The sequence below is a fragment of the Spinacia oleracea genome, chromosome 1 (assembly GCF_020520425.1).
Source record: "Spinacia oleracea cultivar Varoflay chromosome 1, BTI_SOV_V1, whole genome shotgun sequence".
NCBI lineage: Eukaryota > Viridiplantae > Streptophyta > Magnoliopsida > Caryophyllales > Amaranthaceae > Spinacia > Spinacia oleracea.
The window spans coordinates 62,639,549-62,711,637 of NC_079487.1; the positions used below are offsets into that span (position 1 = coordinate 62,639,549).

Consider the following 72,089-nt stretch of genomic DNA (forward strand, 5'->3'; position numbering starts at 1 on the left):
ACATGGCAGCGAGCACGCGTGGGTTTCATGGCCTGCTGCGGGCTTTGCGTATGCGCGGGTCATGCTCGTGTGTGTTTGTGCTTGTGTACAAAACCTTGATCGATTAGGATTCGTTTAAAGATTAAATTCCTAAATCTACTAGATAATTAATTAATTGAATTTAAGTTAAATTAAGATTAGTTAATTCGTTTCCTAGTAGGATTCTAATACCCGTTTCCATACCCTATAAATAGGTGATCATAGTTCACAATTTATAACGAGTTTTTCCAAGTATTCATACGAGTTTTAGGCATAAAATTCAGTCATTGTTTGCTGCATAAAAACCGAAAACACATAGTACCTTTGGGGAAATTCTAGTTAGTTAAACCTAAGGCGGATCCGGACGTGCTGTGGACTTTCTACGGAGGGACGACACTTGGAGTCCTAAAGACTTGTTCTTGTTCGGTTCGGGCGCAGCAAGGGAGGGCACGCTACAAAGAGTATGCATCCTAAATTATGCTAATTGTTATGTGGCAATTAATTTGAAATCCTGGCTTTTATGGTTTTTCCGCATGATTTATATTCATTTATATGTATCATAACCTAACAGCTGTGCCTTTTGGATTGTCTTAATTCTAAAATATTTTAGGTAAGCAAATCCATTGCTAAAAGTCTAGAAACTACTCTTGGTGGATAGGTACGTCTAAGAACTTATCAAGAAAACCTATTCCATTTGCCACAACATAAAAGGACTTCTTACTTATATAATTGAGTTCAGCCAAAACCAACATGTTCTCACAACTAAGTGTACCTTACCCCTTTAAGATCAAGAAGTGACACCTCGCTTTGCCGTAAAATTATCACTAGTTGATATAAAAGTGAGAAAGTAAGTGTTATTTTGGAATGACACCTTATAAATCAATTTTATGTTTGGAACTTTAGGCTTTTACTATGTTGGTTAGATTTTAAATGAACTAAAATCCTTAATCATGAAACATATTCAAGCCATATTCTCAAGCATCACTCAAGACATATTTAAAAGCAATAAATATTTTAAAACATGCATAAAAATTAAATGTGATCTAGTATGGCCCATTTCATCTTGAAGCTTTAATTTCAAACTCCGTCTTGAAAATTGAATTGAACCTTCATTCTTGAACTTCAATATAGGAGGCGCCATTTTCACCAAATAGGAATTGCAAATTTGAAATACGTAACCTAATCATTACAACATGCTAATGGTACGCAGACCATATATAAATTAAAACTTGTGGTACTTTGGACCATATTTTACATTCAAGTTAATGGTACGCATACCATATTTTCTATCATATTCGGCCCATACTAGTCACTTTCCACATCCTGCAAAACAACATATATACAACATATACCATTCATCCATTCATTTATCAATGAATGACCCACTTAACAAGTTAGCAGAAAAACACATCACGTAATATTTGCATCAACTAATTAAGGCTCAAGAATCTACCAATTATTTGACCTTATTAGTTCTAATCAAGTTGTTAATCCTAGGGAAATAAGGACCTAATCAAAAGGATAAAATTAAATTTTAACCAAATATGAATAAAAGCTCCCATTCAAATCAAGAGTTATACGCTTTACAAATTTTAAACATAAATGTTTATCTTTCCTAATCTAACCGGAAACCATAACATTTAATTAAAATTTAAAGCTCATATTATAATTTTTTAAATCTCATTATTTTATTTTTTGTTGATTAATTCGAAGTAATGATAATTTATTCAAGGTTTTAATTTTATTAAATAATTATTATAAAATTAATTATTATTATTAAATTAATAAAATTAATATTCCGAGAAAATTATAAGCACGAAAATAAATTTAATTAAGTTCATCGTTCAACGGAAATCAAAACCGACAAATAAAGCACACAATGGCACGAAGCCATGGTGCCATGTGCACGATATGCTGGCAAGCACACGAGTGCAGCGCCCTACGCCCATGCTTGTTTGCACAAGGCAGCAACATCACCACATAGGGTTGTGCGCGTTGGCACGAAGCCACGAAACATCGCCCATGCATGTGCGCGCTTGGCTCGTCTCCTACGTTGGCACATCGCACACTAGGGGCAGCGCGCGTGCGAGCTCCTTTCCTCGCCGGGTCGCTCGCTCGCACTTTGCATGCTGGCGCACACTGGTCCATCGCACACGATGCAGCGTGCACGGAGCTCCCTTGCTCTTCATGCCGCTTGCATGCGATGCTTGCCCAACGTTGCCTTCGCCTTACTTTCCCACACGAACACCCGCACACACAAACGCGAACAGTGCTTACATGCTGCGCGCGATGTGCGCTTGCACACTGCAGCAGTGCCGCGCGAACAACGAGCTCCCTTGCTCGTCGCTGCACACGCGCACCATCTCAACATCCCTTTAGGGCTACACTTAACTATCTTTTGCTTCGTGTGCACTAGATTGTGAACAAGTTTGCAAAAAAAAATTTTTTTTTATACTTTTCAAAATTCATGAAAAATAAATAAATCGTATAAATTTCATGAATTTAGGCGAAAAATTGAAAATTTATTAATCAAATAATTTCCGATTACATGAATTTTTAGGGATTAAAATTAGGGTTCATAAAATTTTAAAAGTTTCAACCTCTAACAAATTTAGTTGGTCTTTTAATTCATTAGATCCCAATTAAATTACTAATTGATCATGAAAAATCGAATCAAAATCTAATTTATTTGAAAATCAACAAATGAATTATAATTACAAATTAGGTAGCATAATTTACGAATTTGAATCTTAAAATTCTTAATCATATGGAGTAGGTCAATTATTAAAGATTCGCAAATATTAATTTAACATCATTAAAAATCATAAAGTTTGCGTTCGTAAAACTAAAACCTCCGAAAAGTCATAGTTAGGCTTCGAATGTGCGATTTCTAGCTCTAGACAAACAATAATCCTTTTGTAAAAAATTTGAAACGTCGTTTACATGCGAAATTCACTATAAAATCATAAGATCGATTCTGATGATTATTGACAAAACTACCGAAATTCCTGCGAACATATAATTAAATAATCGCATAGAATTTGCAATTAATTACCGCGGAATCATTTCACCCCTTTAATTCCTTGCAGATGTATAAAATTTAATCCATGTTTTAGTTGATTATGCAATTATACAAGAGGCTCATGATACCACAGTTAGGTTATCATGCCCACTGTGCTTCCAGGCCCATCGGCCGGGCGCTGGCGCTGGGCTTCGTGCTCAGTGCTATGCGCTCGGCCTTTGCTTGTCGAGCGATGGGCCGGCTCGCTTGCCAGCCTGTCGCTCGTCGAGCTTCCGATTCATTTTCTGATTTCGGAATCCATTTCCGTTTCAAACAAATGTTTACGTTTCCGTTAATATTTCCGATTCCGGAAATAATTTCCTTTTCCGACAATATTTTCGATTCCGGTAATATTTCCGTTTCCGGAAATATTACCGATTCCGACAATATTTCTATTTCTGGCAATATTTCTATTTCCGATACGAACCATGTTTCCGTTTCCGGCAACATCTACGACTTGGATAATATTTATATTTTCCGTTATGAACCATATTTCCGTTTCCGGTAATATCATCATTTCCGGAGTATTCTTTATTTTTCCTTTTGACAATTGCAGCTCCCACTGGACCCGAGATTCGTCGTTTCCGAATGATCATAAATGGAGTACTTAATGAATAATATATTCACTTAAATACTTGATCCGTTCACGTACTATTTGTGTGACCCTACAGGTTCAGTCAAGAGTAAGTTGTGGATTAATATTATTAATTCCACTTGAACTGAAGCGGCCTCTAGCTAGGCATTCAGTTCACTTGATCTCATTGAATTATTAACTTTATAATTAATATTGAACTGCATTTATTAGACTTAGCATTAAATGCATACTTGGACCAAGGGCATTATTTCCTTCATATTATACAATCTCCTACATGTAATCACATCCAAATTATAATAATATGATCAATTAAATCTTTGTTTTGTGCTACTTAACATTAAAATTTAAGATAATTTCAAATAAGATAAAGCTAGTTAAGAAAAATAATGGGTACAATGTAAAACTTTCAACTAAACCAAGGTTTGAAATTTCTAATAATTTCAGATAACTAAGTGAAAATTTGGTGAATATAGTGCACCTTAGTCATTGTTCTATTCGGTTTTTTTTTTTTTATTCGACTTATATTGTTTGAAATCTATACTATATTTAATAGCAAACACATTTCCACGAAATCTAGAATGTCACGTGTCACTCCTTGAAAACATATTCATTTTATTTTACTTCCTCTGTTCATTTTTACTCACAACGTTTGTCACTTTCACGCATGTCAATGCACAACTTTGATCATTATTATCTTTAATTTCCTTTAAGAAAAAATTATAAAAGGTTAATATTTTGAAAATACACATTAAGACGAATCTAACAAGATCTCACATGACTATGTTTTGTAGTACGTATAAATCACCAACAATGGTCAAAGTATAATGTGTAAATAGTGTAGAAATCACAAACGTTGCGAGTATTAAAAATCGGAGGAAGTATTTCAAATTTCATGTTCTTTCCTTCTCCAATTTCATGCCTCTTCACTACCAAAAAATTACATTCCCTTTCACCACCAATAAACTTCATGCCCCTTTATCTTTCATATTTTCTATTAATTTCAAGTAATATAACGATTTAAATTTATATCTTCACAGTTTTCTTAGTGAAACATGAAATGAATACATTTACACACTTTTTATGAATTGGAAAATTAACACTCACTTCTAAAACATAACAAAAGTCGTGCATGGCATGGAATCAATAATAATCTATACCTAGTCTATACCTAGTATTTAAAAAGGGAAACCACATTTGATTAGATGACATGTGTCAACACATTTGATTAGATGACACGTGTCATCCATTCTTTCCACCATCAATTTTATTTTTTATTTTACTTTTTCTTTGTTGTTTGATATATTATACTCCGTACAACTCCAATCCTCTGGTTCACTCCATCTTCCTCGTACAACATCAATTCATCAATGTATTCATTCAATATTTTTCACTCCATCTTCCCTATTAGCACTCAATATTAATACACTATTTAATTTATAATTATGTATTCACTAAAAAAATTAATTTATGTATTCTCTCAACTTTTAAAATTTACCTCTATTTAAATCATATATTCTCTCTAAAATCACATGCTCAATAAAATTAGAACTTAAAAGGATAAACTAAATAACCACTATACAACCGCCCGTTCTTTGAACGGGCTCAAAAGCTAGTTATACTAAAATAGAGGATACCTCAATGTGGTGCTGACACGTGGCTTTTTTTTAACTTTATATTTTAATATCTAAATGTATATCATTTGTATTATTTACTAAATACAGAATCTATACTATTGAATGTATGGTATAAATGAAATAATCTCTAATTACTAAATTAAATAAACTATATATTTATTTCAAAGATACTATTGACTTGTATTGTTTATCACAAAGATATTCTGAAAAATATGTATTAACAGAATATATGCAGAGTACTAGAATAATATACTCATTTGACATCTTTTATATGGTAACTAACAAGATACGAGTATTTAACAAAGACTAATAATATACTCATTATTCTTAAGAACAAAGTTCAAAAAAACATTAATTGATTGAACTACAGAATCCAAAACAAAAATTAGCCACTGACCAATGCTAAGAGAATGTAATTAGACCAAATTGAGACTTCTAACTCTCGAGGCTTCACCCGTCGCAGACTCGCATCAAAAGGATTGCATTTTGATCAGCACCAAATTAGCAGAAGTTTTTCATTTAGTTTGTAACAACACGACCGAAAAATGCAACAAGAGAGAGGGTAACTCAATGTGGTGCTGACACATTACATTTTAATTTTTATTTTACATTATATTTTTAACGGTTTTTTCATGAAATGCTCCTGAGATTTGCGTTAATGCACCAAATACCCCCGAGGTTTAGTATTAATACACAAAATGCCCAAAATGACTATTTTCCGTTAACTCTGTTAACTTATCCGTTAACTTTAGCTTTTATTTTATTTTATTTTATTTTTATTTTTTCTCTTTCCCTTTTGATTTCTCTTTTTTCATTTGTTTTTTTCCTCTCTCCCCTTCCTTCTTCCCTATCCTCCATTGAACTCAACTTTTCTGGGTTGGAAGCACCATGGCAGCCCATATCACCACCATGTTCCATGGCAGCCCTTCTCTTCCTCACCACCACACACACCGTCCCGCTAACCCGTTCTCTTCCTCACCACCACCCCACACCTCCACTAACACTGACAACAGCGTGCTCGAGCGGACCAAAGCCACGCCCAGATCGTCGCCAGAAACAAAGCAACGGATCTGGCCATGCGTGCCCACCCGATGCGGCCGACGTATACAAAAATTGATAACAAAAAAAAAGCAAGAAGCAATCTGAGCCGCTCTTGTCGGAACCACCAAAAGTTTTGGTCGGCCTTTTGAGCCTCGGTTTGGGTCTTGTTCAATTGAGTTTTTGTGAGAGAAGGGAGAAAATGGGGTTTTGAGTGATGAGTTTGAAGAAGGGATTGGAGAGAAAGAAGGTGGTGAAGACGGAGAAAATTGAGAGAAGTAATGACGGGATTGAAGGAGATGAAGCCGCCTGAGTTGTGATCGCAAGAGGGAAATCCCTCCTTGTACGTGAAGAAGCAGAGCAAGAGAGAGCAGCAATAGAGAATCCAAAAAAATTTAGGGGTAATTGGTTTTTTTTTATAATAGTTAATTAATTTTTTAAGAGTTTAGTTAATTTAATTAAGGGTTAATTAATGTAATTAAGGGTTAATGTAGGATAAATAGAGAAAACTGTTTATTAAGGGCAAAAAAGTAAACATACACTAACGGGGACTTAACATCCGTTAGCCTTGTGGGCATTTTGTGTATTTATACTAAACCTCAGGGGTATTTGGTGCATTCTGGAAAATTTAGGCGTATTTGGTGCATTAAGGCAAACCTCAAGGGCATTTCATGAAAAATCCGTATTTTTAATGTCTAAATGTATATCAATTGTGTTACTTACTAAATACACAATCTATATTATTGAATATACGGTATACTAATCTTTATTTACTAAATTAAAGAAACTATTTATTTTAAATATACTATTAACTTCTATTGTTTATCACGAAGATATTATGAAATGTTTATTGACAGAATATATGCAGAGTACCAAAATAATATATTTATTTGACATCTTTTATACGGTCACTAACAAGATATTTAACAAAAACTTATGAATAAATTAATTTATGAAATATATATGCTCTGTACTAGAATGTATTTTTATTTTCTTGTTCAAAAATTGTATTTTCTTAACTTTTCTTAACAGTACATGAAGTTTTAACCAAAATAAATATTTACTACAGTGTATGTTTGTTCCAATGAGTATGCATGCGTACTACGGGGCATATACAGTGCGTAGTAAAATATAATTTTATTTTTTTGCTAATTTATAATTAGAGATATAAATGATACAAAATATGCATTAGCAAACATGAAAGTAGAAACTGGAACATCAACATGGCACAAATGGAGTATAATATAAGAATTTCAACTATTATTTACAAAAATGTATAAAATAGTATTTTCTTCGTTTATTTTTATTTGCAACAGTTCCATAAAATAGAAAAATCACAATACTTGCAACACACTATAAATGGAAAACTATTTTGTATGATTTGACATTTCACCCTCATTTTTACTCTCTTTATTAACTACTAACCTTTCATACACCGAATAAAATAATAGAACCGCTTTCTACTTTCACTCTTGTATTTAAGAAGTTTGATTCCTTTCTCTTAAAGTGTGAAAAAGAGTATGTTCCAACTACATAGAAACGGCCGGGTAGTATATATCAAAAAAAATCACTCCCCTACTATTTCACAAGTATTTTATTCAACACTCACTCCATCCTTTTATTTGCCATGTATTCATATTTGGGTGTCCCTTTTAGATTACTTTATACATTAAACGGAAAGTTTTCCCACTTGCTCTTTCTTTATCTTTCTCTTCATGTGAGAACTTTATCAACTCATGTGCACTTTTTAAACTCAATTTCTAATAAAGTGAATTTTGGCTGTGGGCTGTCAAAAGGGTCGGAGGGAGTACATTTGAAATTTAACTGAAGGTAACGTGGATTATTTACCACATATAGAAATGTCAAGTTTATCAGTGAGCGGGTTTTTGGGAGACCCCTACACAACGGCCCCAAGTGAGCAAGGATGGAAGAATGTTTAATTAGGTGGGTGATGTGGATAGAAAATGTACCAACTCTAAATATGACAAGGCTAGAATGAATTTTAGATTGAAACCTACCGCCTCCGCATATCCTTTATCTAATTAATTATAGATATCAATTTTTACTACTAACCTACATATTATAACATTTATTTTATTCAATTACTCCAATAAGACAAGCCAATTGTCAAATACTCTAAAAAAGAGTTTTAAAATTAAAAACTCTCCTACAAAAAAAAACAACAGGTATAGGATAAGTTTGAGGTAGGTTTGGATAAATAGGTGGGTGATGGAGCGGAAATTAATTTTGTTTTATATATGGGTACCATACATATTGTGGGTGGCGGGGATGAGTATGAGTTTTTTAGGTGGTTACGGGTGTGTAAAGACAATTTTCTACTCCCAAATTGGAAAGGTCTTTCCCTTTGAAGTCGGTTGTGAGCAAGGAGGGATTTGAGCCACCGACACCGTGGTTCGTAGCCAAGTGCTCTAATCCTCTAATATACATGCCCCACCCGCCTCCACTAGATCTGTTCTCTGGAGTATCCTAAAAAAACATTTCCTCTCCCCGACCATTTCGGGTTAGAAGTTGTGAAAGCACGTAACACTCATTTATAACTGAATAAAGTACATGATGTGCATAAGTGTTAAATAATCGAGTAACATGCTAAATGGTGGAGCGAGGAGGCGGGATATGAAGGAAATAATGCCCTTGGTCCAAGTATGCATTCAATGTTAAGTCTAATAAATGCGGTTCAGTATTAATTAACAAGTTAATAATTCAGTGAGATCAAGTGAGCTGAATGCCTAGCTAGAGGCTGCTTCAGTTCAAGTGGAATTAATGATATTAATCCACAGCTTACTCTTGACTGAACCCGTAGGGTCACACAAATAGTACGTAAACGGATCAAGTATTTAATGGCATTAAATACTCCATCTATGGATATTCGGAATCGAAGGATCTTGGTTTCAGTGGGAGCTGAGATCGTCACAGGCAAGAAATGAATTCTCCGGAAACGATGATATTGCCGGAAACGGAAATATGGATCGTATCGGAAATATAAATATTATCCAAGTCGTAGATGTTGCCGAAAACGGAAACATGGTACGTATCGAAAAATATTATTGGAAATGGAAATATTGCCGGAATCGGAAATATTGCCGGAAACGTAAATATTGTCAGAATCGGAAATATTATCGGAATCGGAAAATAATTCCGGAAACGGAAATATTAAATATTTGTTCGAAACGGAAATTAATTCCGGAATCGGAAATATTAAATATTGTTCGTATCGGAAATGAATTTCGGAATCGAGAATTTAATCGGAAGCGTATCGTACGAATTAGCATCGGACGAGGCCTGCCAGACGAAGGCCCAGCACGAAGCCGGGCCATCGCCCAGCAAGCCAAGCGCAACAACCACACGCCAAGCATACGACCAGGCCCAGCGCAAAATCCAGGCCCAGCCGAAGCTTGGGCGCGCGCGGACAAGGCTGCGACAGTGGGCCTTGCGCTGTGCGCTCGGCGTGGGCCGCAAGGCCTGCGTGCGGGCGTGCGGTGCTTGTGCGCCACTCGTGTGTGTTACTCGGAATCCTAAGGCTACCGGGATTCGTAATATGATTAAATCTAATCCTAATAGATAAACTTTGTTTAATTAGAATCCTAGTAGGGTTATAATTAAATAGATTTGTATTCTAATAGGATTATAATTCCTTTCCATAAACTCTATAAATAAGTGCCTAGGGTCACATATTTACAACAAGTTTTCAAGTATTAAAAGTGAGTTTTTGAGAGAAAAATTCAGTCACACATTTGCCTAAAAGTGCCGAAAATAATAGTACCTTAAGGGCGATTCTAGTTGGTCAATCTTAAGGCGGATCCGGACGTGCTGTGGACTATCTACGGAGGGACGACACTTGGAGTCCTAAAGACTTGTTCTTGTTCGGTTCGGGCGCAGCTAGGGAAGGCACGCAACAAAGAGTATGCATCTAAACTATGCTAAATGATTATGTGTAAATAATATGTATTCCTGGCTTAATGGTTGTTTCCGCATAATTTATGAATTGTCATATGTATCATAACCTAACAGTGGTATCAAGAGCCTCTTATTATTTTCATAATCTAAATTGCATGAACATGGTTAAATATTACAAATTTGCAAGAATTAAAAGGGGTGATTAATTTTCGTAATTGTTAATTAATTGCAAATTGCGTTTATTTAACTATACGTACGCATTTTTTTTGGCAGTTTCTTCGTTACTCATCCAAATCGAGTGATTTTTGTGTCAATTCCGCATGTAAAAGGCATTCTAAAATTTTGACAAAAAGAGTATTTTTCTGCCGAACCCAGAATTCTCAAATTCGAAGCCTAACTATGACTTTTCGGAGGTTTTAGTTTTTCGAATGCAAAATTTCGTAAATTTAAGATGTTAAATTAAATATTTGCGATTCTTGTTGATAAATCTTGAATTTTTGATTGACCTACTGTATATGTTTAACAAGTTTGAATGCCTAGCCTTGTTAATTATGCAATCTAATTTGTAATTATGATTAATTTGTTGAAAATTAGAATAATTTAGAATTAATTTGATTTTCATAATTAATTATAATTTAATTAGATATCTATGATTAAAAACCACCATAAAAATTGTAAATTTATGTTAAATTTTAAATTTTTATGACCTAGACTTGAATCCATGTTAATCGGAAATCAATTGAATAATAAATTTTCGATTTTTCGCCCTAAAATTATGAAATTAATATTATTTATTAATTTGTCATTAATTTTGAATATAAATTTTAAATTTTTTATGCGATTCGCTCAAATGACTTGCATGCACAAAGCAATGGACGCTACGTGTTACCCTTAAGGGGTGTTGTATAGTGCGAGCATGTGACGACGAGCAAGGGAGCTCGTCGCCCATGCGGTACGAATGCAATGAGCAAGGCCATGGTGCACGAGCACAAGGCAGCAGCCCTGCCTTGTGTCGTGGGCTATGTGCGATGGGCGAATGGGCGAGGGCGAGAGCAAGGCACGAGCAGTCGCGTGTGGGCAGCAAGCGAGCTGCGCCACAGCGCGCACTGCCTCGCGCGCAGCGAGCGTAAGCTCGCGTGCCACGAATGCTGCGCCAAGCATCGATCACTCGCGCGCAGCGAGCGCTGTTGTGCGTACGACGAGCGCTGCGCCCAGCGATGGCGTGCGAGCGCTATTGTGCGTGCGACGAGCGCTGCGCCCAGCGATGGCGTGCGAGTGCTTGTTGTGCGTGCGACGAGCGCTGCGCCCAGCGATGGCGTGCGGGTGCGTGTTGCGACGTGCGACGAGCGTTGCGCCCGGCGATGGGCTGCGGCAGCATGCTCGTGCGTCGAGCGCTGGCGCGCGCAGCGAGCACCATGCGTGATGCCTTGCGATGGTGAGCAGCAGCGATGCGAGGCAGCGCATGGGCTGCGCGCACATGGCCAGCGATGGCTGTGTGCGTGTGGCCCATGGGCGTGCGTTGCGTGGGATTGTTGCGTTGCGATTAGATCGTTTTGAAATTTTAATTTGAAATTTTCAGTTTACGTAATTTTAATTAATTTTAAAATTAATAATTTAAATTATTTTCTTGGATTTTAATTTTGAATATTGTAATTATAATAAATTTTATTTATTCTAATTATTTTACTAAAATTAAAATCATGAATTAATTTAAATACGACTGAAATTAAATTAAACTTTGTGGATTCAATTATAAATTTATATGAGCTTTAAATTTTAATTAAATTTGTATGTTTCCGGTTAGACTAGAAATACATTTTTATGTTTAAAATTAGTAAAGCATATGAATTTATTGGTTTAAGTGGGAGCCCCTTTTAGTCATAAACTCTTGATTAGGTCTACAAAACCTTAAGGTTAAAACAACTTGATTAGAATTAATAAGGACTGAATAATTTGTAGATTATTGGTGCCCTTGATTAATTGATGCAAATGTTTACGTGATGCATAATGTGTTTTACTTACCAGCTATGTGGGCCATTCATGATAATGAATGGGTGAATGGTATATATTGTATATGTACTGTTTTGCAGGTTATGAAGTGACTAGTATGGCCCAAATAGGATAGAAAATATGGTCTGCGTACCATTAATTTGAATGTAATTGGTCTAAAGTACCAAAGTTGTTTTTCAATTCAAATATGGTCTGCGTACCATCAAATAGTTGTAATTAGTTTTAATTATAGCTTATTCTATTTGAAGAAAATGGTGCCTCCCACGGAGATTTTCAAGACGGACTTTGAAGTTAAAGCTTCAAGATGAAGTCGGGCCATACTAGATCACATTTATCTTATGCATGTTTTAAGTTATTTATTGCTTTTAAATATGTCTTAAAATGCATGAGATCAAAAGCTTGATTATGTTGCATGATTAAGGATTTTAGTTCACTTAAAATCTAACCAACATAGTAAGAGCCTTAAGTTCCAAACTTAAAAAATTGAGTTAAAAGGTGCCATGCCAAAATATACACTTGCTTGGATATCCTTTACATCAATCTAGTAATAGTTTTCGCTCAGCGAGGTGTTACTTATTGGTCCTAAAGGGGCAAGGTACACAAATAATTGTGAGTACATGTTAGTTTTGGTGAAACTCAACGATATAAGTAAGGAGTCTTTTTATGTCGTGGAAAAATCGATAGGTTTACCTAATAAGTCCTTAGACACCTATCAACCAAGAGTAGCTTCTAGACTATTAGCAAAAGGCTTTGCTTACCTAAAATATTTTTGAATTGAGTCTAAATACATAAAGTGCTTAATTCTTCAACGATTTAAGGATCTGGGAATCATTATTTTGTTCACACCTGCCGGAACAATAAATTCGAATAAAATTCTAATGACTTGTTTAAATTGCATGATTGCTTTAATTTTCAAGTTATTACTCATGATAAATGTTTAGACTTTGCATGCTTCAATGTATGTTTTAATTATTGTTTATAATTAAATATCTTGCACTGCAGTAAATCCTTTTAGAAAGGTAACAGTAAATTTCCTCGATTGGTAGTGAATCCAAGAACGATTTACGGAAATGAGAGAAAATGAGCAATTTAAAATGTACGTTTCTTTTAGCGACTTTTATGGTTGTTTTCGAGTATGAAATTCGAATGGCAAACCAATTGGTGCTTGTGAATTCAAAATACAATGTAGTTTTGAGATCATAAAGCATTGAGTTTAAACGCTCAGCTTTACCAATGGTTAACAACCTTATATCTTTGTCCTTTTAATTATCGAATGAGTCTAGTCCCTGGACATTCGAATAGATCGATGCTTAGAGAACTTTAGAAGCTTCTGGTAAGATCATCTAGTTGAAATAGAATATTCAACATAAATAAAATAGTAAGAACTTTGTTGGAATGACATTGGACATGTCTAAACAAAGTATAAAATTCAACACTTGAGAAGTCAATTCTTAAGACTATAAGAAAGGGTACAAGAAATAGGAAAACAAGGAACAAATGAAAGGAATTTAGGATTCCGTTTCTTCCTATAAGTTTATGTTTAAAGAGAAGTGTCCTAGAAATCAAACTTCCTTGGTATCATATACCGCTTGAGGGTTTTACTTCGGTAATAACTCAAACAATGGAAGCTAGGCTACACTAATGGCCTACAAATGAGAAATGAAGCATGGCAATGCTACATTAGTTGTAGGGTCATCTAGTTTGTTTTAAGTCCTTTCAAGGCTGGAACTAAATGGCTATTTTGTTCCATAATCAGCATACCTAAATTTCTGCTTCAAACACAGAAAGACTCACATTCAGAAGAACAAAAACAATGTTTGTTTGTTTGTTTATTTGAATGAAATGGTCATTTACGGGATGAGTCAATATGCTTGATTAAAACAAACAACTCTTTAACAATAAAAACTTTACTAGGTTCAAATCAACCCCTTGATTTGAGTTCCACTAATCTTTGGCATTGTTGCTTAGACCATATCAACAAGTTAACATTCAAAAGCTCTATTTTGATGAACTTTTGAAAGTTCATTGATTTCTAAATCAATTTAAGACAACTAGTCTTACTTGTTGAAAGTAACAAAAGATATGAACTATTGTTAGAACGCCTAGACAATAGAGTTCAAAGCTAAAGAAAGATTTTATGACTTTATTATTTCACATGGATTTGAGTAAATATAGGTTTATTTACTCAAATATGATATAAGTTGAATCTGTTTGGCTAGTTCAAAGATTCAGAAGTATAAAATCCACTTGGCAAGAAATCATAAAGATCTAGGTTAGATCATGTTGATGATTACTTGAGACCAAATATGATCATCAATGATTGTGTGTTGTAATTTCACAATCTAGGTCCATAAGATATGGCATATCTTAGTTGGAATAATCGAAGTCAATTAGTACTTGATTCGATTAATGATGAATCATAAAGACTTTTCCTATAATTTCTAAAACAAAATGCTCAACTACCACCAAACTAAACCAAATTCGTCAAAGCTATTGAAAAGTAATTTCAGAATAACTTTTCATAAAATATATCTAGAGAGTTGCAAAACTCAGTGGGAGCTTAGTGTTTGTCATTCGACAAACTAAGGCCCAAGTCTAGATATATGTTTCATTGTGATTTATTCAAATGAGACACAAGGGTATTGTTTCTACCACGAATTTTTGAGAACATAATGTTTGTTTGCTCGAAATAATGTCCTTTTGGAGATTCGTTTCCAAAATGACTAGTGGGAGAAAATAGACCTCGAAAGTCTTCGAGGCGAACAACAAACATAAACGGACATTCCGGAGGCTTTTCGAAGTGCTTCAGAAAAACCGAACTTATTCTTTAAGGACTTTAGAAGTGGCTTTAAAGAATAGACATCTCTTAGAAGACTTTACAAGTGCTTCAAAGAGAATAGAATATTCAAAGGACTCTCAAAGTGCCTGTTGATATTCTATTGTTTGATGTTCTATACCCAAGTAGGCATAGAGTTCAAGTCACTGGAACTATGAGATTCTTCTATTAGATAGTAAAGAAACATAGAGTTCTGGTCAATGAAAATATGAGATTCTTCTATTAGATAGTGAAGAAACCTACAACTTGCAGTCAAACTACTATCATGTAGATTAATGAGTTTGTGACTTGTAAGAAAGCTATGACGAAACTCAGATTCCCTAAAATGGTTAGAGGCCATATATAGACTCAAATGTTTTAGATGGTTAAAGGCCATAAAACATAACCAATGTTTTGATGACAAAATTGAAATTTTGTTGATTTGCAAGAATAGTTTCACACCTATTGGTTGCAAGTTTGTTTTAAGGATAAAAACCATCAAACATGGAATTGTGTTCACACACAAAGCTAGATTAGTTGCTAAAGGTTACAAGCAAATTCATGGCATGGATTGTGTTGAAACCTCATGCATAATCGTAATGCTCAAGTCTATAATTCAAGCAATGATTGCATATTGGTACATATGACAATTGGATGACAAAACGTATTCCTCAATCAAATGTTGGAAGAAAACTATGTACATGGCATGTCATAGGATTTGTGGATCCAAATAAATGCTTGAAAAGGAATGCTAACTTAGGAAATCTAAGTACAGATTTAAGCAAGCAATTGGGAATTGGAACTGTATTTTAGTGAAGCTAATAAGCATTTTAGTTTCATAAAATGTACATGATTCTTATAGATATATAAGAAGTTTAGTGGGAGTACATAAAACTTAATTGGTCCTATGTGTATCACACACATATCTCTCTATTGTGAAATAACATTCAAATGCTAAATACTTAGATTTGAGATTATTCATCAATGATGGACCAAGGCGAAACTTAGTACATACTGGGTACTAAGATCTATTTACAAAGATCTTATAATATTGTTTTGGATTAAGTAATGGCATTTACTAAATCAAACACGAAAGACTCCGTTGGAGATATTCGATCCATATGAATAAATCTAAGTAATGAATGTTTGAATTATGTATAAGCATTTACTAAGTTAAAACATCAAAGGATCTAAGTGAGATTCTTAACCTATATTATATGTCAAAGAATTTAGCTGGATTCAGTATCTACTGAAATTGAATGAGCTAAAGTTACATGAATACAATTCAATTGAGAATTATTCTGCAAAAGAATTTATCATGTATGATATAATATGAGGATCGCCAAAAATGTATCTTAGGACTTTAGGCATGACGAACATATACCAATCTCTATTGATCTAAGTAAAGATCAACTAGATTGAGATCAAGAATACTTATGGTACTTAAAAGGGTACATAGGAATAGTTCTTGATTCAAGGAAATAAAGATGTGCTAAATATTGATGCTACACGCATAAACACTGGCAAAGGATCAAGCAAGACCCTTTGGAGTTAACCATTGACAAGGACGAGCTAAAGAGCATCGTGTTTTGAAATGGCAACATGGATTGAAGACCATGAGTTGTTGCGTGGGAAATTAAAATAATAATTTCTACGTTCTAAGATATAGTTGGAGAGTCTTCCACATATCTGTGAACTGCTTGGATAAGTAGATCCAAACAAAGCATCACTAGCAACCTATACAGTTGAAGTAAAAGTAATTATTGCCTAAGAAGCAATAAAATAGAGTTGTTTATATGAGTTCTTCATTGAACTTGGGAAGATCACATGTCTGTTGACTTAATGGTTCTTCATTGCAAAATGCGTAGAACCACTAATGTAGCAAGAAAGACTAGATCACAAAATAAACATACTCAAAAGTTCTTATCATCATATCTCGAAGAACATTCGATGAAAAGGATGTTAAGATTGGCAAAGCGTGATAACTAAACCTATGCAACAAGTGAGAAGCAACACTCACGTTGTAGCACTGGAAATCAAGCATAGCTTTGAATTCCATAAACTGTTTTAAAGATGGGTTTGAGGCCCATGGTTGTAAAACATTGGGGTTGAACATTTATCACATATGAAATGTATTTTTTCATATTCCATTTAATCTTGGTTTAGTATTAAATGATGAGTCCCTTCAAATTTGACGATATATTCAAGATAGACTGTCAGGACCAGTCCTGTGACTAAGAAATGTCTATCAAGTGAACTTGAATGTCAAAAGTTGAAAATGGTCCCTGGTCGGAGTTTTCTATAAAGATGGACGCATAGAAAACGTTAGACGACTAGAATGCAAGATGACTAGTAGTTCTGTTTCTTGAACTATGTGGACATGGCAATGTCATAATCATTTGCATAGATACTTACTTTGGGAAGACTAGTATCGGACAAGACCTATGAAACTTTACTGTAAGAGATGAAAGTCTGTCATAAGTAAATTTCATTAAAATTATTAGACACTAAATCCTCAATACCTGAGTGATTTGAGATTACTTGTTTGAGAACTGGTTGCTTTGACGTTGACCAACCGTCGCACCGTAAAAGGAGGCTATAAAGGCAACGCTCAGGTAATCACCTATCAAACGAAGTCTAATCTCAAGATCGCAAGATTGGGATTGTCCTCCCATAAATCGGGATGAGATGCTTAAAAGTTGTACAAGGCCACTCGGAGAGCTAGAAACTGTGAAATGCATGGCCGTGCTCGGATGAATCATAGGCTATGATTATCTGTTTATTTGATCAGTTGAACTCTGAAACCGAGGAACACCTCTGGACATAATAAGGATGACAACTCTTACCTTATGTTCAAGAGCAAGCATCGAGCGACAAAGGAATTAGGAAATGCACACTTGTCCCTAAGGACAAGTGGGAGACTGAAGGAAATAATGCCCTTGGTCCAAGTATGCATTCAATCACTACAAGAAAAATGACTTTTACCAATAGGACAATATCTGTTGGTGTAAGCTGTAAATATGTTGGTAAATGTTTTCACCAACAGATAAAGTTTTGTTGGTTGAGTGTTGGTAAAACCTTTGTTGGTAAAACTATTACCAACAAACATTGGTGATCTGTTGCTATTACGCATTAATACCAACAAATTTACATCTATTGGTGATACGTATACCAACAGATACTGTTTTGTTGGTAGTACATATACCAACAGTTAATAATTTTGTTGGTAAAACATATACCAACAGTTAATAATTTTTGTTGGTAGTACATATACCAACGGATTATGCTCTATTGGTGATACATTTACCAACAAAATATTTCTATTGGTAACATGTTTTTCACCAACAAATAATGTAATTAACTATTTTAACCAACAATTTAATGTACCATGGAAATTACATATATATTAACAAATTTTCCATGGTCATTGCATAATGTTAATTGTTATAAATGTATTATACAACTCAAAAGTCATTATAAACTATTAGTCTTTAACATCCACAAAATAATAATACAACCAACTAATGGATCTTTGTTTCACATCAAAAGAGCTTAGGACATTCTTGTTTCACAACACAAGGAACCAAAAGTGTCATAACATCAAAATGACACAAGTAAGAAGGTTACATCAATTCTTCATCTTCAAATAGTGCATTTTCACAGTCAAATTGACGTGATTCATTATACTCATTTTCAATATCCACATCTTCTAAATTTTCCTCGTTGTGGTCCTCACTATGCACACTTTCCTCATGATCATCATCGTCATTTGACAAACAAATGTCATCTGAAATACCCTACAAATAAAATAATACACATTTGATAAATTGTGATAAGAATTCATCTAGATGGCCTACCCCAAATCATTCAAATTCAATAGAAAATATGATTTGTTTACAACTTGTTCGCCTTTTGGATTCGGTACTTATTGTCCAACAAAATATAATTCAAGAATGTAGAGCTAGTTACCTGAAGTTGTAGAAACTTTTTCATCAAATTTGTTGCTTTGTCAAGCTTCTTTACCAATTTTTCAACTTCTTTCTCACTTTTGATTCTTTTAGCTCTCTCCTCTTCTAAAGCACATCTTTTTGCACGAGAACGAGGAACCTTCACACCCAAACCAAAAGTCTTTGCATAACCATTTTTATCTTCTCCTACATGCTTCTTGAAAATTTTCATACGTTCCTCGTCATTACAAGTGTTTTGTGGGAGGGAAGCCAAATCTTCTTCAATCAATTTCTAGTCATTGAGTCAAAGTAAGTAAAAAATTCTGCTACAGATCTACTGTAAATGCATATTGTTGACATAAATTCATAAACAACATACCTTTGTCATAGCTGAAGCATCATCAAGTCGAGAACCTTTTTTTGGTTGATGGGTATCAAGCCATACATCAAGAGCATCTGGCTCTTTTCCATCCTTTTCCTGGTTTAAAAAGAAAATTATAAATTAATAATTTGCATGAGTAATAAAGACATTAATGTAAAATGTAGCTTTTATATTCCGTACCCTCTTCTCTGCACGTCTACGTGCAAAACTCTTTGTCCCGGCATAATGACACATTGTTGACTTACTCTTGTTGTCTTTATTACGTTTACTCCTCTCCTGAAATTTTTGTTCTAATTTCATTGAAACTTCACTAAAATCATATAACACATGCATAATATTTATTCTATTGAAGTATAAGAACTACAAGTATAAAGTATAAAGTATAAACAATACTTACTTGGCCTTTTGGAGATTCCCAAAATTCCACCAGGTTTCTCCACATATCATCAGGAATGTGTGCAATGTGTGACCTTTGAGCTAGTGCATTATTGTGAGTTCTTCCATCAAAATACTTTATCTTCAGTTCACATTTTTCTAATCTCCATGCGGCATTCATCGTCTTCATAGCCCAATCGTAAGGCTCTCGTTCTTCAGGGAACTTGTATGATTGCTATTAGAGAGATAAGTAGCTTCAAACACAATATTATGTCTATATATATAAAAAAAAAAGTAACCAACAAGTTATTTTTGTACCTTTACTTCTTCCCACAAACGATCTTTTTTGTCTTGACTAATATATCTCCAGTCCCAACAATCTAATGGCAATCTTCTCGGGTCACGTGCAAGACAACCAATTAGTGAAGACAGTGGCCTCTCAGAATCACCAATAGGTTGTCCATGTTCATTCACATCAACAACTATAGGTTGTTTTAGAACTTTTGTTTTGTTGGCACCACGACCCTTCATATTCTTTGGTTTACTTGCATTAACTCTCCTCCTATTTGTGCAATTATAGCCTCCTTGTGAAGTCAAGGGAGTTAAAATCTGATTTTGTTCATCTTCTCGCGACCTTTCATTTGAAATTTCATGCCCATCATTCTCTTCTAACATACTCGAAGTGTTCATAATCCTAGAACTTCTTTGCAAGCCTTAAAACAGTTTATATGCAAATAGTTAACATTTTTAACAAAAAAGGTCAAATTTTAAAATAGTTATAAGTTACAATTGCACTTACATTGAGAGTCAGACTGCGATTTTCTTAGTTGACTATCCACTTGTGAGTTAATTAAGCCGGTGACTGCATAAAAACACCATGCATCTTATATTATATATATAATAAAAAGAGATAAAATAATGGTGAGATATATCTGGAGTAGATATATTACCGGTCTCCTCATTATTCAACAAGTCGTTTCTCCTTTGTGGTTGGCTAAAAGTACCAGAGCTTGAGACATTAAGTTGTAAATTCTAATTTCTTCGTTGTACTGTAAAATATGAATGTTGAAATAAGTTAAAATAATATGCATAAATTATATCTACTTTATCTAATAATGTCTGTTAATTTAAAACTTAAAAGACTTACCCATGCTGTTAAGAAGCATGGACCACCGCATAATGGCCATTTTTTCTGAAATTTTTTTACATATATATAGCCTCATGAGATATGTAGCTTTAATTAATATCGTTTAATAGAATGGTGATTACTTCATATTACCTGATTGTGATGTTGGCACATTTCCTTCCTTATCAGATACATAAGTTGTCTTTTGTGTAGGCACATTCTGTTCCTTATTAGATACAAAAGTTTCCTTTTGTACAGGGAATAATGATCGTCGTATTCTTGAAGGAGCCAAAGTTGTAGGCGTAATGCTTGTGTTGCTTTTTTCATTCCTAGGGCTACGCCTTAACTTTTGATTCAAATTCATATTTTTTCCACTCATCTTCTACATAAAAAAAAATTAACAAGTCTGAAAATATATACATAAATCAAGAAACATAGAAAATGGGAGGAAAAAAACGTACTAGTAAGCTGTCTGTGGTAATCATCTTCCTTTTCAATGATTCTTTTTCCATGGATGTCAATTAATCTGCACACAAACAATAAAAAAAAATAAGTTTTATATGTTAAAAAAATTATTAAAAAAAATACATATAATTTAAGCATATAAAAATTAATAGACAGATAAACCAAATGATAAAAATAAATAAGTCGTTTTTAACTTCTCAAAATCACTATTGCAAAAGTCTACATTAGAGTTCATTTTCCAACAACACATAAAGCTACTCATAATCATATAACGTGTCGTCATCCTCATCGCTTGCGTTGCTATCATAGTCTGAGTTCATTTCATCTCCATTGTTGTCTCCGGGCACACTATCCAAGTGCTCATCAACAAATTCACCTGGAACATCTTTCCTAACTTTGCTGAATTTATCTATATTCAAATTAGATAAATCAGCTTGCAAGCTCTCCACTTCAGGTATTATGTCTTCCTCCATTTCAAACAAATCTCTTGGTTTAGTTACAATCGCAACATGCCAATTTCTTTCTTTAGACTCTGCAACGTAAAACACTTGTAATACTTGAGAAGCAAGGACAAATGGCTCATCAGTTTTTAAAATTGCCTTATGGTTCACAAGCGTAAATAATCCCAACTCATCTTTTTTCACCCCTTTTATTGGGTCTACCCAATCACATCGAAACAACACCACGCTCCTGCCATGTGGATACATCATTTCCACAATTTCAGTTAAAATTCCATAATATGCCAATTCTCCTATATTTGTCTTGGCATTCACAAGAACTCCCGAATTTTGTGTCACGCACCCTTTGTCAATTTTCTTAATACGCCATCTATAACCATTACATGTGACCTTAGTCATTATATTCATCCACATGCTCGGGAACATACTAAGATACTTCAAATCATTAGCTGTACAACTGTCACTTGGTAGATGTTTCGCAACCTGAGAAATCATAATTTAACATAAGTAAGATGTAAAATCATAACATAACATAAACGCACGTAAATGTATTACGTACATTATCGGCGAACCATTTCGGAAATTCTTTTCTATGAGCATCATCAATAATCTCTGGTGTATTACGATATATGTCACTAACAATCTGGTAATGTTCCCTGATTAAAAATTTAAATTAGTAGTATACTAAATAGATTTCTAAGAAAAAAAATGTAAAACTTAAGAACGTGTAAAGTAACTTACTGAGCATAAACTTGTACTTCCTCGCAATTTGATAATATGTAACTATGTGCTTGCTCGATTACATAGTAATCAGGCCTAAACTCTCTTTTCTTTGACATCGCACGACATTTCAAAGAGAAAATGGACAAACCTCCAACCACTACATCATCAGTATCATCATTATTTCTCGATGATCTATTTTCTCTTAATTGCACATCTTGAAGATATCTCGAGCAAAAACCAAGACATTCTTCGGCAAGAGCTCCCTCAGCAATAGATGCTTCAAGTTGGCTTTTATTTCCAACATAAGATTCCAACTTTCTCATGTACCTAAAAATCAGAAAATTGATTGCGTAAAATTAAAAAATATATTTAAGATAACTTAAAATTAAATCAACCAAACATATTAACATACCTTTCCACTGGGTACATCCAACGTTGAAAAACTGGACCAAGTATCTTTGCTTCATAAGGTAAATGCACAGGCAAGTGGACCATAATGTCAAAGAAAGATGGCAAAAATATTCGCTCTAGGTGACAAAGTATAACAACAATGCGCTTCTCTAGCTTCTCAAAATCCTCGGGTGTTGCCACTTTTGAACATAATTCCTTAAAAAAGTTGCACAGCTCAATCAGAACGTAACTCACATCCTTATTTTTCATTTTTCTCAAAGCCAACGGTAACAGTTGTTGCATCAAGATATGGTGGTCATGGATTTTTAAGTTTCGAATTTCACCGTCAATAATCCGCCTTCTAATATTTGTTGCATATCCATCAGGCACTCTAACAGAAGCCAATATACCCAACATTTCTTCTTTTTCTTTCTTGCTTAATGTGAAACATGCAGGAGGTATATATGTCTTATTATTAAGTGTAACAGGATGGAGATCAGGCCTTATGTTCATTCTTTCTAAATCAATACGTGATTTCTTAGTATCTTTTGTTTTACCGTCAATCCCAAAAAGTGTCCCTATTATCTTCTCAGATACATTTTTTTCCACGTGCATGACATCCAAATTGTGGCGCACTAGAAGATGCTCCCAATATTCAAGTCTAAAAAATAAACTCTTTTTTTTCCAAGGTACTTCCTCAACAAAGTCATCTTCCCTCTTTCTCTTTCGTGTTTCTTTATTCAACTTATGAATACTAGGGTGTTTTCCATATACAACATCGACATTTTCCATTTGCTTTAACAACTCCGATCCTGTCCATAATTTAGGAGGAGGACGCAATTCTACTTGACCATTAAATGACCTACTGTCATGGCGAAAACTGTGATCATCATCCAACAGACGTCGATGATACAAATAACACAATTTTTTACTCCCTTCAAGATAAAACGAGCACGAATCAATATTACAATAAGGGCATGCACATTTTCCTTTAGTTTTCCAACCAGATAGATTGCCGTATGCAGGAAAGTCATTTATTGTCCAAAGCAGTGCTCCGTATAATCTAAAGGTTTCACCTTTTGAAGCATCAAAAGTATCTACGCCAACCTCCCATAACAATTGTAACTCATCAATTAAAGGTTCTAAAAATACATCAATATCATTACCAGGGCCCTTTGGTCCAGGTATAATTAATGAAAGCATGAAATAAGATTGCTTCATACATAACCAAGGGGGTAAATTATAAGCCATCAAAACAACTGGCCATATGCTATATTGACTACTCATCATTCCAAATGGATTAAATCCATCACTACTCAAACCAAGCCTAACATTACGTGCATCACTGGCAAAAGTAGGATACCTTTCATCAAAACATTTCCAAGCAGTAGAGTCTGCTGGATGCCTCAACTTACCATCATCTTCTCGCTCGTCAGCATGCCATCTCATTAAATGGGCAGTTTTTGATGATATAAACAGTCTTTTCAACCTGGGTATCAAAGGAAAATGACGCAACACCTTTTTTGGCACCTTTTGACCACTAGCTAATTTAATTACTGAACCGTCATCTGTTGTCTTCCATCGCAATTCATCACAAACAGGACACTTATCTAAACCAATTTTTTCTTTCCAAAAAAGAACACAATCGTTTGGACACACATCAATCTTTCTATAATCCAAACCAAGTTTCTTAATGATAGTTTGCATCTGATTGAAAGAATTTGGCAATGCGGAATCTTTAGGAAGAGCTCTTTTAAATAATTTTACGAATGCATCAAAACCCACATTAGATACTCCATACAAACATTTCAAATGATACATTTCAACAGTGAAGGAAAGCTTGGAAAATTCTTCACAACCAGGGTATAAAGGTTGCTTAGCATCATCAATTAACTTAAAAAATGTTTTTGCTTCATCATTCATACTTGGTGTACTGCTACTTGATGGTTCATGAAATTCGAAAGCATCTTCCACCATTCTAAGAATATCATTGTTACATGAATTATTTGGCACATCAGTAGAGTTGTTGTATAAAAAATTATCATCATCACAAACCCTAGGTTCTCCATGAAATACCCAAATACATTTCTGATAATCAATATCCATCCCTTTCATGATCATGTGTTTCATAACTAATTCTCTTTCATGATAAAAGCGATTGGCACAATTTCCACATGGACAAGCAATCTTGTTCTCTACAGCAGAAGTAGCAAATGCATGATCCAAAAAAGTAACTAAAGCATTCCTATACTCTTCTCGAGCTCTATTTAATTTCACCCAACTCTTGTCCAGAAACAAATCCATGAGAATCCTACATTATTAATCAATCTTAAAAATATCAACACACCAACACAAGAAACTAACAAATATTAAAAAAAAATAAAAAAAAATTAATATATGGTCAATCTAAGTTTATGATAACAAACATTTTATTATTTTAATTAGTATGAAACATCAAGTGTATATAAATGCCACATAAATAAATAAATAAATAAATAAATAAATAAATAAATAAAGGGAGAAGAACATTACCCGAATACAAACTTCAATGTATAGTTGTAAATCTTTCAATCGCCAACTGTCTCTCTATTATACCACCTTAAAAACACCTATGACAAATACATGAATTAAAATCAAGAAACAAAATATAAGTTAACGAAAAAAATACCTCGCTATTAAACCTTTAAAAAAAGTGAAAGAAGTGGAGAAAACAATAAGCGACAGAGGGAGTCTATCAATTTTTAAACAAATAGCCCCCTTGATTAACATAAAAATCAATGTTTTACCAAATTAATTCTTTACTTTACAAATTATAAAAGTTGTTACATTGTATTATCTACTGTAAGTCAGACCTATTTTAGATGCAAAAAGTTATAGAGCAACATCACTGAAATGCAAGAATGAGAAATAGATAGTGGTATATGCTCCAACCGCTCGATCAATAAAAGTTAGGGTGAGCCTTCCAATTTTAGGGGCAGGAGCACATCAGTGATTAAAATAAAAAATGGTATCCAAAAGGGTTCTACAGATCCACAAGTATCTTTTATTAAAAAAAATCACAGAACAATAAACAGAAAATGTTGCGTTGCTAAAAAGAACAACATTGGTTGATATTACTCTAAATTCATCATCATTGCCTCTGATTATATAAGAGTCACTAAACTATAACATGGGGGAATAAAAGTAAATACTACCCACCTGGACTCATGCTACAAAGTACAAACCCCCCCCCCCCTTGTCTTGCGAATGTCTGTAGAGACCAACAGGGTATTTGGGTGCAAGAAATCTTAAATTTTATGCCCATTCAGCCAATACTATAAACCCCTCAATTTACAAAATGATACTTAACCAAACAATAAATATAAAGCTTGGTAGTTAGTGTAGTTGTAACTTGCAGCTTAAAAACAAATTTATAGTGCAGCTTGTACCACCTTGATGATGGTTTCCTCATTGCGTGCAAAAATGAAGTGTGAGTGAGAGAAAAGTTCCATTATGGACCCTGGTGAAGCCAGATCTGTAATTTCACATCGTGGATTCTTGTTTCGTATTATTAGTGTTCTATTCTACTCGGCTGATTACTTAACAATTGTTGGACAATGCTTTACCGACTGGTGGACTACTAGACAGAATATATGAAATTCTGCCAGGTGACCTTTGTCATCAAAGGTCGCATAAAACATCAAATTTCATTCAATTATACGACATCAAAACCAAGCATCATAAATCGCAACTAAACATATCAAAATATTCAGGTTGCTGATCCAATGAATACTCAATCGCTTACTTATAATTCAATTAAACTAGAATCAATTTACCTAATTATAAATTGGTTTTACCTGAAAAAATTTATAGTCGATTGGAAACGCTTTGCGCTTAAATTACTGAGGCTGCCTCTCCAATTCAGTTTCCTTAATCACGAAAGAAGGATATCAATCCAAAACCCAATCCTAAAAGAAGCAAGGGACAAAACCTCCTTGTTAATTGAAGTATAAAAAACACTAAGAAATCATAAAATGAAAGGCAACTTAAACTGCAACAAGAAAATACAGAAAATTGAAACTAAAGAAGGGAAAAATTGGAAAGGAAAATAGGTTGAATCACCGAAAATCGAAGGCGTCGGAAGATTGCGTTCAGAACTAGGGTTTGCCGATTTAACCAAAGCCTTGTTTATAATTTGTTTTAGCAAAATAATGAAAAATAGGAAAGGAAATAGATGAATTCAATGTGAATTTTCCATGCCGATGGCTAAAAAATCAGAGAACTGAGGCAAAGAGGAAGAAGAAGAAGAAGAAGAAGAAGAAGAAGAAGAAGAAGAAGAAGAAGAAGAAGAAGAAGAAGGGTTTTGGTGTAATTGAAATTGGAAATGCTAGTATAGTTCTAGAAAGTTGAAATTGGTGTAACCATCCTAATAAAAAATGGATTTTTTATTCTTTCAAATCCTAGGATATTGTGCTGGAGCGGGACATTTGGAAATTTTGAGCGGGTTGTGAAATTTGCAAAAGTGCAAAACAATATTACCAACAATCTAATGTGTTGGTGAAAATTTTGTTGGTACACATTTTTTTCTACCAACGGATAAGAGGTTTTTGTTGGTAAAAAAATTAGGTTTTGTAGGACCTCATTTGTTGAAGCCAACAGACATAATATCTATTGGTAATACTAACTATTACCAACAAATAAATTATTTATTGGTAGATTTCTGTTGGTAAAAGTCATTTTTTTTGTAGTGAATGTTAAGTCTAATAAATGCGGTTCAGTATTAATTAACAAGTTAATAATTCAGTGAGATCAAGTGAGCTGAATGCCTAGCTAGAGGCCGCTTCAGTTCAAGTGGAATTAATGATATTAATCCATAGCTTACTCTTGACTGAACCCGTAGGGTCACACAAATAGTACGTAAACGGATCAAGTATTTAATGGCATTAAATACTCCATCTATGGATATTCGGAATCGAAGGATCTTGGTTTCAGTGGGAGCTGAGATCGTCACAGGCAAGAAATGAATACTTCGGAAACGATGATATTGCCGGAAACGGAAATATGGATCGTATCGGAAATATAAATATTATCCAAGTCGTAGAGGTTGCCGAAAACGGAAACATGGTACGTATCGGAAAATATTATTGGAAATGGAAATATTGCCGGAATCGGAAATATTGCCGGAAACGGAAATATTGTCAGAATCGGAAATATTATCGGAATCGGAAAATAATTCCGGAAACGGAAATATTAAATATTTGTTCGAAACGGAAATTAATTCCGGAATCGGAAATATTAAATATTGTTCGTATCGGAAATGAATTCCGGAATCGAGAATTTAATCGGAAGCGTATCGTACGAATTAGCATCGGACGAGGCCTGCCAGACGAAGGCCCAACACGAAGCCGGGCCATCGCCCAGCAAGTCAAGCGCAACAACCACACGCCAAGCATACGACCAGGCCCAGCGCAAAAGCCAGGCCCAACCGAAGCTTGGGCGCGCGCGCGGACAAGGCTGCGACAGTGGGCCTTGCGCTGTGCGCTCGACGTGGGCCGCAAGGCCTGCGTGCGGGCGTGCGGTGCTTGTGCGCCACTCGTGTGTGTTACTCGGAATCCTAAGGCTACCGGGATTCGTAATATGATTAAATCTAATCCTAATAGATAAACTTTGTTTAATTAGAATCCTAGTAGGGTTATAATTAAATAGATTTGTATTCTAATAGGATTATAATTCCTTTCCATAAACTCTATAAATAAGTGCCTAGGGTCACATATTTACAACGAGTTTTCAAGTATTAAAAGTGAGTTTTTGAGAGAAAAATTCAGTCACACATTTGCCTAAAAGTGCCGAAAATAATAGTACCTTAAGGGCGATTCTAGTTGGTCAATCTTTAGGCGGATCCGGACGTGCTGTGGACTATCTACGGAGGGACGACACTTGGAGTCCTAAAGACTTGTTCTTGTTTGGTTCGGGCGCAGCTAGGGAAGGCACGCAACAAAGAGTATGCATCTAAACTATGCTAAATGATTATGTGTAAATAATATGTATTCCTGGCTTAATGGTTGTTTCCGCATGATTTATGAATTGTCATATGTATCATAACCTAACAGGATACACGCTGGTAGTTAGCGGGCCTTTAACCCCAAACCCAGGGCAATTTAGTCATTTCGCGTGTTTTTGTTGACAAGTCAACAAAATTACAATTAACTTCCCTAGACCAGTGACAATATTTATAAAACCAATGACAGTATTTTATAAACACAATGAAAATATTTAGAAAAACAATGACGGTTTCTTACTAGAAAACATAATTATTCTAGAACGCAGCTAGAAAACGAAAAACAAAACCAACAGTAACCAAATAATCAGTGATGGAATTTAATACACGATGACAGTAACCAAATAATCAATGACGTATTTAATACAACAACAACAGTAACCAAATAATTGATGACAATATATCCAAATGACATATTGTAGCCATATATACGATCATTCTAATTCCAAGATCTAACCATTCTAAAATCATAATAATGTTAATAATTACACGAATTTACACAAGTGATGTTAAATCCAGGTGAATTTATTTCACAATTTTTTAAGCTAGAGGAAGATGGAATTGGCGTAGGAGAGGAAAATGGAGAGAGATAGTGGAAGATGATGGAGAATGGAAATTCAGAAGGGGAGAGGTAGAAGATGGGAGATTGAAAATGCAGAAAGGGAGAGGTAGATGATGATGGGGGTGGGCCACTTTTTCTTTTCTTTTCATTCAACTTTTCTTTTAGCGTGGGTGTGGGGTGAAATACCTGCTGGTTACCAGCGGTATATCCTCCCTCGTAGGGCGAGTGATAGGTGGGTATGATTATCGAAATAAAGTGTATACGAGAATAACTTTATGTTTGACAGGGGTGATGAAAGAGAATGAAAATAATTTTATCTACAATACTGTTATGTGTTTTTTTTTTCTTCAATAAAATAGATATGGAATGCGACAATAACAAATTTATCCATCGTTAATTTTAGTTAGAAGGTTATAAATATAGTTTAGATTTCATGAAAGTTTAATATTTATATTGTAAACTGTGCATCGCACGGGTATTATACTAGTTATATCTATTTATACGATCTTATTTTTTTTTTAACTTATTTTGTGTAACTTACCTTAACTTATCTGAACATATTTTATCCAAAATAGGTCAACATAAACTATTCCCATTGACAAGTACGTACATGCTCATATTATTTTTAAACTGGATATTGTATGACCGGTATTATTGTTTTTTGGTGTGTAAAGTCATACGGGCAATATAATTTACAAATGAGATTAGAAGAGGCAATAAATTAAAAACATATGATAGGTGTAGGGGGCTGATTTGCTCTGTTTTTCCGGTCTTAGAAGTTTATTCAGGGAAAAAACGATTTTGATATGTAAACTCTCGATTTTAACCCTTAGGTGAATGAAAACATCATTGGTCTAGGGGTGGACACGGGCCGAAGCGAGCCGAATTTTATTAGGCTCGGCTTGATTTGGTTATTTTTTCCCGAGTTTGAACTGGAGCTCGAACTTACCTCGAGCTTAATTTAAAATCCTTATCGAATTGAATTCTTCGAGTTCGAGCCGAGTTTCGAGCTTGTTCCAGCCTTGATTCGATACCAACAGGTACTTTAATATTACTAATAATTTTCTTAATCTAACATTATATTAGTATTTTACTTGGACAAGTTATGTAAAATATTATCCCTTATTTGTCATTTAATTGAAAGTTTGGATAATGGTATTAAACGATATATAAAAATCTCATAAATATGCATTATTATTCTTAAATTAACAAGCTTGGGAGCTTTCGAGCTGAAAACCATTGAGTTTGAGTTTGGTTCATTTAGTTTCCGAACCATAAATTTCAGCTCAAGCTAGCTTAATTGGTTCATTTACAAACGAATCGAGATCGAGCCGAACTTTTATCGAACTGATTTCGAAATGTTCACGAACATTGTTATGTTGGTTTCCACCACTAAGTCTAATTGTATGATAATAGACTCATCGTCTCACACAAAAATATCAATCACATAAGGTTAATAATTAAGATTAAATAATTTAGAAGAAAGACTTAAGTTTAATAGAAATCCTCCATAGTTTTCCATTAATGAAAAATTGACAAGATGAATATTAAATAGTAATTGCACTCATGATAGTGATGATGCCAAATCTATATTCCCCAAAACAGGAACTCCACCCCACCCTCACATTATAAAAGTATTATCTCCCCCTTTAAACAGCAAACTCCCCGTCTCCCCGGCTATATATACTACATACAAGCTAACTATGATTTCATACACCATCTCTGTTCTCCCAAAAAAAAGCTTCCAAATAAACTCCTTTTTATTTTTCATAAGGGGTTGTTTGTTTTTTTGAAGTATAATTTAATTTGTTAGTAAATTATTAATTAATAATGGATGAAAAGAGAGGTTCGACGACGAGGAAGAAGAAGAAAGGATCAATATGGAGTATATTTATGCATGCGGACGGTGTGGATTTAATATTGATGTTGTTTGGTTTCATCGGATCCGTTGGTGATGGATTCACGTTACCGTTGACATTGGTTGTTACTAGTAAGTTGATGAATAATATTGGCGGTTCTTCCAATTTCAGTGATCCTCATGCCTTTACTTCCCATATTAATCAGGTTTCATAATTTCACTCTTCTTTTTCATTTATTTATCTAGACTTTCCAGGATTTTTCTTCAGTATTTCATTTTCAACAACATAAATTATTTGTTTCATAATTGTTTTATGATTTTAACGTTTTTTATATTTGCAATCTAATCTCTTTGTAAAAGTTAAGGGAGCTTCTCGTAAAATCTACTCTCTTCGTCCCTTTTTTTTCTTTGCCCTATTTTATTTCAGGTGTCTCATTTTGTTCTATAATTTTTTTTATTATCACATAAATATCTTAATATTCTATTAAAATTTGAGTCAAGGGTTATTTTAATCAATTAAATTCATTTCGGCATCTCCCTAATCACTCACACTTTTCGATTGAGACATTAAATTTTTCACATATTCCCAGCGATTTTTTGATAAAGTGAAAAAATTTGCCTTGTTTGAATTAAAATAAAAAAATCACAATACACATTAATTAGTCATTAAATTACGTGCATAATACCAAACATAAACAAAAAGAGATAGAAAGAGTAAATCTATATACTCAGAATAAATTAAATATATTTCATTAAATGTTACTAGCTGCTTCCTACGTCGAAGTATGTTTTTTAAATTAGCGTAAAGCATTCACATACAAAGTACTGGTCCACCGGCCCCTTTATATTATCCACATTTGCGCGATTTAACAACTAATTAGTATGTAACTCGGGCGTTGTCCCGGGTTTTGACTTTTATTCGGGTATTTTTTATAAAATATGTGCACGTAGAGATGGTGTCATCATCAAATTACGGTGGTGATATAAGATTAGTGGTCGATCAACAACCTCCCCGATTAAATCCCATATCCAAAAATCTAAACAAAGTCGGATCCTTTTCTTCAAAGTAATAATTGTACATTTATGAATTAAGTAATCATTCATTTTTTTGCATTCACTTTTATTCAATGTATTTTTTATTGTAAAAAGAATATATATATAGGATTATATGGGAAGATATTACATAAGTTGTAGTTGATTAAGATGGTAAGAAATGTAACTTTTAACAAAGAGGTTTGGTGTTCGATCCTTGTTGGATGTTTTTTGGCGTAATAAGGAGAGATCTACGTGACACGTATACATTTTTCAAAACGCCTTTTAATATATTAGTATAGATTAATGTTTATAGAGATTTTCCCGTTTTTATATTTAAACAATGCAAATTACGTTTTTTTTTTTTTTGATAATTTGAGATATTTTATTGCAATGATGGGGCATTGGGCCCAGCTCAATTACAATATCTTAGCAGGCCTATATTACAATGCAAATTACGTTTATCGGCAATATTTTCACTTTTATCCAAAATATAACTATGGGGAAATTGTGAGATTCTAAATGTAAAGATTAATATGGGACATTAGAAACGTAAAGCGCAAAGAATAAAATGGACGGAGGGAGTAACTACAACTTGTTTTTTTTAATAATATACGTAGTATATTAAAAAGTGTTATCGTATAATTTTTTTGTTGGATTAAGCACAATGTATATTTTCATAATATCTGAATAGAAATTAGCGATACTGATGATCAAAGGGGTATATTAACATACTACCTCCATTTCAAAATGATATTTACATTTACTATTTACACAATATTAAAACAAAGTAGGAAAATGTGTAAAACTGTGGATGAATATAATAAAAGTATGAAGTATGGTAGATGGGTAAAAAGATGGATGTATATAAGGAAAAAAAATGATTACTTTAAGAGAAAGTGAGCGGAAACTTATAAATATTGTGCAGTAATAGGGATAAGATAGTAAAATTTTATGTCAAAAAATAAAATAAAGCAAAATGTAAAGAACATTATGAAACAAAGTTAGTATATGTCACTCAACTATTGCACTTATTATGAAACCGAAAAAATATATGATAAAATTAATCGTCTATCATAAATATTATTATATTATTATTTGTTAATAATACAGAATGTTTCTAATTATATTTTCTTCCCTCAAAAAAAAAAAAAATTTATATTTTCTTATGAGGCTGGATATATGATATATCAATTTTTTATTCATAATAGAATAGTACTCAAAGTATCATTTTTCATCTTTTTAATGCGTTGGTGCATGACCGGTGGACTACCGGCGATTCGGCGATACACTCGGTAGTGCTTGTAGTTGTCTAAGATCTAATAGCTTATCCTACTTTATATAATGTAGAACAATTATTGAAATGTTATTTCCTTATAGGGTATAGTCAATATATCGATCTTCTTTCTTTAAATGCCAAATCTATACAATATTTAATACTCCCTCCTTATTTGTTTAAGGAATACACTTGTTTTTTTCGACCGTATTTATTTAAGAGATATATTTGCCATTTTTAGTAACTTATCAACTCCATCATCTAATTAAATAGTCTATCTAATATATCGTATGTCCCACCACCATATTAAACAAATAATTTCATGACTACACTCCACCCCCACCCCCTAAAATGACATGATCCCCACATATTTTACTTATTAAAATATCTATCCAACCCCACTTGTGTTATTACTTTATTTCATTCAATTTTTTTTCTTAATACCGGTGCCCGATCAAGTGTATCATTTAAATAAATACGGAGGGAGCAGCAGACATATTTGCAAAAATATTGGAGTGTCATGTGTCCCTACTTGAAAATATTTTTTTCAAATTTCATGCTCTTTCCTTTTTTAATTTCATGTTCTTTCACCATCAAAACATTTTATGCCCCTTCACCACCAAAAAATTTCATACCCTTCACCTCCAATAAATTTCATACCCCTTTATCTTTCATATTTTCTATTAATTTCAAGTAATATACCGATTTAAATTTATATCTTCACTGTTTTCTTAGTGACACGAAATGAAATACATTTACACTTTTTTAATGAATTTGAAAAATTAAAACTTACCTTTAAAACATAACAAAAGCCGTGCATGGCACGAGATCAATACTAATGGTAATTCATTGTACAAAAAGAATCTTGTATTTATTGTTTTTGGTTGATATTACGTACTATTTTGCCTCTTAATGTAGCGTCACTCTAAATAAATTGTCTTATATACTTTTTCCGTTTTCTCTCAAAAATAGATGCATCACATTGTCTTTTTTTTTTTTTTACATTATTTGAATACTAACTTTGATCACATTTTATAAGGTTAATTGTCATTACTTGAATAGTTGTCAAATGAATCTCTATACATATTTTAATCTTTTACTAGTATAAAATTATTAAAAATATATCCGGTTAAAATAATACATTTATCGAGAAACATAGAAATAACGACGGTCGTATTTTGTAAGAATCTAAATCCTCAGTTGTGGCACTATGAGTAGAGGTGGTAGCTAGTACTCCACTCTAATTGATTATATACTATATTGTCTTTGTTATCGACCTCTTCAATTCCACTCTAAAAAAGAAGCTTAGTGAGTATTAATTATGGCTGTTTCACATGTTTTTTTGAAATCACGAGCAATGATAGGATTTAATCATAAACTTTCCAAGTATCAATAGAATATTTACATTACAAATTTACATTTCAAACATAGTTATTTTGATTGACCGAGTTGTGAGGTTTAGTAAAGATTAGGAGTATAATACTATGAGTACATGGTTCCATCTTAAACGTACTCCGTACTAGCTAGGTTTATACTTTAGTCATGCATTCTCTATCACGACATACCCTGCTTCCTCAATGTGCATGGGACAATAGTATCAATTCACAATCTCAAGTACGTGAATTCAAATTATCCCACAGTGGATTTTCCTTCTTTCTTTGCTTTTACATTAAATATGCAGACACAATGATATTGCTAAGAATATTTACAAGAGCATGCTTGTAAGCTTTGAATTTTATACAATTCATGAGATTCTTTTTGAAATAATAATTTTTTTAAGAAGTTATGCACTACTTATCTTCTGATCTTGAATAATCAAAAGCAAAAAGAGAATCAACTTTATTAGTGTAACAAACAATTCCATAAGACCAAGTTGCTATTTTTCTACTTATATTTTATAGTTCTTGCACGCATAATTTATACATTTATTGTATACCAAGATAACTTTTATCCAATTATTTTGTAACTTTTACATATTTTTTTTCTAATTTTTAATATATTTTTATTAGCTTTTATGTTGTAAAAAAATAAAAAACATTTTAAAGAGCTAAATGGTTAATTTTATACCATGCAAGTGATTTTAAAGAAATAATTTTTATTTAAATGAAAAATTTATCACTAAAATATAGATAAATTTTACCTATATAAAGGGTAACTTTAAGCTTTTTTGTTTAACTTTCACTCCGGTGTACAATATTTAATGTACAATATTGGTTTAGTGTACAATATTTAATGTACACCATTGGTAAATACAAACTTTTAGGAAAGACGGTCTAACGGTTAAACCACTTTTATACACTGGAACAACTAATTAGTTAACCACTGAAACCAATTAGTTAAGTCTGAAATTTAATTAGTTAAGCATCGAAACCAATTAGTTATGCAACCAAACTAATTAGTTAAACAATGAAACTGATTAGTTAAGCAATGAGATCAATTAGTTAAGATTTTATGAGTTTTAGTTAATAAAATAATAACTATTCGACTCATAAATTTAACTATTTATCTTTATACCTTAACTATTTTGTTATTCAATTAGTTATGATTTTATTACTTTTAGTTATGTTTACACTAGTTTAGTTAGTACCAAAAAAGTGGTCTAACCGTTAGACGGTCTTACACAAAAGTTTCTGATTTGTAAATAAGAATTTGTGTTTTATTTTTTTCAAAGTTATCTGAATTTATTTTATTTATTATTTTTGGTGACAGAATGCAGCAGTTTTATGTATGGTTGGAGCAGGAGCATGGGTACTTTGTTTCCTTGGTGCGTGTACACTTGTATTTCATTTTATTTACTAGTACGATACGGGGTATCAAATAATCACATACTTTGACTTCTTTTATTTTACATTTGTTGACTTTTTATATATTTGTTAGGTAAACTAGCGATCAAAAGATCATCTTTGGATTAGCATTATATATTGTGTCTGGAAATAATAGACCCCTTAAGATTGTTGGGAATTAATAGTCGTTACATAGTCCAGATCCCTTACGAGTTACGATTGTTGGGAATTAATAGTCGTCACATATATAGTTTGAGATCCCTAATTACGAGTATGTACTTTGTACTTCTTCTCTTTCATATGATGTTTCAGTTTCTATATTTTATGTTGTCCAAGTGCATATTTTATATTATTTTTATCTCTAATTACATAATAATAAAAATTTGATATATTAAAGTAATACTACGTAATTGAGATGAATCAAACAAGATGCCAAATGAATATGTTTTTTCTTAAATAATAAAAAATAAATTTAGAAAATTATTTTTAATAATGGATAGTGTAAAAAACTAAACTAGAACAACATTATGGGACAGAGGGAGTATTTCGGTAGACTATTAACTACGGATCGGAGTATCTAAAATCAATAATAAATTGTGTTGGCAGAGGGATTTTGTTGGACAAGGACAGCAGAAAGACAAGCTACAAGAATGAGATATAGGTACTTGAAGGCAGTGTTGAGGCAAGATGTGGGCTACTTTGATATGCATGTTGGTAGTACCTCTGAAGTTATTATTAGTGTTTCTAGTGATAGCCTTACCATCCAAGATGTTATAAGTGAAAAGGTAAGCCTGCTTAATTATAATTATTATCATATATTCATATCACTAGAATTTGACTCCTGATAGTGATACCATGTGAAGAATGGTCTAGAACATAATATATATACATGTAGGTCATATACATTTAAATTAATAATTCCTACCCTTTATGCATGTATAACTCATATATCCAGGATGTTATGATTGAATTCTACTACTATATCAAATTAATTTCTATCATTTGTTAAATTTTGTTTTCAAAGGAAACATATCTATCATGATTCGACGGTCAAGTGTCTACTATATATATATATAGTATTGAAAAACGAGGTTCGTTACAGATTGTACAAACCAATAGCGGCAATAGATCGATTAACAAGTTTATTAAACCAATAGAGGATATCTATTAAACATGTTTGAAAAAATGGATTAACAAGTTTATTAATTGTATAGGTACCAAATTTTGTGATGAACACGTCGACTTTCATAGGAAGCTATGTAGCAGCATTCGTATTGTTATGGAAGCTTGCAATAGTGGGATTCCCTTTCGTAGTTCTTCTCATAATTCCAGGGTTGCTGTACGGAAGGATATTGATGGGGTTGGCTAGAAAGCTGACTGTTGAATATAACAAGGCCGGGAGCGTAGTAGAGCAAGCAATATCTTGTATAAGAACAGTGTATGCATTTGTAGGAGAAAATAAAACAATGGCCAAGTTCTCAACAGCTTTGGAAGGGTCAGTGAAGTTAGGGCTCAAGCAAGGTTTGGCTAAGGGTGTCGCCATTGGTAGCAATGGTGTTAGCTTTGCGGTTTGGGCTTTTAGTACTTGGTATGGTAGCAAGCTTGTCATGTACCATGGTGCTAAAGGTGGTACCGTCTTTGTCGTTGGTGCTGCCCTCTCTGTTGGAGGACTGTAAGTTCCTTTCCCATTTATTACTAGCTCTTCCTTAATGTTTTCAGGCTTAAGAAACTGTATATAGTGCATCATTAGAGATGCGGTGTCTCAATTACAAAAGCTTAAACCCCCTTTTTTTGGTTACAATAATATATATTATCTCACAATAAAAGGGCGGTAATGGCAAGAGGATCAACTTTAACTTTTGTCATGTCCGTATATGTGTTATTTAATTCTGATTTACACAATCAATACCATGTAACTTATGCCACTCCACAGTACCACAGGAATCTTTGTTGAAAAGTGCAATTATCATTGAGGAAAAGTAGAGTACCTGAGAGACATAAGGAATAACAAGAATAAAGGGAAAAAAAACAACAGGGAAGCATTTTGGATGGTTTATAGGGAAGACTTTCAGATAGTATTTTTATTTGACTTTGGGACAATGATTAACTTAAAACTATTAAACTCGTTTGCTTTTCCTATTATGTCTAGTGTGCTTAGCTTGCATAACTTGCTGTGGTTTCAAACTTTGTAATGTTACTTAGGATGTGCTCTCTTGTGGAGAACATATAGAACTTGCATGGATTTAATTTACAATTAGAAAATAGATAAACCTGACTACTCTTTAATCTTCATGTGTTGGTTAGACAAAATAAAATTCATGTCATCGTTAAATTTTGCAAATAATTTATGTCAGATTGGCATTACTAACTAATGTAGAGACTTGCTAATTTTATTTTATTTTATTGATATTTGGATGTTATCTATAGAGCTCTTGGTTCTGGTTTATCAAACATCAAGTACTTATCTGAAGCTGCTTCAGCCGGGGAGAAAATTATGGAAGTAATAAAGAGGGTACCGGAAATAGATTCCGAAAGAATGGACGGGCTTACCTTGGACAATATTTCCGGGGAGGTTGAGTTTAAGAATGTTGATTTTGCATACCCTTCAAGACCAGACTCAGTAATTTTCTGCAACTTGTCACTGCAAGTTCCTGCAGGGAAGACAGTGGCTTTAGTTGGGGGAAGTGGTTCGGGTAAATCAACTGCAGTAGCTTTGCTACAAAGGTTTTATAATCCACTTGGTGGGCAGATACTGTTAGATGGGGTGTCTATTGATAAGCTCCAACTCAAGTGGTTGAGATCACAAATGGGGTTAGTGAGCCAAGAACCTGCACTTTTTGCCACTACAATTAAGGAGAACATACTTTTTGGCAAAGAAGATGCTACTATGGAGGAGGTTATTCAAGCTGCAACAGCATCTAATGCTCACAATTTCATTAGCCAATTGCCTCTGGGCTATGACACGCAGGTAATTAACTCTCATATTAAACAACTGTTTCTTGAAATATATATATATATATATATATATATTCATCTCAACTCTCAAGTGCTTAACAATTTAACATGATAAATATCAAGTGATATGTTTTTCATATATTTACCATGGGTGCAGGTTGGAGAAAGAGGAGTCCAAATGTCAGGAGGACAAAAGCAAAGAATTGCAATAGCAAGAGCCATAATAAAGAAACCTCGCGTTCTTCTTCTAGATGAGGCAACTAGCGCGTTAGATTCAGAATCAGAACGGGTTGTCCAAGAAGCCCTTGACAAGGCTGCTGTGGGGCGAACTACAATAGTCATTGCACACCGCCTCTCTACAATCCGAAATGCCGACACTATTGCAGTTATCCAGAATGGACAGGTGATGGAGAGTGGTTCCCATGATGTGTTAATACAAAACAATGATGGGGTATACACTTCATTAGTCCGCTTACAACAGATGGAAAAATCTAATTATAAAGATGAGAGAATAAGCATTTCGAACTCATCCATTTTCAACAATATGGAATCCAGATATAGCACAAGTAGTCGTAGGCTCTCATTGGTGAGTCGCTCAAGCTCAGCTAACTCAGTTCATGACTCCGCCAATCAAGTTGATAGTGAGCTCATGGCTGAAGAAAAGTTGCCTGCTCCGTCATTTAAAAGGTTATTAGCTTTGAACTTACCTGAGTGGAAACAAGCTACTTACGGGTGTATTGCTGCCATGGTCTTTGGTGCAGTCCAACCACTATATTCATTTGCTATGGGGTCTATGATATCTGTGTATTTTTTGCAAGATAACAAAGAGATTAAGAGACAGACTACGATTTACGCTTCTTGTTTTCTGGGATTGGCTTTGTTAACATTGATAGTGAATATAGTTCAGCATTACAATTTCGCCTACATGGGAGAGTTGTTGACTAAAAGGGTGCGAGAGAAGATGCTTTCCAGAATGCTGACTTTCGAGGTTGGATGGTTCGATCGAGATGAAAATAGTACTGGTACTATTTGCTCTAGGCTGGCCAAGGATGCCAATGTGGTAAGCTATCCACTTAAAACGTTAAGAGTTTCACTAATTGCTTACTAGTTCAACCCTATATAATTGTGTTTTGTTTGTAGGTAAGATCTTTGGTGGGAGATCGATTGGCTCTTGTAGTCCAAACAATTTCAGCAGTTGTAGTTGCATTTACAATGGGCTTAATCATTGCTTGGAGGCTGGCTATTGTGATGATAGCAATTCAACCACTTATCATAATTAGTTTCTACACAAGAAGAGTTCTATTGAAGAACATGTCAAAGAAGGCAATCAAGGCACAAGATGAGAGCAGCAAGTTGGCTGCTGAAGCTGTATCCAACCTCCGTACTGTCACTGCATTCTCGTCCCAGGCTAGAATATTAGCAATGCTCGAGAAAGCTCAGGAAAGCCCTAGAAGGGAAAGTATACGACAGTCATGGTACGCAGGTTTTGGTCTGGGGACTTCCCAGGGCTTGAACATTTGTGCTTGGGCTATGGATTTTTGGTATGGTGGTAAGCTAATTTCTCAAGGATACCTCACTGCCAAGGAATTGTTTGAGACCTTCATGATTCTAGTGAGCACAGGTCGTGTCATTGCTGATGCTGGTAGCATGACTACAGACCTTGCTAAGGGAGCGGATGCTGTTGCATCTGTGTTTGCAGTCCTAGACCGTAATACCAAGATTGATCCTGACAATATACAAGGATATGTTCCGGAGAAAATAACCGGTCACGGTCACGGTCACGGTCACATAGAAATCCGAAATGTGGACTTTTCATATCCAACTAGGCCTGATGTACTCATCTTCAAGGGCTTCTCAATCAAGATTGATGCCGGGAAATCAACGGCTCTGGTGGGGCAGAGTGGATCAGGTAAGTCGACAATAATTGGATTGATTGAAAGATTCTATGATCCTCTCAAGGGATCCGTAGAAATAGATGGACGTGATATACGAGTGTACAACCTTAGGTCACTAAGAAAGCATATAGCTCTGGTAAGCCAAGAGCCTACATTATTTGCAGGTACCATACGTGAGAATATAATGTACGGAGCCAGTGATGATGTGGATGAAACTGAAATTGTGGAGGCTGCAAAAGCAGCCAATGCTTATGATTTCATATCAGGACTAAAAGACGGGTTTGATACATGGTGTGGTGATAGAGGTGTTCAATTATCAGGAGGACAAAAGCAGAGAATCGCAATAGCTAGAGCTATTCTAAGAAACCCGGGAGTACTATTGTTAGACGAGGCCACAAGTGCACTGGATAGTCATTCAGAAAAGATAGTGCAAGATGCACTTGAAAGAGTAATGGTTGGTAGGACTAGTGTTGTAGTGGCTCATAGGTTGAGCACTATTCAAAATTGTCATCTTATTGCGGTCTTAGATAAAGGCAAAGTTATAGAGAAAGGTACACATTCCTCTCTTTTGGCTAAAGGACCCAAAGGACCTTATTATTCTTTGGTCAATCTTCAAAGAACACCACATCTTTCAGATTAAGAAATTTAGGAATTGTGCAATACCTCATTGCTTACCGTAACAAATTTGTTGAATAAATTAATAGGACCATGTTATTCAATATCCTGGTATCATTTTTCAGACATATTAGAACCTTTGTATGGATAATGTACTAAGTCATATTGGAATATTTAATCAACTAGTTCTTGGCCCAAGCCCATGCCCCAATTTCATTCCTATGACAAGAATTTTTATGTTGTATTTGGCCAATGGGTTTTTTGTTTTTTGGCAGCAGGTCCAATTGGACACCCAAACAACATCTATATTAACTACAGTGTTTATTGTATGGTGATACCAAAATGTATCCAAATAATACTTGTGTCTTATGTAAAATATAAAACCCCAAGTAAGAAACTACAAAACTATTCAAAACTAAGTACTAGATTCATGATGGTCTAAAAAAAATTGAAACTACAAAATTAACTACGTGGATAATTTAATTTTGTAGATATCATGTTGTAAATAACAAAATTCTTTTTGCCATTTCACTTGAAAAATTAAGATCAAAATGAATAAATTCATAAGATGTAAATACCTCTTCAAAATATCTTCTTCGAATTCCTGATTATAAGTAAAGTTAAATATCATCGTTAACGTATTGTGTAATTGTGTACTACGTATAATTCGAACACTCAATGTGTAATGTTTCCATTTTCTACGTTCGAACACTCATATGTGTAATGTTTTCATTTTTTATCATAGATTTATCACGAAATTTGAAAGTGAATAATTGTTCTTATATTGATTTCTTTCTTTCCTTTATTCTATCTTGTTGAATACTCTTAATTTTCCTTATTTCCAATTAATTGTTCAGTTATGTGTACGGGAAGATATTAGCTGATTTGTGTATTTTTTTAAAAAAATTGGCTAAATTTCCTTATATAATCGGTGTATGAGAGGTGGAGATTAGGGTTTTGGAGATCTCTCATTTATCATCATTCCGCTTTAATAATATAGATTAGGTGAATAAAATACATCCGTAATATAATATTTAAGTAGAAAATGAGTATGATCTAATCTAATACTACATTCGTTCCACAATATATGCAATATTTATTTTTACACATTAATATCTCTAAATTTGTATAAGTAAAAATTGTAAAATTTGATATTTGAAATCCTCGCATTTATACGAATTTAACAAGATCTCATTTGCCTATGCTTTTTCTTACATAATGGTGAAAGAATGATTATCAAAATTAATTGATGATAGTGTCTAAATGAGAATGTTGAAACGGAGATAATAATCTTAAAACAATGCGATAGAAGTCAAGGAGCATGTAGTTACTAGTATAATATAGTAGGAAAAAAGAACGGTTTGGTGGTGGAAGCCACAATTCCATGTGTGTTAATGGTTTGAGTTTCTCTGTCTGTCTGTCTCGCGTAGGAAATTGAAAATATAAAATGTTGACAACATTCAAATCATTTGCTTTGCTTAGGAAGCTCGTCATTCTATGAATACTCAGATAATATGTTCCAAATGTTGTTATTATCTTCTGCCACTTGCTGTTTTTTTATTCTCAAATATTATCCATTATTATTTCCTGCCACATGCTGTATTATATTTCTAAATATTTCTATTTTATTTTTTATAATAAGATACTAATGAAAATTCAAATTTATGTATTTGCATTATTGGAAATCAGGGGAAAACATAACAATAATAGGAGTATGTATTATCTTGCAAATTTTAATTTGCATATTTCTATTTAGTATGGAGTAAAAACAATTTCACTTTGTTGACATGATCAATACTAAGTAACGTGTAAATTTCTACTCAAATATAACCGGCTGTAATTTATGTATGATACAACTAATATCATTTATTTTCCCATACACTTTGCAAAAACAATTGTGTATACGATGAAGATCCTCTGTATTTCATATATCATGCCTTGTAACTTAACACCACAAATTAACAAACTTTTATGTGAAATAAACTACATTTGTTATTGCAAGGTAATCTACAAAGATGCAATTTTCAACTACATAAAAATAGAGAAAAATAAAATAATGTTGCATTTCAAAAATGACTAGTGTTATGCCGGAAATTTTCTATGTTCAACCGATTGTACGGTATTTGTATCTTGTGCGAGGTAAAACCAAGGCTTTATATTTGCTCATTTGGAAGCTCTCCAATCAAATAAGCAATTAGCAATTGGAAAAAAATAGCGTTGGGTTGTATCTTATATGGTACAACCTGTTGTAGGGTGAAGAAGAGCCTTGTGTTATGCTTCCTAATAATGGTTTCTTGATATGAAAAAGCTTTTAACTTAAGAACTAGTGTTAGTCCAAGTTTAGACCTGTTCTGGACCACTAGGCAGTGCTTCATAACCATCATGGTGCTTAGTAGTAGGATACCTAAGGCTGTCAACTGGGATAAATTTCAACAAAACTGCTACTACTAAGCTTATTGCTCCAATTCCTACACTCAGCAACCACAACTTCCAGTTTAACGGCACCGTGTCGGCAAACGTGCCTAGGAATTCTACGATTATTACCTGAAACATCACTGTTGAGGATATGATGGCCATGAAAACCCAGTTCTTAAATATTCCCCTCAACACATTTATCTTTTCCATGTCCCTGCTGTTGATTTCGTTGAATACCTGAAAACAATGTCACATTCAAAATGAGGTTTCACAACATTCACAAATCACAGCAACATTCACAAATCACAGCAGCATTTATAACACAAACTGGCTTTTAGTTTGTGTTATAAGTTTTACCTGACAGAACACAAAGGTGTTGAATATGAAGGTGTTAAGAGTTTTAGTGGCATTTGGTCCAATGAGATTTAGGAGCTGTTTTCCATTGAACTGGAGAACTCCAAGGGCAGCCAACTGGTAAATGCTGTGACCAATAATGTTTCTCCACATGATGTTGGTTATGAAATAGGCGTCTCTCCCAACAGGTGGCCGCTTCATTAGTTCATCATTTGGTGGCTCAGTGGCTAATGCCAAAGCTCCTAGGGTGTCCATAATCATGTTTACCCAGAGCAACTGAACTGCTGTAAGAGGAGCAGACCCTGCAACATGTGCAAATACCATATAAACAAACCCATAAATGTGTAGCAACTCCCTCCCTTTGTCCGAAAAACCAAAAAAGTAATTCCAGACGCCTATGAAAAACCAAAAAAATAAAGGATGTTATATGAACGTACCTGTGATGCAAGCAGAAGCAAAATTGGTAACCAGAGCAACTATGTTAACAGTTAACTGAAACTGTACAAACTTCTGTATATTTACATAAACAGAACGACCCCAGCGAGTAACCTTTACTATGGTTGCGAAATTGTCATCCATGATGACAATGTCAGCATTTTCTTTGGCAACCTGTAAGAAATGTAATGAAAAACATATTATGATAAATCAATGTAATTACATTTCATATACAAATATGAAGAGAAAATTAAGTGAAACCTCAGTTCCTGCAATTCCCATGGCAAGTCCAATGTCTGCTTCATGCAACGCTGGAGCATCATTAGTCCCATCCCCGGTTACTGCCACGACTTCTCTGTTATGCCTCAATTGGGTCACTAGTGTATGCTTGTCCAATGGCATTGAACGAGCCATCACCTGCAAGTCCATAATGTACATTCTATAATTTACTGTTTCATTGTCTTGTTTTGATAATTGATGTGCAATATATATACCTGTAAATTTGGGATAATATCTTGCATCTCCTTGGGGCTCATATTGCGAAAATCTGGGCCTTCAATAGCTATTCCATCACTAGTTAAGATTCCACATTCTCTTGCGATGGCTTTAGCAGTGTTAATATTATCCCCAGTAACCATCCTAACAGTAATCCCAGCAGCTAAACAAGTTTCAACAGCTTCCTTAACTCCTGGACGAACTGGATCCTTTATCCCAACAACTCCAATCAATGTAAGATTATCTTCAGGAATGCTGCTATCTTCACTACATTTGTCTCCCATATCTTTGTAAGCAATGCATAGGGTTCTTAATGCTTCCGATGCAAATTTGTTTATAACCTCAGTTATATTTTGTCTCGATTCTTCAGATAATGCTACTGGTATCCCATTAGGATCTAAAACCTTGTCACACATTTCCAATATTATTTCTGATGCACCTTTGCTGAAGGCTCGCACACCACCTGAAGGAAGAGCAGCAAGAATCGACATCTTCTTCCTCACTGAATTAAATGGCTCAATTTTAAGTATCTTCGATTCCTCTTGGAAAGTATCAAAATCGCCTCCTAGAAGCAACCCAAACTCTAAGATTGCTCTTTCAGTTGGAGTGCCTAATATCTTTGGTGTTCCCCCATCTTCTCCTTTAACTACTTCAGAGCCAGTGTTGAGAAATATAGCTTGTAGAAGTGTATCCAAAACGCTATTACATATAGATGATTTCACAGCATCTAAATGACTACTTGTGTTGGAGATATGCTTAACTTGATCTTGCACCCATAACTTAGTAACCACCATATGGTTAGTCGTTAAAGTCCCTGTTTTGTCGGTACAAATACAGCTTGCAGATCCCATTGTTTCACAGGCTGAGAGATGTCTAACAAGCGCCTTATCATTCATCAGTTTCTTCATAGCAAATGCAAGACTCAGAGTCACAGCTAATGGTAGTCCCTCAGGAACTGCAACAACAACTATGGTAACAGCAGTAGCAAAGTAGTTTAACAGCTTCATAGCATCAATTGAAGACCAATTACTCATCTCATGTTGAATCATCTTCTCCACCATAAACCGACCTACCAAAACCAAAAATGTAACAACTGCAAACCCTAAACCGATTTTACCGATGATAGTTGCTACACCATTCAGCTTAACTTGCAGTGGTGTCTCTTCTGTATCTCCCTCAAGTGTTGCCATCAAAGATCCCCACTCAGTCCTCATACCAACAGAAGTAACTAGCATTTTAGCTGATCCATCTTGTACTTTAGTTCCTGAGAGAAGAAAAGGTTTCTCTTTGCGAACATGAACTGGTTCACTCTCACCTGACAAACTCGATTCATCAATAGATAAGTTATAACCAGAGACAAAAAGTCCGTCTGCAGGAACTTGATCCCCTACCGACAACACAACAATATCTCCAACTACTAAATCATAGATTGAAATCTGTTGCCTTTGTCCATTTCTTGTAACATGTACCTGAATGTTTTTCTTTTCTTTGTCCAAGTCTTTGAATTGTAAGGATTGCTTATAGTCACTTACAGCAGTTACCATAACTACTAAAACAATACTAAGTATTATTCCTAACCCATCATACATGCCTTTTGGCCACCCTTCTGTTGCTAAACCTACTGCTACAGAAACAACAGCACATACCAATAGGATGATTAAGGTCAAATCTTGTAACGCGTCCCAAACAAAGTTCCAGAAAGATCTTGCAGGTTTCTCTACAAAGCGATTAGCACCAAATATGTTTTCTCTTTGTTTCGTATCATTTGAGTCAATTCCATTTTTAAAGGATGCAGAAATCTTTTGCGCGATTCCTTCTACTCCACCATGAGCGTTCAAGTCTCTTAAATTGTGACCGCGAACAATGGATGCTAGCTCGTCTGCATGAATGTTATATCCAGCTTGTTTGGCTTCTTCTGACACTATGTATTCCTCTTTCCTGCCCGCTGTGCGTAACAATAAAGGAGATAATTACTTAGAAAGAAAAGAAATAGTAACATAAGATTGCAACTTTTACAATTATGAATTAGCTATTGAATTTGTACCATCAATGAAGTGTATAGCAGCTTTTTGTACATACAAAGCAACTCGTATCTTTTCCTGTAAGATCAAAACAGAAATTACTAACATGTTTTACCATTATCATCTACTAACCTCCGTTTCAAAAAGATATTTACAGTTACTATTTGCACGGAATCCAATGCAATATTTAACTACTAATATATCCAATTTCGTATGTGAAAAAATTAAAAAATTTGATATTCTGAAAATATATCCCGAGACCAATCTAACAAGATCTTAGATGTAACATTTTGATGTATATAATGGTGAGAATTTACGGTCAAAGTTTTTATACTTTGGACACATTTTCCAAAGCGTAAAGAACTTTATGAAACGGAGGTAGTACATTATAAAGTATAAATACAAAAAATTACTTCAGAAATACTTTTTACCGTAAGTGAAAGTCAAACTGTAAATTGTTTTCAGTTTATAAGACCGAATATATGTATTTAAAGAAAGATGTCTTCCACGTCTCAATTGACAATCTCACACAGTTACTTTTCCACTTGCTTAACATTTTCATTATCATATTATCATTTATTCTTCGGCCAACAAATCACATGCAAGACTTTTTCCACGTTAAATTTTTTACAATGTGCTATTATTAGACCGCCATATTAGTTTTGTAACTGATTTGTGGCGTTAGGATCCAAATTTTAATGTCCATACGTCTAATTCAGTTCATAAAATCATAATTAATCCAAACCAGAATATGGAAAGGATGACATTTTACACGACGGGATGCACACCTTTTGCTCTCATGGTTCGCGACATACAATGGCGGATCTTTCCTATACCTTCCCTAAAATTAATTTGTCTATAATTGTATAAATTTCATGCTATATTACCTCAACCTAGCTTTAGTTATACGGTTAAAAACTTAAAAATAGTGTTGAAAATTAATATCATGAAATCAATATTGATACCAAGTTTACAAAATAAGAAATATTTTTTTTTCTCTTATAGAAAAATAGTTCCAAATATTCTATCTTTGACCCGAGAATCAAAGTGAAAAGAATAAAAAAGAATCGAGGAATAAGAGACACAATAGTAAGTATAATAGTGTTTATATGGAAGAAAGATTTGATCTTAAAAAGCTAATTAATTAGCACAAAGATAGAGATCTAAATTAGAGAATGAGAAAGGAATAGAGTAGAATTAGGGATAAAAAACCTGAAGTTTGATGCGTTTACGGGCGGCTTCTTGACGCTTAGCAAGATCGGCAACCATACGAAAACGTCGACGAGGATTCTTAACGAGCCAAACAGCTGATCTCCATCTTCTTAATGCTTCTTCTGAAGGTCTCTTTGGTTCAACATCAAAGTTCTCCCTCAAATATTTCTCCATCCTCTTAAAACTCATTGATAACACAAAAATGGTTAAGATATTAATTCAATTAAATAATATATCTTTCGGTTATGAAGAAAGGATGAGTTTGCGTTGGAATTATGACATGCTTAAAGGAAGCTCTATAACAGAAAGGCATTTAAAGATCCTATTCTATGGGGAGGATTTATGATTGTTTACGTGTACTGGGAAACTTGACAAAAAAAACATAAGTAAATCTACTCTCCACGAATGGATTAATTTACGTATCTAGTCTCCCTATCTTATAGGACATTAATGTTCACACGCTGGTATTTTATAGACTTAATTTGCTCTAATTACCTTTTATTCATTTAAACATAAATATGAAATTCCCGTGCTTCTTGAAAGCTTGACCCAAAACGATTCAATTTTGGTAAACCAATTAATCTATTTCTATAATAAAATTAATTGACAATAGACTGGAAGTTGAAAACATTCAATGACTATTACCATGATAGAAGATTCAACTCCATTGCATTTTCATGTGCTAGAAGATTGTTTGATGTTGGATTAGTTCAACTTTGAACTTTCTCAGGTCACCCATTAACCATAAAAAAAAACCATGGAGATTACGGACACGACCACAGAGACGTGAAATTTAAAATACTGAAACTGATTGGTTAAGGTGTTTCAAATCGATTCATTCAACATGATATGCAATCAAATGTAGCTTCATCTCTTGGGAATGAAGGGGTATTTACAACGGAACAGAACATAAGCAACAAATGTGCATGATATCAACCTAGACAGACGCGATTCAACATTAACACGAAAAAATTCCAGCATACTAACTCTGGAAAAATCTCTTGTATCATTCACCAAACCTACAAAATACATGGCTATAGTACAAACTGTGTCATCATCGGCAGGAAAGGTAGAAGAGTTGGCATACGACCATTGCAGACCTTAATTAGTGCAGGTAAAACACAATCACGGATAGTCCCAGAGGTAACAACAATCTTTCAAAAGGCGGTAAAAGTATATATCACCACATCAGAAGCTCAGAAACCTCGATAGCACGACAAGGAAAATTCTCCATACAGCTTACAACTTTCCTTGAGAATTTCTTCGAACAAAAAGCTTGTTGATATCTTCGGTAACAACATTGCTCCTATAAAAATCAGCCAAAGACTAAGCAAGGACTTTGTGCAAAGTTCTGATGAAATTTTTCAGTAAAAATCAAGAAACATCATTCCATCTAAACTTTCTGGTATTAAACAATCAAGAAACAGTAGGAAAAACAATGATATTAAAGCTAAAGACAATATTATACTCCATAAAATAACAATAGAAATTGCATTTGCATTTGCACTATTAAAGATCTGCATAAGGCAAACGCATATTACAGAAGTTAAAAAGTATTTGACCTAACACATTCCAACGCTTTATAACATCATTTTCTAGTATTAAAAATTGTCCATCCCTCTCTTAAAGTTTCTCCCTTATACATCATTCTGTCTCTGCACCATGATCTAAAACACAATTCTACTGATACTCACACAATCACTAAAATTTTACTCATTCCTGCTACGTAAGGTAGTTGAATATGCGTGTTAAAGTACATCAAACAGAGAGCCTACTTGCAGATCTTAACTCATTACTATTCATCTAACTATAAAAAACCAACAGTCAGAAATTTAACTAACAGTCTGCACAATGCACATTCTAAGAACCAGTTCATCATTTTGTTCATCACATGATCCACTTGTTACCAACTTCCCACAGGCAACTATTTGCTAAAGTATATACAGCAATGACCACATATTTTACTCACACCCCTAAACAAATTATTAAATCATCCCGTGAATAATTTGTTCATAAATCATAATGATAGTTTATAACTATATATCCAGGAATCGGGTTTAATTATTCAGATTCATTCCATTTCTTTTAATCTAGAAGATGACCCAAGTATGAGACAACTTGCCTCAGGCATCCAGCAGCTGCCACCATGAGCTATCATTGACAATCCTGCTAATGTAATAGAGTAATACAACTAGAGCATCAGTCTCTTGCAACTCAAAGGTTCTGTTTTAGGAAAATATTGCACTTAATTCTTAAATGGTCTACGATTAGGCTCTGTTTTGTTCGACTTACTTTGACTTATTTTAGACAAAATAAGTTCAGAAAAAATAAATAGTTTATTTCAGACATTTTCAAACACAAATAAGTTTAATTCAAACAAAATAAGTTTTCTTTTATATAAGATAAGTTCAGACAATAAGTTGGAGACAAAATAAGTCGAATAGAACGGACCTTTAGACCACTATCAAATCTCAGCGATGTTTTCGGTTTTTCCATTTAGAAGTAGAACATGCTTAGTGCAATCAAATTATTCACAAGGGGGCTCTTAGTAGACTTTCATTCATTCCATACCAGATTACCACCAGTCCACCACAGTTTAACTTACTTCCATTCATGCAAAGCATGAGAGATATTACCTACTCATTGACATTATGATCATGATTCATGAATACACATTACACAACTCCACTATCTCTATCTCTTGCTAGGTGGCAAACCTTCAGGAACTGGGAGTTTGAGGATAAAAGAGCGGGAAATGGTGGTTGGAAATTCAATCAAATATTGTTTGGTTTGTGATGGAGATATTTTTGGGAATACATAATAAGTTGCGCAAATACTCTTACTAAAGAACCTCTCTCTTTCATCATTAAGGTTAATTGTCATTTCATACCTAAATTAGTACTCTGTATTAATACATGCCTCCATGAACCCAGGGAAATTAAATGGTAAGAATAAGGCACTTATGTTCCCAATCCAGTTCCCTTCCTGAACCCATTAAACAAACAAGGCATTTGTGCTTTAGGAATACCAACTCGTATCCTCATGTGCTTATTACGGTATTACGGAGTACCTTATCAAACAAACATTCCATGAGTACCTGCCACATCACTAATAAACAAAAGTATCTGTCTCGAAAGATAAACTTCTCTTTCCAGATTCGTACCCATGTACAAGAATATAGGAAAATAACATGCCATGATGCCAAATAATATGCTTATGATAGACTTCCCAAACCATCCAAGGATTCTAAAAGACACCTGGAATACGCATCCACTTCCAGGTGCTTAAACTTATCACAAAAGTATGGATCACTACAGCCAATACATCATGAAGATATAGGCCAAATTGGAAATAGAGAACAAAGGACTTGTTTCTTGGAAAACAGAACAAGGGATATTGATGATTTTATCAATAACTACTCAACAATTTTTTTACTTTTTTATTTTGTTCAGAACAGTAAAAAAGATTATGATAGTGCTAACATTCTGCCGCAGCAATCAGTTAGTTCTCATGCAAGGTGAGAAGCACAAGGATGCAGGCATGCAGTCATCTGTTTCCTTTATTCGCGGCATTTTAGACTAGGTTTTTATTAAGACACTAACTTTAATAATATTTTAGCTAGTTAGTCGAGATTTCTACAATTTGAATGTTATAAGTTATAACTCATATTTAATGTACAGGAGATCAAAAATTCAGAGAGATGTCTTTTTAATATGGGGAATTGGAGTGTGATGGGGAGGTCTATATTTAGGAATCTAACACTTGCATCTCTTTTGTGTTTTATATTACACCTGTGAAGGTTTTTGCCAAAAGAGTAGAGAAACCAATAAAGTCTACTGATGGAATATAAGGATTTTAATATTTGAATAGATTTAACTAGGCTGGATCAAAGCATGGGTGATAGACTGATAGAGCAGTTGATGAGAGCAGGGCAAAATCAACGACTAGATGGAAGGGTATGCAGCATATCACATGAGATATTGCTACATACAAACTAGGGGTGTTCATAATTACCTGCCGACCTGCTTCTAAAAACGGGTCGGTTTGGGTACGGTCGAAGCGGGTACCCGAAATACCCGCTAATGTTTTTCCCCTTGGTAATGTACCGGATATGTTGGTCAAATTCTATGGGTTTTATACTTGTCATTTCCACTTCTCTCTGTTGAATTAATAAACACGAGAGAAGAGAGGGGAAAAGAATAGCAAAAATCAGAAATAAAATGCTCTATTCAACTCACATATGAAAAGAAAACAAATCTATTTAAATACCCTAAGCAACAACTAAACCTCCTAATATGTTTCAACTAATTCCTAGCATCGTGGGATAACTCCCCACTAACAGAACTTATTTGACTAATTAACAACCCACTGCTTTGAAGGAATCTCAACACACTCCCTTTCTTCAAAGTAGGTAATTAACATCATTTTCATTGCTTGACCTCGTACTTCCATTTGCTGTGGACTTGAAACATCTACTGCCAAATAAAAACTTGATTGACTTGGACACCCTACAATTTCCATGAACACTTTCTTTAACTTCAGAAGAGTCTGCTATCTTCTACGGACACACAATCACAAATAATACCTAACTTGGACCGCAAACACCAAAACACGCTGACTTGTTTAGAAGAGCCTGCTCTCTTCCTCCATATTTGAAGCAAAAACATATTTTGTTTGCTCCTACTTGTCATCCTCTGAGATTTCCTTTGCCATGACGAAAATCTCCTCCAATTTTGTGATGCACATTATCACCACTTACTCAATTTTGTTGATGCACGTTATCACCAACACCATATTTTTGGAGCACCTCTCTCCGTACTATCTTGTGAAGCACTTCTCTTCACTATGATGCACATAATCACCATCATCAACAAATTTTTTGTAAGGAAACAACGGCCGCGATGCATCCTCCCGGTAGAACATAGAAACCTATGCCGCAAAAGATCTCTTCCTCTCCTTCTACCATTTTCAATTCCTCCATTAACAAATTGAATGTCCCAGAAACAGAAGAAATGTTTTTTTTTTTGGTTTAACCTCTCTCTTTTTGTTGGTTTCCTTCCCTAGGATCTAACCTGGATTTTGCTCTGATACCATGTTGTAAAAATGAACGTGAAAGAGAGAGAAAGAAATAACTTAATAACATTGCATTAATTCACCAAAGTACACGTGCTTGACAAAAAAAAAAAAGCTAAAATGAAGGGAAGCATAATCCCATAATGACCCACTAACTAATAAAATCAATAAACTTATCCCATGATCTTTGACCCATTGGTCCATGACTTAGTAAACCACTAAGTAACTGAATCCTAGAAAAACTCTAACAAACAAAATATTGTCTAATTAATTTGAATCATTAAGCTAACATCCTCCCTTGATTCAAATCACGTACAATTGCTATTGTCTTCAATAATCCATATTGCGGTGGACTCCGACTTGAACTCGATACTTTTTTTTTTAATCTCAACACGAACTCTCGACAAACAAGAACACACGACTAGAAGATGTTGCTTTCTTCTCCTTAGACATTTTGGTTTGCTCTTTCTCATCACGTTGCTTATCCCAACTCCTATCTTCTTGTGACCATACCTTTTGCAATAGTAGCATTGAATGCTACTCATGGATTGACGTTGCCCTTCGAATCGACCACAACCACCTCCATCACGAGCACAACCACGACCACAACCTTCATCATAATACCAATCACCCGACATTTGCCCCTTAACTTGAAAGGCTTTCTCCTCAACATTTTCATCCGTACACTTATCCATTCTCTCCTCATAAGCCATAAATGAACTAATCAACTCATTAAATGTGTAAGTTGATATATCCTTAGACTCTAAAATTGCAGTCACAATATGTTTATAATCACTATTCAAACTCCTCAACACCTTGCCCACAATTGTCTCATTTGAGATATTATCACCGTATATTTTCATTTGACTAATAATTGAAGACACTTTAGACAAATAGTCTTGAATTGATTTTTTTTGTCATTGTTAAACTCTCAAATTGTGTACGAAAAGTTTGTAATTTTACAGCAATTACCTTCATATCACCAAAATACTCTTGCTTGATAATCTTCCAGTCTTGTTTCGATGTTGACGCAGCAGAAATTCGTGGGAAAATTTCATCATCCAATACCGATTGGATAATGAACAGAGCCTTTGCATCTCTCTTCCTATTTTTCCGTAGCCTTTGACCGGATCGGGTTCAGCTTGTGCTAGGAACGACTTGAACATAGTTTTCATCTTGAGACTCCATAAATGGTAAATCTCCCCCTTAAACAATGGGATTAGGGGCTGAGAACTAGAACCACTACCATTAATTGCCATACTCCCAACAAGTAACTCTCACGATAAAAAAAAATACAAGAAATCTACGTTGCTTTCCTTAGACATTTTTTTTTGTAACGTGTTCTCACAGTATGAACACGTTACAAAAAAAAATGTCTCACCCTCTTTTTTTTTAATAAACACAAGAGAAGAGAGGGGAAAAGAATAGCAAAAATCAGAAATTAATTGCTCTATTCAACTCACATATGAAACGAAAACAAATCTATTTAAATAACCTAAGCAACAACTAAACCTCCTAATATGTTGCAACTAATTCCTAGCATCGTGGGATAACTCCCTACTAACAAAACTTATTTGACTAATTAACAACCCACTACTTTGAAGGAATCTCAACACTCTCAGTCACACACTCATCATGTAGCTTTCATCTCTTTCCTCTCTATTGGTTTCTGAACTTCTTTTCTCACTCACAGCTTATCAAAGTTTATCTCACTCACAACTTATCAAAGTTTATCTCACTCACTGCTTATCAAAGTTTATCTCACTCACTGCTTATCAAAGTTTATCTCGCTTACTACTTATCACTGGAAAAATACGAAAACATCATTGATAAATAATGGTGATTCTTAGTTTCTCAAAGAGAAGTGACTTCAGAATGCTTGGAATCAACCGAATCTTCCAGTACATCAAATCAAAGCAATTAATTACAATTGAGAAATACTGGTAATGAATATCTATTTCAAGCTACGAAGGTGGAATGAGATAAATTCGAGAATTGCGCATAGTATTGGTCTACTGCACTCAAACAAATTTCAAGATCTATAATTTGATATTTTTCAATCTTTTTTACTTTGTATTATTCTTCTTTGCACTCAAACAACTGAGTTGTACTCCTTTGTTTATTTTTCACTTATTTATAGTTCCAGCAGAGTATTAATTCGGTATTTGCGCTTCCTTTTTTTTAATCTCTTATAAACAACACAATTGTACGAATTTGTTGGAGAATTTGGATGGTTCTAGATTTTTATTTGTCTATATATGGTTGAAACTTTGGTCCATAATTTTTTACGGGTACCCTGTGACACGACCCGGATTTTCGGGTACCCGGAAAAGAGGATACCCGCTAATGAACACCCCAAATAGTCAAATACTGACCGTTCTAGTTATGGGTTTTGGTCAACCCTTTCTAAGCATAAATGCTATCATTTTCTATTTCAGTAGACAAGAAATAAAACTGCAACTCAAGTCAAGCTAAATAAATCATAAACAAAGTGTTCTTATATTAATTTGGCAACCTTGCCAACATAGAAAAAAGAAAAAGTAAGGACAAGCAAAAAGAAACCACAAGAAACCAATAAAATCAACACACTAGAAAACTCACCTTCCACGAAGCTGTGGAGGCATCAACAAACCACTGCTAGTATCTGGAATATCCTTCTTGTGTGGCAAATTCCCTCTTGGAATTTTACCACGAACATTTGAAGAACTTGACCCATTTGCTTCTCTCTTGCGTGATGCGTTCTCGGCCATAGCAGCTGCAACTCGAGAAGAGTGATCGCTACCAATTTGCTGAGATGAGAGAGGAGAACTTAAGAGCAATGAAGCATCAGGGAGCTTCCCAATAGGTGAAGGTGAGATATCTTCGGATAGTAGTTCAGATGATGGTTTCATTGAACTGCAAAAGTTAGCTTTGGGATGGTCAAGAAACTCTCCCATAAATTTAGTTGATGGAGAAATAAAATTGATAGTTCTAAAGAAGTCAACAACAAAGACTCAAAAAGGACAATATCATCACATCAGGTCACTTAATTGAGGAATACAATCAAAAACAAAAAGGTACTAGGTCCTAAACCAGTTACCTATGTTATACTTAGTAAGACCCTGAAAACTGTAACCAATTATTACACCAAAAGACAAAGGGGAAAGAAAAAACATTCCTGTTTCCAGATCCTAAAGTAGTCCGGCTACTAAAAAAAAATTCTTCAACAAAGAGATTTTGAAACTGAGCCAATTATAGCCCCAAGCCTTCACGAGTTTTTACTTAGCATAGAAAAGTCAAACAGTAGTAGACTTTTCCATGACTGTTCCACTGCACACTTGCTACGAGAAGCAAGGAAAGTCTATGCAATTAAAAACTTGTTTTTAATACTATCTTAACTTTTCAAAAAAAAAAAAACTTTTCAAACTTATGGCGTGTTTACATCTACTAATTCATTTCAAAGAAAGAATATTCTAGATTAAGTTGGTTCAACGATGAATTCAAGAGATTAAGTACTCTAGCAAGGCATTCAAAGACCAAACGAATGGATTACGCAAAACCATAGAACTCTTCCCTCAAGGAAGTTGGAACATGACAAATGTAATACTTGGAATCCAGTAAATACAGCAAGAAAGTACAAACTCATCTTCCAAAGTTCCAATTGAAATCCATATTGATGCCCTATAACCTGCTGCTACAACTTATTACTACTCCACTTTAAATGAATCAATGTATGTTGAACTCTCTAACTATACAACCGTCCAAGACACTTAAGAACTCAGCCGAAAACGGAGAAACACCAACAGAGAAAACGCTCTTGGAGATCCCAATTTGTCATCATTTCTGAAAGCCCCATCAATAAGTTATACCATTTCCAGATTTCCTACTCAGTTAAGCCTTTACAATTCTATTGGAAACAGTCAAACAACTGGAAGAATATTTGTCCAACCTAACAAAATCCAAAGAAATCAGCAATTACAATAAAACCTCTTGACTAAAACTAGAAGTTAATGCAATATAGTGCTACAAATTGGGTAAATTTTCCAACAATAAGCATTAATTCATAACAATATAGTATCAACAAACAATTGAGCAGCAACAGCACGCAAAATTACAGAAAATCAGGTGAAGAAAAAAAACCCTAGTGGCAAAGAAATACAGGCAAATAAAGGGGAGAGAGAGGAGAATTACTGAGGCTGAAGGACGGTGGGTGGAGGAAGAGAGGCGGAGAAAGTGGTGGTTGACGGTGTAGGACGGCGGTGCTGGTCATTTATAACGGAGGCGTCTTCTTCTTCGTCGGAAGATGCGTAATCTACTAGCGACATCTTAATCTCTCACCTTCTTACACTTTTGACGTCTCCACCACTGCACTCGTTAGTCGCTATGTGTTGGTGGTGGTGAGGAGGTCCAAAGTTCAAGGGGAAAATGACAAAACGTCACAAAAGCGATAATAAATCAGATTTCAGTCATTCCACGGTTGGTGTGTGGGCGGTGTGCGCAAGAAAATACTCCGTATAGACGACCGTGGCAAGCGAGGTACAAATTGCCACATATGGGCTCGTCATGCGCGGGGACAAGGAGGAACGTAGTATGCACGCACGAAGCTGGCGTGTGGCATATAGTTACTCTCATGCATGCACGGATATTATAAATTACTAGTATGTAATTCGGGCGTTGCCCCGGATTTTGACTTTTATTCGGGTTTTGACTTTTATTCGGATTTTTTTATAAAATATGTGTCGGGTTTTTTTATAAAATATGTGCACGTAGAGATGGTGTCATCATCAAATTACGGTGGTGACATAAGATTAGTGGCCGATCAACAACCTCCCCGATTAAACCCCACATCCAAAAATCTAAACAAAGTCGGATCCTTTTCTTCAAAGTAATAATTGTACATTTATGAATTAAGTAATCATTCATTTTTTTGCATTCACTTTTATTCAAAGTATTTTTTTATTGTAAAACGAATATATAGGATTATATGGAAAAATATTACATAAGTTGTAGTTGGTTAAGATGATAAGAAATGTAACTTTTAACAAAGAGGTTTGGTGTTCGATCCTTGTTAGATGTTTTTTGTTGTAATAACGTGTCATGATGCTAATAAGTGGTGACGTGGCGTAATAAAGAGAGATCTACGTGACACGTATACATTCTTCAAAACGCCTTTTAATATATTAGTATAGATAGATTATTTGGCTATTTATAAATTATCAGATATTCAACTGAAATATTTCCCCAAATGCCGTTTCCAGGAAATTTGAAAGCCCTGTTTTAAATAAAGATATTAGAGCAACTCCAATGGTTGCATTTGCAATTTCCAAAACTTTCAAGCAAGTAGTTAAACCATTGGAGTAATTTTGTTAAATTAGCTACACAAAGCAAATTAGCTCTACCAAGCTAATTAGCTTGGAAAAAAACAACAACTTTTTTTCCTAATTATTAGAAATGTAAACGTAACAATAGAATTTAAAAAAAATGAAAAAAGAAGTTAAACAAAACAAAGCTACTTGCTAACCATTGGAGCATGTTATAGCTAGAAAATATTGTTGCTTGAAAAATTGATGTGGCATACCAAGCTACAATGATATTAGCTAACCATTAAAGATGCTCTTAGGCCCCTATAAATTTTTAGGGATAATTATTTAATGTAAAATATATAATTAATACTCTCTTCGTCCCTTAGTACTAGCCCCGCTTTGACCGACACAGAGTTTAAGGCAATTTAATTGACTTATTAATTTATCACAAATTCTTATTTACAAAGAGTGTACAATAAATATTGTATACCGAATTAAAAGTTGACTCAAAATACATAAAAGTTACCTTTATATATGTAAAAGTTATCTATTTTTTATTGATAATTTTTTTTCATTTTAATAAAAAAATTTCTTCAAAATAATTAATAATGTACTCCCTCTGTATTTATTTAAGTGATACACTTGTCTTTTCCGGCCGTATTTATTTAAGAGATACACTTGTCATTTTTAATAACTTATCAACCCCACCATCTAATTAAATAATCTATCTACACCCCATCCACACCCCCATCCCCTAAAATGACATGGTCCCTACTTGTTTTACTTATTAAAATATCTACCCAACCCCATTCAATTCTTTTTCTTAATACCCGTGTCCGACCAAGTGTGTATCTCTTAAATAAATACGGAGGGAGTATAAAAATTAATCATTTAACCTTTTAAAATGTTAATCTATCAATTTTTTTCATAATATAAAAGTTAACCAAAACATAGTAAAAGTTACAAAAAACTAGGTAAAAGTTACTTTGGTGTACGATAAATTTATTGTACTCCTTGTGCGCGCAAGACCTTTTGTTAATTTATTAGGTGTACTCCCTCTGTTCCTTTTTGTTCTTCCCGGTTGGGAAATGGTGGGAATTAAGAAAATGGAATCTTGTAATGATTGGATGTAAGAGTAATGATTGAATGTAAGAGAAAGTAATAAAGTAGTAAAGGAAAGTAATAAAGAAATGAAGGAGAGAGGAGATATTTTTAATAAAGTAATAAAAAATCATAAAAGTGGGGTTGGGTGGGTGAATATGGAAATGTGAATGAATTAAATAAGTGATGGTGGGGAATTTATGGTAAAAAATCATGTCCAAAAATAGAAACGGGAAGAACATATAGAAACGCCCGAAATAGAAACGGGAAGAACATTTAGGAAATGAGGGAGTAGTTAATAGTGAGGTATTTTTTTAAAATATAATTAGTGGAAAATGTGTCCCATAAAAAGGTGGGGGTGTGGTGGTTTTGAATTTTTAATGTTCTTTTAGTAAGTAGGAATATAATGGGTCCATGTTTAAGTGAGAGAAATGATATAATATTAGTAAAATTATGTCATTTATAGAAAACGGGACGAGTATCATGAGACGATTTTACAAGGAAAGCGGAGAAAGTATTAAGGGACGGATGGAGTATTGTTTTGTTTATACAAAATATATAGTCAAAATAATAATATGGCTTAACGTTTTTTTTAGGTTATGAACAATTCAATTGACATGCGGAAAAACCATAATTTTCATAATCCAAATTAATTGCATATAATTAATTAGCATAATTGAGATTACATACTTTGTGATTCCTGCTTTCCCTAGCTGCTCTCGAACCGTACAAGAACAAGTTAGAACGTCAAACGTCGTCCCTCCGTAGAAAGTGAAGGAAATAATGCCCTTGGTCCAAGTATGCATTTAATGGTAAGTCTAATAAATGCGGTTCAGTATTAATTATACAAGTTAATAATTCAGTGAGATCAAGTGAACTGTATGCCTAACTAGAGGCCGCTTCAGTTCAAGTGGAATTAATAATATTAATCCACGGCTTACTCTTGACTGAACCCGTAGGGTCACACAAATAGTACGTAAACGGATCAAGTATTTAATGGAATTAAATACTCCATCTATGGATATTCGGAATCACGCATCTCGGTTCCAGTGGGAGCTGGGATCGTCAAAGGAAAATTATGAATACTCCGGAAACGATGATATTGCCGGAAAGGGAAATATGGATCGTATCGGAAATATAAATATTATCCAAGTCGTAGATGTTGCCGGAAACGGAAACATGGTACGTATCGGTGATGAGTTAAAAAGTAATACCGCAAGTGCACGGTGTCTGTTGTTAGCAGATACTTAGCAAATACGGGTCGATCCCACAGGGAGACAAGTTCTATTAGTTTTTGCCCAATTATACGAACTATTTCAATAACGAAAGTTGATTTTGAGTATTAACTAGTAAAGCTAAAGCGATAATAAAAATGCGTAATTTATCAATGAATTAAAGGTCTAGGGCATATGTTCGGTTCACCATGCTTATACCAATCTAATAACACAATTTAATTCGACAACGAATAAACTAGGCCGAGTAATTAAAGTACATGCTAATCCTACGGTTGGGTCTTAACACTTTCAATTCAACATATGCAGTACGATCGCTAACATAATCAGAATTGCCAATTGTACAAAGCCTCTAAAAACACGATCTTTCGATTCTAATTCCTATTAGCTAGATAATTAATCCATGAAATTGGCCGATAACATGAATCAACGATTAAGAACAAATCAATTGGAATTACTCAATCATAATCTATAAATTAACAAACTTTAATGCATAACGATTATGGTATAAACATGGCTTCCCTTACTTAGCCCTAGAAAAAGACTACTCGCTCATAATTAATTTAACAATCATGAAACAAATAATAAGAATGGAATTCATAATCAACGAACGAATTAATCTAAGGAACGAAAATAATAAATTTGAATTAAAGCAAGAGAAATTATGAAATTACCTTCGATTGATGAATGAATGAAATCAGAAAAATAGCGTTCGACAATGGAGAGAGAAAAGTAATAAGCGTTCTTAGAATTCTAAGGAAGAAAAATAACATCCAAGAGACCCCTAGGAATATAATTCCCTTCAATATTTATAGGCTTCCTATTTCTGAAATAATAATAAATAAATAAATGAGAAAATAAAAATAGAAGTCGTCAATGATTGGTCGATGGCGTGATGACGTGGCGATGAAAACCCGACGGCGAGAGAGACGTACGCAATATGGTACTTCGTCGGCTTGGGCGCACAGTGGGCGTAGCCTTGTGTAGGGGAATACAATTAAACATAATAACATGTGCGGAACAATCCCCAAAGCCAGAAAACATGTATAAAGCACAGATTAAGCAAACTTACATTCGAAGCGTGTTTTCCACAATAATCTGTCAACGAACACGAACAAAAAACTCCACTTGTCGTTCCTCTACTTGGTTCGCCGACACGACCAGATCCGTCTTGATAATCGTAGCTTAGACAATTGATCAAGATACTTTGCTTTTGGGAAGAACTCACTTTGGAGGCACAGAGAGAATTAGGGTTCTCTGTGTCTCTAGGGTTTGAGTGTATGAATTGTGTGTGTGTGTTGGAAACTAGGTTGTAAGGTTATATCATTAACCTTACTAACCGACCAAGCAAGAAGCAAGGCCGGCTAGTAAGCTGTGCGAGCCAAGCAACAGACACACGCCCGCGTGCCCAGCGACAAACTGCAGGCCGAAGCCCACAGCGCGCGCGCCGAGTAGCTGGGCCGTGGGCCTTGCTCGCTCGTCGCTGCTGTTGCGCTATTGCTTGCTGCTGCGTGCTCGCGCCCAATGGGCTTGCCTCGCTTGCCTTGGCTCGCGAGCTTGCTGGCTCGTTGGTGTGAGGGGGTCGAAAAAGCGCGAGGCTAATGCGTGACCTTGTCCCTCGTGGGTGTGACGATTCTTTTTATTCAATCAAGTGTAATTGGATTTCCTGTGAGTATACACCCAATTGACTAGTAATATAGGAGTCGCCATTCAGTTTTTAACGACAATGAGAAAAACTGACAAAACCCGGTTATCGTGACATAAAGGGAGTGCAATTATGTTTGACCACGACGGCCGTAGGTTCCCTTGTGATCCCTGGTGTGGGGATCTCTCAATATACACCCGCAAGGTAGAGTTTGAGGGTTCGGGGGACTGTAACTACCGAGAGGAGTACTTCGCTCGTCGATAACTCCAGAGGCAGGATATCCTTACTAGCTCAGCATAAATAATTGAAGGGACATGCGTTAACTATTAAACTAATCTGAGTTGATTTTAGCAATATGCAACATATAATACTAATTTGATCGTGATTATCTGATTTAAGTAGCATTAAGGGACCTAGCATGATAATCCGATTTCCCAAAAATATTATATTTGTTAGGCGTGATAGAACAATCAGATTAGGTTAGTTTAACAGTTCATAAAAAGGGCGAGGAAAGTAGTTAAATCATCGAAAAGGGACACATTACGACGCACCCTTGAGAGGTGCGTCACGGTTCTCAGAAAACTAATCACTTTGACTTTGCTATTTCTCCTTTTTATTTAACGAATCTCAATTATGGGACAGGATACGTTCTGTTCGATTTATGGATCGATTGCGACAGAACGCGTGAACAGTTTCGCAGCGAGAGGCTTAGGCTAAGGGTTGGAGTCAATACTCTGAATATAATTGTGTGTTGTTGTGTGTTGTTTCACGTCGAAACTAGGGGCCTATTTATAGGGAAGAGTTCGTGGAAAGATAGAATTGCAGAGTTCTAATCCGCAAAGAGTTAGGAAAAAACACGTACCCAGGTATTTTCAGCGCCCAGAGCCAGGCGTTGAAAATAGGGTCTGGGCAGTTTTGTTTAGTCAGATTCGGATTCCTAAAATCCGTAGAGTTTGAGATTAATTCGAGTCTTTTAGCGCGTATCAATTTTGTGACGGAATGCGTCTGGGCCTGTTACGAACTCTAGGCTCGTTAGGATTTTAATTAATACGTAACTCTTATTTCTGAATCATATTAGGAATAGGATTCTTGCAGTTTTCTATCTCATTTAGGATTTATGTTGGAATGCAACACCTAATTCTGACAGGTTTCTATCTTTTATGATTTGCCACTTTTAGACGCTACCTTTTACGGCAGTTACTATTTTTAGCAGGTTTCCATAAATAGCAGGTTTCGGGTAAAATGTAATGGGGAATCGAGATTCGTTTATTTTATAGGAGATGCGTTGTCAAGTGGAGTTTTTATGCTTTCATCATTGAACCTTTCCCTTGTGGGAACGGGGACAAAAGTAGGTGTCTACAGTTAGCCCCCACTTTGACTGAGTCTTGGAGTAAGACGATGGTCAAAGTATTAGACGGAGTGCGTCACACAAGCCATGGTGTATGTGACCTGCTTTGCGAGGGTCTCACGAGCCCCGGAGTGATAACATTTGACTTAAGGGTCATCACTTGAAGTGTCGACATATCCCTCACGTGTCATTGGGATTTGTCAACTGATAGTATAGAAACTTCCTCACTTTGTCATTGGAAGGATCTAAAGGTGCGTAGAAACTCCCTCACTTTGTCATTGGGAGTAACTACAGATGTTTTCGAAATTAAAGCTGTAAAGTGTAATTGGGCCTGGCCAAGCCCAATCACGAGGTAAAACGTTTTTAAAGATTCTCATTTTCAGGGCTAGCTAAACGAGAAAACCCCTTTGTTTTTATAGGACGTAAAACGAAGGAAAATCCAGCACATCGTTCTTTTTTGGAAAAACGGAAAACCAATCCTTTAATTTTTGGAAAAAGGGAAAACCGATCCTTTAATTTTTGGAAAAAGGGAGAACCAATCCTTTAATTTTTGGAAAAAGGGAAAACCAATCCTTTAATTTTTGGAAAAAGGGAAAACCGAAAAAGGTTATCGCTGCAGCGACTAAGGACTTGCGCGGTTAGTGACGCAGACCCCGCCCGCTGAAGGTGGGCGAGCCTGTCCGTTGAGGGTGGACTCCCCGTCCGATAGAAGTGGACGAATCTGTTTTGATGTTTTTGAAAATAAGGACCTACGCTGTTTGTGACGTAGACCCCGCCGGCTGAAGATGGCGAACCTGTCCGCTGAGGGTGGACGCCCCGTCCGATAGAAGTGGACGAATCTGTTTTGAAATTTTTTTTTTTTTTTTTTTGAAAATAAGGACCTACGTGGTTTGCGCCGTAGACCCCGCCGGCTGAAGATGGCGAGCCTATTTTAAATTTGAAGACTTTATTTTTTTCGAAAACTGAGGACCTGCGCGGCTAGTGACGCAGACCCCGCCCGCTAAGGGTGGGCGAGCCCATTCCGAATTTCTTATTTTGCCTGTGTAGAAGGGCTTTTGTGATTACAACCTGTTGGTGGGTCGTAATATTTCCTGATTAGATGTGTCCTATAAGTGGGTCCACACTGTGTATATTTTTGTTTAACAATTTTTTTTTTTTTGAGATATCCAAACATGATATGGTGTGTGGCGCAGTCTGGGAATGTGATTTTGATAGCGCGCTCCTTGTTGGAGTCCATTTTTTGCGAGCCCCCAAGCGTTGGGGCTCGTCGGTTGTTTTTTGTATCTTGTAATCATGTTTGGGGTCACGCTCGTATGTGCGAGCGACCTCCTATAGTAGTGTGCTATTTTAGCGAAGCTGTGGAGTGCGACTTTAGTTTTCAGGCGACATCCGGTTTTGGCTTGGCCCGGATTATCCCTTCGACAGACAGACATTTCCTATTTGGAAAACCAATGACTTGACGACACATATTTTTGGTGTTTCGAAGAATGACCATGATATTTAACTTGCTTTTTTGAAAAGTGTACATGAGCGTTTTCTAAGACAAGTCTAAGTTTCGACCAAGTTTTAATGTTATTTTTTTGCTTATTTGGGAGCTAAAGGTGCTTTGGACTTGATCTCACTTGCAATAGGGCCTCGTGTTTTAGCAACACGGTCTTAAGTCTTTTCCTATTCCGTGTTTTGTGAAATCTGGGCCTTGGGCTGCATTTTCAGCGCCCAAGCTCAGGCGTTAAACATTTCGGCGCCCAGGGGTGGGCGTTGAAAGTTCTTTCCTGGTAATATTTGATTTTCGGATTTCTAAACACGTTTCCGAATGGGATCAGGATGTTATTGGGTGCGTTCAGCTATATATAGGGGCTAGATACGTCCTTATTTTCCATCACTCTCAAATTCTTTCTCTCTTTTTGCTGTGCTCTAATTATTTACTGCTTTTGCCATGTCGATCCCTACTTTCTCACTCCAACGGACTGTTAGGCGTTGGCTACGAGCCTTTACTCCCACAGAAAAAGCTTTGTTAAAAGAATACCACTTAGAGGCACTTTTAGGCTTACAACAAATTAATATTGATTATAACTTTCTGCATGCTGCCCTAAGCTTTTGGGACTCTGATCATCATGTTTTTTCCTTTCGGGGCAATGAAATATTTCCTTTGCCCGATGAATTTGCTGCGATCCTTGGTTATCCTACTAATGCTACTCCTGTTACCCCTGGCACTGTTGAAGAGGGTAAAGCAACCATAAGGGCTTTCCTAGGGCTAGATGATAACATGTTTGCTGAAATTGTCGTAGATGATAAGGCTAACTTGGCGAAACTTGTAAAACATCACTTTAGGCCTAGTAAGAATATGACCGAACAAAAGTTGAACATTCGAGCCCTTGTATTTTGCTTGTTGAATCATTACTTGCCGTCGAATAATAATGGTGAGTTCGGTGACATAAGGTTGATCCCCTTGATTATCCAGATGGAAAGTTGCTATTCTATTATGCCGTTGGTTGTTGCTGAGACTTTGCTGAGTGCGGATGAATTGAAGAAGGGCGCCAAATCTGAATATTTTAAGGGGAGCCCCCTATTGCTGCAGGTAATCGATCTTTTCCTTGCGCACATGTATTTTTTTTGTACATATTTCTTTCTGCCTTGGGCTGAGTTTCAGCGCCCAGGGCTGGGCGCTGGAATTTTTGGCGCCTGGTCCTGGGCGTTGAAACTGCGCTCCAGGAACCGTTTTTTCTTTCTTTTCATTCTTTTGATTCGATCGTACCTGTTTTTGCAGATTTGGCTTGCGGAACGGCTTAGACTTTTCGAAGCTCCTGCCGATCCTAAACATTATCGCCCTATAGCTTTGGGTAACCGAAAATACTTGCACCAAGGCCAGGACGAGGCCGAATGGACCTCCTTTTTACTTATGGCATTTGTTCTATTAAGTGGGTGGTACCATGGTGGGGTTTGACTACTATGACAGGGGGGTCTGATGTATCGGTTTATGTTTCTTTGTTGGGGCTATCTCGTCCCATTTATATTTTCCCTTACCGAGTCATGCGTCAATATGGTTTAAGGCAGACTATCCCCTTTTCTGATACGGTACCACCTAAGGTAGCGGCCTTTTCACAAACACGGGTCTTAGCGTGGGCTAGGTATTATGATGGTCTCCCGCGTTGGGCCGTAGCTACAAATGGGTTTGTGGGTCTTTCTGAAAACTATAAGTTGTGGATGAGCTCCGATGACAAAGATGTGAGGACCGAGGCTCGTAATGGGGAGCCGGCTGAGCTTTTGATACCTCGTATTCGTGTTAAGTATGAGGGTCCTGATTCTGCCAGACCTCGTACCTATAGTTTTAAGACTGTGAAAGCTCGTCCTGATCGAAAGCGAAAGGAAGTTCTTCCCCGTTCCAGTGTCAGGCCTAAAAGATGCCTAACATGAAGGGGCCTGCTGTTGTTAAAAGAAATGCAAGCTCTCGCGGAGATCTTCGCCGGAACAATGTATGGGTTAAGAAGGCTCAGCCGCCTGTAGAAACAGTGGCTAGTCCAGTTGATGATAGTAATCCTTCTCCCACCATTGCCCGTGCCTTCGAGGCTGAGCGGGCTATAATCGAGAATGTTTCTGAAGCCTTGACATCTTTGGAAGTTAGTGTCCAGGAGCCGATTCTTATGGAGATTGATATTGGGGCTGCGCAGAAGACTGTGGGGGTGGATCCTGCGAACATTGCTCTCTACAAGACTTTATTTGATGATCCGGAAGAACTAGAGTAGTGTAGTTCTTGCTAGGGTGTAGGTGCCCTTTTATTTATTTCAGTTGTGTTTGTTTTTATTCCTAGCACTTTGTTTTCCTTCTTATTATATTTTAATAAAGGCGTATTTTTGGTTTCCATTCGATTTTGTTTCTCCTCTTTTATATATCTAACACTTTTTTACACAAAGAATATAATTTTTTTTATTATTATTTGGACCGAATCCTTGGTAAGGATTGCCTACGTATCTTGTCAAAATCAGGTCGCGCGTAGTTCTAGCTTTAGAATAAGTTCTAGTATGCCGGATTTCGGTAGATATGTCCTGAAGTGGAAACATATTACTTAATCGGTCAAATGAGTGAAGTATTTATCATTATTTTCATCTTCCGTTTTTTGTTTTTCTCTTTTTTTTTGCCATAGGTTGCGTAAAATTCGACTAATTTGTTGGTAAACCTATTTGGATACGTACTGTACCCCCCAAGTGTTCGTTGTTTTTCCGTTGTGTGCGGATAAAATGACGAGCACTTCCGAAAAAGAAAACCTTTGGCAGGCAGAGAGTTTCAACGCCCAGGCTGGGGCGTCAGAAATTTCGGCGCCCAGCCCTGGGCGCTGAAAATGACTTGGGCGGTCAATTTTGACGTTTTGCTTCACATGTTCTTGCGTTTATTTCTATTTCTCTTTTTTGTGCCTTGGTATTTTGCTTCGTATTTAAAGTTAATTTTGAGGCTATTTTGGAGGCCTTTTTGACTGTTAGCGTGAAACGCATTTTTGTCCAGATTATTTTTTTCTATTGGTGACTCAAAACAGTTTTGAAAATGGAGTCAGGGTGCGGAGTTTACGAAGATCTTTGTGTAGGCTTTGGAGGTAGGTTGGTAGTGAAGGGTATGATGGAATCTATGTTTTATGAATCTATTTTTTTTTGGTAACATTTGTATTTGTTTTATGAATCTATTTTTTTGGTAACATTTTTTGGCTCGTATGATGACATTGGTTGGCTTTTTAGGTTTTGGGGATGTGGTTTATTTTGTGGGTTTCGGGAACTGGTTCCCATGGCACTATTTCAAAACCGAGTGGGCTTTGTTTGTTGGGCCTAGAGTGGGCCGCCTCTTTATTTTTGTATTTTGCAAGTACATTTGGTGTTTATTTAGTGTTAGAACAAAATTTTTAGGAGAAATATTACGCCTTTATTGATTTGGAAAGTAAGGAAAACACACTAAAATAAAACTGACCCATATTCTAAGGGGCCTTAGGACCATCTAAAGTCTCTATTTTTTTTTCTATCAATCTAAAGAATTACAAGGCGTTTTTTTTTTTTTACTAATGGTGCTCTATATGGCTCAAGCCTGGGGTTTAGTCTCATAAAACTTCGGTCCTTCACCGGTACTCATCTTGAATTCCATTCCTTTTGCGTTGACCCACTGATATGTCTTCACCCATCCGTTCTCGACCTCTTCTAGTGTTGATGCATGAGAGATTAACCGGGTTGGATCGAAACCTTCATCTTGTAAAGCTAGGGTAGTCATCACAGTCTCGTTCTCCATAGGCCTCGATTCGTTAAACAATGTCCATAGAGCCTGGTTGTCCAATATTTCAGCTGTTTTAGCTTTGGCGAGGTGGGGTGCCTCATCCAAGGTGTGGCAGTCATGGAAAATTTCAAATCCGGGTTTTAGCAAACCATCCTGAACGAAGGGTTCAGGGAAATCACAGCATGGGTGTTCTTCTCCTTCCCGAACGAACATCCCGTTAAGGGTCCTTTGATATGGGGGAAGGAGGGTGGTTTGTTTGGTTTTGTTAAGGCGTAGCCTAGATAGGCGGTCAACAATATCTTCCTCCGTTGGTTCATAACCTAAGCCAAAGGGAGTAGATTTGTTGGGAAAAGGTGAAGGAAATAATGCCCTTGGTCCAAGTATGCATTCTATGTTAAGTCTAATAAATGCGGTTCAGTATTAATTAACAAGTTAATAATTCAGTGAGATCAAGTGAGCTGAATGCCTAGCTAGAGGCCGCTTCAGTTCAAGTGGAATTAATGATATTAATCCACAGCTTACTCTTGACTGAACCCGTAGGGTCACACAAATAGTACGTAAACGGATCAAGTATTTAATGGCATTAAATACTCCATCTATGAATATTCGGAACCGACGGATCTTGGTTTCAGTGGGAGCTAAGATCGTCACAGGCAAGAAATGAATACTCCGGAAACGATGATATTGCCGGAAACGGAAATATGGATCGTATCGGAAATATGAATATTATCCAAGTCGTAGATGTTGCCGGAAACGGAAACATGGTACGTATCGGAAAATATTATTGGAAATGGAAATATTACCAGAATCGGAAATATTGCCGGAAACGGAAATATTGTCAGAATCGGAAATATTACCGGAATCGGAAAATAATTCCGGAAACGGAAATATTAAATATTTGTTCGAAACGGAAATTAATTCCGGAATCGGAAATATTAAATATTGTTCGTATCGGAAATAAATTCCGGAACTGGAAATTTAATCGGAAGCGTATCGTACGAATTAGCATCGGACGAGGCCTGCCGGACGAAGGCCCAGCACGAAGCCGGGCCATCGCCCAGCAAGCACGCGCGCGCCACAAGCCCAGCCAAGGCAGCGCCCAGGCCTACCACAAGGCAGGCCCAGCGCGCGCCAAGGCCACCGTTGCGTGGGCCACGCTGCGTGGGCTGCTGCTCGCACGCGCATGGGCAGCCCTTGTGGCTGCCGTGTGTGTGTGAGTTTGTGCTCATGCGTGATTCCTAAATCTACAAGAGTCAGTGTATGATTAAATTTCTATTCCTAATTGGATAAATTAATTAAATAGAATTCATGTAGGATTCTAATTTCAATTAATTCGTATCCTACTAGGATTACGATTCCTTTTCCATAACTCTATAAATAAAGGCCTAGGGGTCATAATTTATACACAAGTTTCAAAGTATTCAAAAGTGAGTTTTTTTGAGAGAAAATTAAAACACACATCTTGCTCATAAAGTGCCGAAATTTTCTAGTACCTTAAGGGCGATTCTAGTTGGTCAATCTTAAGGCGGATCCGGACGTGCTGTGGACTATCTACGGAGGGACGACACTTGGAGTCCTAAAGACTTGTTCTTGTTCGGTTCGGGCGCAGCTAGGGAGGGCACGCAACAAAGAGTATGCATCTAAATTATGCTATATGATTATGTGTAAATAATATGTTGTCCTGGGTTAATGGTTGTTTCCGCATGATCTATGTAATGTCATATGTATCATAACCTAACAGTGGTATCACGAGCCCCTTATTATTTTCATAATCTAAATTGCATGAACATGGTTAAATATTACAAATTTGCAAGAATTAAAAGGGGTGATTAATTTTCGTAATTGTTAATTAATTGCAAATTGCGTTTATTTAATTATACGTACGCAGTTTTTCGGCAGTTTCTTCGTTACTCATCCAAATTGAGTGATTTTTGTGTCAATTCCGCATGTAAAAGGCATTCTAAAATTTTGACAAAAATAGTATTTTTCTGCCGAACCCAGAATTCTCAAATTCGAAGCCTAACTATGACTTTTCGAAGGTTTTAGTTTTTCGAATGCAAAATTTCGTAAATTTAAGATGTTAAATTAAATATTTGCGATTCTTGTTGATAAATCTTGAATTTTTGATTGACCTACTGCATATGTTTAACAAGTTTGAATGCCTAGTCTTGTTAATTATGCAATCTAATTTGTAATTATGATTAATTTGTTGAAAATTAGAATAATTTAGAATTAATTTGATTTTCATAATTAATTGTAATTTA

General features: G+C 35.2%; 5 protein-coding genes across 8 annotated transcripts; 1 reads left to right on the forward strand and 4 right to left on the reverse strand.

Moving 5' to 3' along the window:
- Window positions 1–18,709: 18,709 nt before the first annotated feature.
- LOC130465398 (uncharacterized) lies at window positions 18,710–21,295 on the reverse strand. Its single transcript, XM_056834140.1, has 8 exons — window positions 21,070–21,295; window positions 20,590–20,652; window positions 20,109–20,503; window positions 19,813–20,025; window positions 19,596–19,691; window positions 19,413–19,511; window positions 19,056–19,325; window positions 18,710–18,883 (listed from the first exon to the last, which is right to left on the reverse strand). Exons 1-8 carry the CDS (start codon window positions 21,293–21,295, stop codon window positions 18,710–18,712), a joined length of 1,536 nt encoding a protein of 511 aa, XP_056690118.1.
- A 752-nt stretch (window positions 21,296–22,047) lies between these two features.
- On the reverse strand, window positions 22,048–25,256 carry LOC110799039 (uncharacterized). The gene is made up of 5 exons (XM_056834141.1): window positions 22,975–25,256; window positions 22,581–22,889; window positions 22,399–22,495; window positions 22,230–22,322; window positions 22,048–22,071 (listed from the first exon to the last, which is right to left on the reverse strand). The coding sequence occupies exons 1-5, from the start codon at window positions 25,254–25,256 to the stop codon at window positions 22,048–22,050; spliced, it is 2,805 nt and encodes a 934-aa protein (XP_056690119.1).
- A 5,950-nt stretch (window positions 25,257–31,206) lies between these two features.
- Window positions 31,207–42,253, forward strand: LOC110799027 (ABC transporter B family member 15). Its single transcript, XM_022004228.2, has 7 exons — window positions 31,207–31,615; window positions 36,427–36,481; window positions 37,107–37,285; window positions 37,715–38,172; window positions 38,928–39,468; window positions 39,613–40,515; window positions 40,596–42,253. The coding sequence occupies exons 1-7, from the start codon at window positions 31,382–31,384 to the stop codon at window positions 41,988–41,990; spliced, it is 3,765 nt and encodes a 1,254-aa protein (XP_021859920.1). The 5' UTR covers window positions 31,207–31,381; the 3' UTR covers window positions 41,991–42,253.
- Window positions 42,254–43,860: 1,607 nt separating this feature from the next.
- On the reverse strand, window positions 43,861–49,573 carry LOC110799028 (putative calcium-transporting ATPase 11, plasma membrane-type). The gene is made up of 7 exons (XM_022004229.2): window positions 48,898–49,573; window positions 47,709–47,763; window positions 45,664–47,609; window positions 45,431–45,586; window positions 45,172–45,343; window positions 44,738–45,036; window positions 43,861–44,617 (listed from the first exon to the last, which is right to left on the reverse strand). Exons 1-7 carry the CDS (start codon window positions 49,084–49,086, stop codon window positions 44,306–44,308), a joined length of 3,129 nt encoding a protein of 1,042 aa, XP_021859921.1. The 5' UTR covers window positions 49,087–49,573; the 3' UTR covers window positions 43,861–44,305.
- A 139-nt stretch (window positions 49,574–49,712) lies between these two features.
- Window positions 49,713–58,508, reverse strand: LOC110799037 (uncharacterized). 4 transcript variants are annotated; one of them, XM_022004238.2, is made up of 3 exons: window positions 58,141–58,492; window positions 56,572–56,865; window positions 49,713–50,203 (listed from the first exon to the last, which is right to left on the reverse strand). In XM_022004238.2, exons 1-3 carry the CDS (start codon window positions 58,272–58,274, stop codon window positions 50,137–50,139), a joined length of 495 nt encoding a protein of 164 aa, XP_021859930.1. In that variant the 5' UTR covers window positions 58,275–58,492; the 3' UTR covers window positions 49,713–50,136. The 4 variants fall into 4 exon arrangements, with proteins under 4 accessions (XP_021859930.1, XP_056682908.1, XP_021859929.1 ...); XM_056826930.1 differs by having other exon boundaries at window positions 50,155–51,063; window positions 58,141–58,498; XM_022004237.2 differs by lacking the exon at window positions 49,713–50,203 and adding an exon at window positions 54,027–55,203 and having other exon boundaries at window positions 58,141–58,508.
- Window positions 58,509–72,089: the final 13,581 nt, after the last annotated feature.

Coding starts and splice junctions, on each gene's coding strand:
- LOC130465398 (XM_056834140.1), bottom strand. CDS start 21,295: ATGAGTGGAAAAAATATGAATTTGAATCAAAAGTTAAGGCGTAGCCCT. Junction 20,653..21,069: donor TGTGCCAACATCACAATCAG/GTAATATGAAGT, acceptor GTTTTTATGCAG/TCACCGGCTTAATTAACTCA. Junction 18,884..19,055: donor AAAAGTTTCTACAACTTCAG/GTAACTAGCTCT, acceptor TTTTATTTGTAG/GGTATTTCAGATGACATTTG.
- LOC110799039 (XM_056834141.1), bottom strand. CDS start 25,256: ATGGATTTGTTTCTGGACAAGAGTTGGGTGAAATTAAATAGAGCTCGA. Junction 22,890..22,974: donor TGGATGTACCCAGTGGAAAG/GTATGTTAATAT, acceptor TCTGATTTTTAG/GTACATGAGAAAGTTGGAAT. Junction 22,072..22,229: donor GGATGAATATAATGACTAAG/GTCACATGTAAT, acceptor TCCACATGGCAG/GAGCGTGGTGTTGTTTCGAT.
- LOC110799037 (XM_022004237.2), bottom strand. CDS start 58,274: ATGTCGCTAGTAGATTACGCATCTTCCGACGAAGAAGAAGACGCCTCC. Junction 56,866..58,140: donor CCCACCGTCCTTCAGCCTCA/GTAATTCTCCTC, acceptor TAACTTTTGCAG/TTCAATGAAACCATCATCTG. Junction 55,204..56,571: donor CCTCCACAGCTTCGTGGAAG/GTGAGTTTTCTA, acceptor TAGTGGTTCTAG/TTCTCAGCCCCTAATCCCAT.
- LOC110799028 (XM_022004229.2), bottom strand. CDS start 49,086: ATGAGTTTTAAGAGGATGGAGAAATATTTGAGGGAGAACTTTGATGTT. Junction 47,610..47,708: donor TGCTATACACTTCATTGATG/GTACAAATTCAA, acceptor TGTTACGCACAG/CGGGCAGGAAAGAGGAATAC. Junction 45,587..45,663: donor ATATTATCCCAAATTTACAG/GTATATATATTG, acceptor ATGGACTTGCAG/GTGATGGCTCGTTCAATGCC.
- LOC110799027 (XM_022004228.2), top strand. CDS start 31,382: ATGGATGAAAAGAGAGGTTCGACGACGAGGAAGAAGAAGAAAGGATCA. Junction 31,616..36,426: donor TTACTTCCCATATTAATCAG/GTTTCATAATTT, acceptor TTTTGGTGACAG/AATGCAGCAGTTTTATGTAT. Junction 37,286..37,714: donor AAGATGTTATAAGTGAAAAG/GTAAGCCTGCTT, acceptor TTAATTGTATAG/GTACCAAATTTTGTGATGAA.